The 60,995-nt window shown below is 45.5% G+C and overlaps 1 protein-coding gene across 1 annotated transcript; it reads left to right on the top strand.

The window, feature by feature from the left end:
* Positions 1 to 55,212: 55,212 nt before the first annotated feature.
* pcdh18a (protocadherin 18a) lies at positions 55,213 to 60,008 on the top strand (the record flags this gene model as incomplete). The annotated part of the gene is made up of 4 exons (XM_079278569.1): positions 55,213 to 57,936; positions 58,538 to 58,593; positions 59,222 to 59,394; positions 59,962 to 60,008. Exons 1-4 carry the CDS (start codon positions 55,450 to 55,452, stop codon positions 60,006 to 60,008), a joined length of 2,763 nt encoding a protein of 920 aa, XP_079134695.1. The 5' UTR covers positions 55,213 to 55,449.
* Between the last annotated feature and the right edge of the window lie 987 nt (positions 60,009 to 60,995).

A 60,995-nucleotide genomic window follows, 5' to 3' on the forward strand; every position in this document is an offset into this window, starting at 1 on the left:
TATGCTAACCAATATGCAGCTCATCTGTAGTTTTTTTCATTTTGCAAAACAACCGAACTTGTTTGAGGCGGTGGCAGTGAGGCCTGTAGGTGGACACCAGACACGTGTGTTTCCAATGAATGTGCTCATTGTCCATTATACTCTTAGCGTGTATGTATCTAACTCACCTTCCTGTTGACGTCACGCTGCTTTGACTGCTAATGACACCGTTTCAAGCTTCAAACGATTGCACTGAGCCTTTGATGAAAGGAAGTCCGTACAGACACACATGTCGAAGTCCCTTTCCACCCTCATGACGCCGCTACACATCGCTCTCGCCGGGCGAGGCATTTTGTAATTCGATTAGCTTGCGCTCCTTTTTCATGTCCACCTGAGCCTTTGTATGCCACCGCTCTCCTCCCCTGCCGCCTTCATGTGGATGCTCACTGCAACATGGACTCAGGATTGATTTATTAGCATCAAAAGCTAGGCCTCCACTTTTAAAAGCCCTTTCATCTGAATACTAATCACAAAGGAATGCGGAATACGTTGCGTTCTTGTGTCTTTCTGTGAGTACGCACAGATTGAGCCCAGACATGCTTCTCATTTCAGTGCATTCTACAGATGTCCATCAGACCTCAAGATATCTGAACATGTTCTGCAATATATTTATTTTGTATATTTTGCTGAAGTAGCTGTTTGTTTTTTGGTGCGCAACCCCCTTCCGTGCCTCTGTCCTCGCCCCAGGTCCACAGGCTGCAGGTGCTGAGCAGACACACCCAACCCAGCCATCTGTGAGCACACACACCAGCTCCACGTGCATCCACACAGAGGGGTGTGTATGTGCGAGTGCACGCATGTGTGTACATTGGCGTTATTTTCTCATGCGTGTGGCCGAAGGATCTGTGTGTTCCTACACACGCGTCTGCATCATGTTGCCTCAGGAAGAGCTTTGAGCCGTCCCCAGGAAAGCCTTTGGGATCGGGTCAGGAAGGCTTCAGGGAATGTGTGTGCAAAGCTGTCAGATGGATCTGTGTCCATCGCGGCTGCGTTCGGCCCTGAGGCCGTGACAGAAGATCAGAACAGACACTTTGTACAAAGGAGCAGCAGATACAGTGCAGACAGCCCAACTAAGCCACTGTAAAGTAGAGCAGTGACGGAGGTGTGTGTGTGTGTGTGTGTGTGTGTGTGTGTGTGTGTGTGTGTGTGTGTGTGTGTGTGTGAACTTAAGGTCCTGACACATTCCATACGTCTCTCATTCCTGTGATTTTGTTGATTATACAATATGTTCTTTACATTATTTCTACTGTACAAGTGTAGTGTTTATGACCTTAACTGTATTTTTCTGTTTCTTTTGCTGTGAAGGTCCAATAGAAATGTTGTTATAATGCAATGCCTTCACTGAAGCCTCAGTCAATACAATGTGTGCCAAACAACACGATGACGATGCCTATGATTCAGCTTGAACTGCATTCCTCATCCATTTACTGTTTATTTGCAATAACACCACAGCTGACTGCAACAACTGCAAAAGCAATATACAGGGACGAGCCCGATATGAAAGGAAGCGTCGCTACACACAGACTACAGAGTTCGAGGCCATCTGTGTGCGAATGACAAAGAGCTTTCGTTTTATTTCTCCTACTTTACTAATCGTTGGCTCTCCTGTATTTATTTGCACTCATCAGTGGAATGAAAGACGTTAATGATGAAATGAGCGTAGCATGGTGTGAAAGAGAGAACGTGCGCTGTGCTTGTAAACACTTGACCCTATCCTCCACTGAGATGTCTCGTACATAAGAAGTAGTGCAGCGCGCGGGATGACAAGAAGATGAGAGAAAACAGACACAACAGTTGCATCATGATTGTAACATCTGAGCCCTTTATGATTTATTGATGCTGCTTATGTGTTACTGGGGTAGCCATGTTTTTGCTAACGGAGGGGAATGTATGTCTTGGGGGAATGCAGGGTGGATCCAACAAAAACGGCAAAATGATCAATGAATTCATCAATTTGTCACTTACTGATTCAGGCAGATGGAGAGTCAGATATCTGAAAGACGGGCTCGTTACTTTGTGTAATAAGAACACTGGTGCTCCTCATGCACTGAAACCCAAACATTCCAATTTTGGTTGTACGTACTTTTTCATCAGAATGCAATTCATGTATTTCAAAAGCATTTCCCCGGTGACCTGAGGAAGGCGTCTGCATTAGGCTCTTGTTGTATGAATGATTCATGAATCATCGGTGTGTTACCTACAGTTACCTTCAGGTGGTTATAATGTCTTTCTGTCCCGTCGCTCTCATCAAAGTCAGGACCCCATTGAGGATGTTCTGCCTGCCAGCACATTTAAATATCACGACTGAACCGATTCTGTCTTGAAGGAGAATCTTAAATGTGATTTTACTTTACGAGGGTTATGTGGCAGACTCGTTCTGGTCCAGGACCTGTAGCTGGCTGGAGTCTCATGTTGCCTGGCTACTCCTGACCATTCCACTGTGTGCTCTGGAGTCAGTCTGTCCTCCCTTTGGAGAGCATCTCCCTCCCATTAAAGTTGTCTTTACTGGTGTCAATCTGCACCGCTCGGGCCAAATTCTCTCCTTTCCAAGATTCGTTTTTTGCCTTTTATCGGACAGATGACAGAAACAGGGGGAGGGAGGGCGAGAGAGAGAGAGCGGCATGACAACAACATGTACACAGCATGTCTGTAAACATTCGGCTACCGAGGCAAACCCGGTGCATGTCTTTCACTTGACTCTGGATGCAAACGCGCCGCTCCTTCGCATTCTGTGTGAACACTGGTGCATATGTGTCAAATGGCAAACTATCGTTACACTTGTTGTACGGACTGAATGAAGAAGATATAACTTGCTAACCAGGCTTCAGGATCGAGGATCGTGTTCCCTTCACAGGAGCCAGGCGAGCTGATGCCCCGTTTCCAATCTGTGCGACGCAAAGCTCAGCAGCTGCAGGCACCAGCTACATATTAATGTACGGCCATCAAGGTACATCCAGATCAAATGTCAGATACATGTACACAATCCATGTAAACAAGCAATAATGCGATTGATATGAATGAGAGAACACAGAGATTAAGAGCATATTTAAGCTTTCAAACTGTACTTTAACCGCCTCCGCTGTTAATTGTGCCCTTTTCCCTGGAACACAGTCACAGGCAGGCTCCTTCAGGCTCTTTCTGCTTTCAGCTTTTGATTGCATGACTCAGCCGCTCAACAGGCACATCGTGGGAGTACCAGTCTCACCAGGTAGATGGCAGAAGTTCATCTTTCAAGAGGGACTGAATCAATGTTTAGAATGGAAACGGTTCCGCTGTCGAACGTTCTTCAAATAGTTCACGCTCTCAAATCACACCAGTGATGTCATGTGACATATAACACTTTCAGAGGTAAGTGGTATATCCCTTTACTTGATCTATATCGAGGAGTGAACTTTTCCAGTATGTTCTGAAGATGAAAAATATTGACAATCAAATGTCTGCTCTCTCACTCTTCAATAAAGAGTTCGAACACAGAAACAGCTCCTCTGGGAGAGAAGTCATGTTCATTTGAAAGTTACAACAAAGTACAAAAAGTGTTCATTATTCTCATGTCGGAAATTCTTGCAGGTTTGACCTTTTGTTCAATGATTATCATACATCATTAAAAACACAATTGGGAAATGATCTCCTCACACCTCGGCTCCCTCTGTTGTCTGTTAATAGTCGCAGATCATTAATGGTGAATATATATTTTATATATATCATATATATTGCTATATATATTTAGCTTGTGTTCCACTCGCTTCTGTTCCACTAGCTTGTGTTCCACTAGCTTCTGTTCCACTAGCTTGTGTTCCACTGGCTTCTGTTCCGCTCGCTTCTGTTCCACTCGCTTGTGTTCCACTGGCTTCTGTTCCACTAGCTTGTGTTCCACTGGCTTCTGTTCCGCTCGCTTCTGTTCCACTCGCTTGTGTTCCACTGGCTTCTGTTCCACTGGCTTCTGTTCCGCTAGCTTCTGTTCCGCTAGCTTCTGTTCCGCTCGCTTCTGTTCCGCTAGCTTCTGTTCCGCTCGCTTCTGTTCCGCTAGCTTCTGTTCCGCTCGCTTCTGTTCCGCTAGCTTCTGTTCCGCTCGCTTCTGTTCCGCTCGCTTCTGTTCCACTCGCTTGTGTTCCACTAGCTTCTGTTCCACTCGCTTGTGTTCCACTGGCTTGTGTTCCACTAGCTTGTGTTCCGCTCGCTTCTGTTCCACTAGCTTCTGTTCCACTAGCTTCTGTTCCACTAGCTTCTGTTCCACTAGCTTCTGTTCCACTAGCTTCTGTTCCACTCGCTTCTGTTCCACTAGCTTCTGTTCCACTAGCTTGTGTAGCCCAATGTAATCCCAGTACCTCTCATTATCTTTCTTTCTGAGCCTTGACGTTTAGCCCGCAAAGTTCTGCGGCTTTTAGGAAATGGTGTTTTAACTACAGATGAAGAAAAGACTGTTTCAATGAACAGACATTGAATAAATGACTGTCCTTATCTAATCACATGAGGACATGTGACATAGTGTTGAGAGACACGGTGTGGTAAAGGAGTAAAAAGAGGCCTAAACTTTCAACTATGCTTCCATGCAATGATCCATGATGGTGTATTTGGCTATAACTGATGATGAAAGCCTCCACAGCTCAAGACAAGACTGAGAATCAACTTGCATGGGAGCTGGTTTCAAGCTGATGCTGATAACAATCACTGAGAACAGAAGCATGAAGAGCATCACAGTCATACATCTGCAGTTCTCTTCGTCAACACACAGTAGTTCTACTATATGTATAATAAGGAAGCATGGCACTCGCCTCTCTCTGGCCCCAGTACAGCTGTAGGCAACGCAAACAGGAAGTTCAACAACGATCTTCCAGACAGCTACAACGCAGAGTAAATCTAATTTTCGGGATAAACAACATCCCCGTCGGGACGCTGGAAGCACCGCTTAATAAATAGGAACTGTGCTGATTAAGTCTGGTCACATCTTACCCAAAGTGACTTAAAGCATTGCTTTAAGTGTGGTAAACAATGTTAAGGCTCTTTAATTACCCAGCTGAAGGGGAACATCAAGATTAATGTGTGGCTGCTGTAATGCAGGGCCTTTCAAACATTCCTCTCAACGACACAAACGCACACAATTAGGATCTGCAGAAAATAAACCCAAGCTGGACTCTCATGAGGTTGTGCTTCGTTTGATTAAAAGCCGCCGCTGGGCATGAGCGGTGTCCGGGTGTGTTTGTGTGCAGGCCTGCACTGCAGCAGTCTACTTAGACAAGTGACTTTGTTGAGGTGTGCTTGATCTCCTCAGTGCATGTGCGTATTAGCTTTCTGTTTGTGTGCACGTGTGTATGTGATGGTACTGTCTAAAGCCTGGCCCAGCTCCTGGCCATGACGCTCCTGCTCAGGAACAGTAGCCCTTCATAAATAATGTTGGATACAGACTGACAGAACCTTGAGGTAACCGAACAAACATCATGCCCAGAGACCTGTGAAGATCAAACACCACGCTGACACCTCACGGTGTGTGTGTGTCTGTGCGGTTACACATATTAAGTGACTTTACCACAGCTACTGAGCATGCACATGCCCCAGAGAGCAACACAAATACAACTAGCATGACACGGTAACGTGTGTGTGTGTGTGTGTGTGTGTGTGTGTGTATCCAAATCACACCACCGTAGCACAGCTGTATCCGGGCTAAAGCAACAGGAGATAACAGGCACTTGTCTCTTTGAAATGGTACTAAATGAATGCTTGAAGTCTGCGAGGACATCGCATACACAGCAACAGACCAGCCTGTCATCAGTAACGTATTGAAGCCATTCATCCAGCGCATTGTGCTCCTTTAAGGACAGCAGTGCTCTGCTCACACAGTGATGGCTCTTCTGGGGGAAGTGGTTCTATATTGAGAATGATGGTTTCTACTTTGTTCTGCTTCACTCTTGACTTCTTGCTGTTTGTGCTTTTTATGAGCCAAATAATTGAGAGCGCATTCACACTTTCAGTAAGAAAATGAAGTTGGTTCAATTTAAAGAGTCTTCATCAGACGGTACAAGAAGTCTCAAGACTTTGGTAGATGTTAGCGAGACAGATTCTATCACATGTTAAAGCATGAAGCTGCTTCTTTAAGAGAGTCGTGCTGTGATATAATGATGATTACTGCTGTGTGCCTCCCTGCCTGAGGGTGGTGCTGTTTACACTGCGTCTGTGTGTGTGTGTGTGTGTGTGTGTGTGTGTGTGTGTGTGTCTGTGGAGTTGCAGGTGATTGGACTGGGGACTCGTGAGGCCGGAGAGAAGAAGGAACCTGTGGAGAACGGGTCCCAACCGGGCCATGCTGCACGGCCAAGGAGGTCACTATGGGACAGATCGTTGTATGTAATCGAACCACAGTCCATGTAGTGGGGGGGGGGGGGGGGGTTCTCTTCACACTGTTTCCTCCTGTCTTCGGTTAGGGAGGTCGGTAAGCTGCTGTCTCTTCTTTTGTTCGGTTTTGGAATAAGTAAGTAACTATGTTAATAAAGATTGTTTTGGTTATTGATTTGGGCCAGGCTCACCCCGACGCTTATTGCTAAAAACAAGTGTGTAAATGAATCAATATTATGGACCGTATGACAGCAGCACCGGTCCTTCTTGGGAGTGGGAGCGAGATGGAGACCCAGGTTCCCTTAGACCGCAACAGCAGCCGTCTCGCTAAATCCATGAAAAACAGCAGCAGAGAAATGTCCCGTTCTGGATTTGTGTAAGTCGACTAAAAGAGAGAACACGACAACATAATCCTTCAACCTCCTTCAAGCCCGCCTCTGACGACAACAGATTCACGTGACTCCCAAAAACAAATGCACAGACGCACACGTGTTCACTGAGCACACAAACGAACTGAACTGACTTTCCACTCTTCATGTAACTCAAGATGTACATGACTAATATTCAGGAGATATGTGTGTTCACAGATGAATATGTCTCGATCGTGACGGTGCTCTTCCTCCTCCAGTTGAAAGGAGGTCTGTTGTGTGAGCCTGTGGCTTCTTATTCTGTGTCTGACTATCAGGCGAGTGAAGCTCACAAACCAAACACATTTCAGAACTTTTAGTGGGAATATAAACTTGCTGTACGTTTAACGGGCCAAGGCTCCATTCACGTGAATCAAGTGGAATACTAATGAACGCGATGTTAAGTTAGTTTTTCTGCTATATTTGTTCTTTCATACTAAATGGCTCCTCATGTGCGTCATTGTTTAACCATTTAATTAAATCATTGCATCGTTGACACTTTCTGACAAAACACAGTAGGACATCTTATTCTTGTTATTGATATGCAGCTTTTGTATCAGATAATGGAAGAAGTGGGGGGGGGGATTAAAGTAGAAACAATTCCTAATTGTGGTTGAAGAATTTTCATTTTTACCAAGAGAACGTGTCTGTTCTGGAGATGTGAACAGAGCAGCCAGAGAACTCAAAGGTGTCTGATTGCTTTGCGTTGATGATTAGAAAGTGTTGGATTTCTCTCCACTGAGTTTGCGGTGCTGTTGAGCATCTCCCTCTCAACATTTCTAAGTTTTAAGCAAATCCCTTTCTGGAGGAATTTGCCTGCATACTGACTGTAACCAATGGATTGGAATGTGTGTCAGCTCCTTTTATGCTGAGCGCTGGAGTATTTCCACCGCGCCCTTTTCAGCTCACTGAGTTGGAGATAGACTGTCGCCACTGGCGAGTCTTATAGGTGCGCAAACTCAGATTTGCCCTTTTCATTTTCTGTTTCCTCTGTAGCGGGAGAACGATGCTGTATGCATGTTCTTTTATGGAGCAGTGTGGGAGTAGTGCAGTCTGAGAGTGATATTTCTCTCGTCTCTTCTTCTCCCCCTGCTTCCGTCCTTTCTCTTCACCTCCTCTCTTATCCCTCCATTGTTTCCAGGTCATCTCCCTAACCTCATCCGTCTGAATCTTTTCTGCCTCTTGTACCTTAATTGCCTCAGCAGCATGTACTGTGTATGCATGAGGTGAATTAGGGTGAATTACTATTGCCGAATGCATTGAATCTGAAGGGTTCAATTACAAAATTCAAAATTTGGGGAAATGTGTACACTTGTAATCACTCTTGAAATTAGACAAGAATGAATCTAATTGAATACATACACAGGTAATATGTAAGTTTCATTTGAACTAGCTGGAGTTCCTTCCTGAATGGAAGATATGTCGATTTAAAATAACACTTTTCATCTCTTCATTACATCCTGATTCTGCTAAACCCTTCGTCTGTGTCTGCTCCTCATTCTCTCTCTTTCTCTCTCACTCTACAGGCTTTTCCCATAACAATTTATTTTTTGCCATCATCCATCTTACTCTGTTTTGCTCCCTCCCTCCTCGCTGTTCATCTCTGAGGCATATGAGAAATGACACTGGACAAGTCCTTGCTGCTTTATTAATCCTTTAAGCTTCTGGAAGGAGCCACAAATGCAACTGCTCCCATTCAAATCAATAGCAGCAACTCCCAATTGCCATATCTGTGGACTGCTCGAATGTGTTTCATTTTTAGACACTCAAACCATGAAGAATGCACACTTCCAGTACCGACACACACACACACACACACACACACACACATGCATCAGGGCCCTGGCTCCCTGTGACCAGCCTCTGCTAACCAGCCTCCTGCAGGAACAATTCACGGGCTGCTCAGTCAAATGGAACTGTAACCCACGGGCCTGTGCAGCAGCCCCGTTCATAAACTCTCTCACACACACACACACACACTCTCCTCACCGGGACCATAACATCACTGCGACAGATGAAGGCAGGGAACGGTGTTTTTGTGCTGTTTTGCCCGTCACAGATTTCCATTACAAAGTCTTGCTGTGAGGCTGAGAGAGCGAGGGCCTATTGAAAACGGACACGCTCCAAAATGCTGCTGGTCAGAGCCCATCAGTGCTGCTGGTCAGTGGGGGGTGGAGATGGGCTTTGTGTGAGAGGTAGGACTGAGCTGTGTTGGGCCAGACAATGGGTGGGAGCTGATGTCAACTCCAGAGAGTGCATTCAAGGTTCATCATCTGGTGTGTTATAAAGCTCCTGAACAACATGTTCCTTTCATCTCTTCCCAATCGCTCTTCTCCTTCTTTTATTCACACATTTCAGCATTTTTGCCCAATCATTTTTTTTGTGGTTATGCTTCTTTTCTTTACTTGCATAACTAAGAAGAATGCGGTGCCGTTATATACACATTAACGTTATTCTGCCAATTGTGATTGCAAATGCAGTAATTATTTGGCAGTTTTAATTTCCTGAATGGCAGGATGATATTAAGGCCGTCGCTGATTCACCAGTGTGTTTGATGGAAGCAGAGCAAGCTTACGGGGAAATAAATGATATTCCAGAGTTTGAATGAACACAAAATAACAGCAGAGCAGACAATAAAACACGAGCAAACCTGTTTTACATACGATGTGGTGGCATGCACGAGCACATGCACATTCTGTCTCCACCAGAACAATCACAGCATAGGTCCACTGCTGCCTTCAAAGAAAACTACTGGCTTCACATGTACCTGATAAGTGACTGAGTGGTCCTGTAGATGATGAGTAGCTTGTGTGAGTGAGGTGTTCGGTGTGTTAACGAGGTGTAAGGGGCTGCACTGGTGGCCGTGTGTTTAGGTAACTCTCTGTAACTCTGTAAAGTCATCATCACACTGAAAGGGACAGAATGATGCAGTCAGGGCTTTGGCTGGCTTCTGCACTCGTACCAATGTTTAGGCCTCGTCTTGTTGAGGGGCCCGATGTCACAGTCTAGCTTTGAATGATTCACATTCTTGAAGACAACAGAATTGAAAGTGCACAGGGTCAGGGTTCATTTGACGGCAGCATGTGGTGAAGTGGTCAGCGCTGTTAGCACTGTCAGCTTTCAGGAAGAAGTTCCTCGGTTCACACATTGGCTCTTTCGTGGGCAAAGGTTTCAGCTTCTCTCTGGATTTCCGTACTGATTGTTAATGTGTTGCTTCATCGGGCCCAATGCATGCTGGGACAAGCTCCAGCCTCTGAGCTTCTAGTGAAACGCAAAAATGGATGGATGGTTTAACTAAAGGCATCATCTCACTTACATGATTGATCGTCTACAACGTGTGAGAGAAAAAGAAAATTACAAAAGATTACACTTTACATTACTCATGACTCTGATTACTGGATCATAAAACTCCACAGAAATCAATTAACATCCTAAACATTGACAGCTACTTGGCCACACACACACACACACACACACACACACGTTGGTCAACGATTAACACTCCCTCACTTTGACATTTATCTGGCTGTTGGTACTCGCCGCCTTGCTTCAGCAGCAACACCCTGATCAATGGGACATTCATACAGCGGTGTTCCATTCAAACCAGAATCACACGGCATCCTGCGCGCCGCCATCAACGTGCTTTCAACTGATTCCACTGGTTCTTCTGAGGCAGCGCTCTTCTCCTTTTATTTAAGGACAAGAACGCTGGACGGACGGGATGTAAAGAGCCAAATGTTTAGCTTGTGTTTGTTTTGGGTCCCCCTTGAGGAGATTTGAGATGGTGTGTGTGTGTGTGTGTGTGTGTGTGTGTGTGTGTGTGCGTGTGTGTGTGTGTGTGTGTGTGTGTGTGTGTGTGTGTGTGTATGTGTGTGTGTGTGTTGCTTTGACTGTGTGGCAGCCAGGACACATCTGGAGACCATTATGATGCCCGGATACGAGGGACGGCCAATTCTGTTTCAATACGAACACTGTGCATCGTGCGTGTGTGTTTGTGTGCCTTCAGATTTGATCAAAGGTACTTTCCCACCATTTGAGGTTGATAGAAGCAGACTGTAGTCCAGTTACATGAGCTGTACGAAGTAGAAACAATCTTGGTATTCTATGTATGGTCACTGGGCAGTAATGGTCTCGCTGGACAAACATACTTGGGGTTTGTGGTTTGGGCGACTGGGACCGGCAGTTGTGGGAGTGTGTGGGAAGGATAGTGGGAGCAGGAAGGAGGGAGAGAGAAATGTAATGAGATGAAATTAGAGAAACAGAGAGAGGACGGAAGTGATGGATGAGAGAGAGCTGAAGGGCAAATGGGAGGAGGAGAAGGGGAAAGGATAGAACCAGAGGGTTGTAAGAAGGGGGGATGAGAGAGGAGAGGATGTGATTCCTTTCCAAACAACCAAAATCAAAACATGCAATGCAGAGAAATGTTTTATGCATGAACCTTGTTCTGTGACTTCAGACTGCAGCGGCCTCTGCCTAATTCACTTTCATGCCATGTGAAGCAGCAGAGAACAGTGGACCGTTGCTCTGTTCGCGTCCACATTTCTGCTAATTCCAACGATATATTTCTGTCTGAGATATGGATGAGTTGAAGCAGAAGTTGGGGTTTGAAGACAAATAGCTTCAATTTACAGGAGCAAATTAAAAGTCTTATCTCGAGCAGTCAGAGCCGATTTCCATTTCCCCTTTACATTAAAGAATTCCCGAGAAGTCTTCCTGGAGACGAGAGAAGTGCAACTTTGAAAAGTGCATGAATGTCTGGTGGAGACCTGAGTGAGGGTGAGCGCCTTCAGGACTTTGTCACACGGCTGTACAGCTGGGTTAGAGGACAGCAGTGTGTCTGATGAAGAAAGACACACTGCTTCCAATCACTCTGCTGAAGAACAGCTACAGTACAGTTAATCCCACACACACACACACACACACCCTCTTTACTGGGACTTGGATACATCATTGATGTCTGCAGTTAAGTGTCAGAGCTGGAGCTGTAGCCAGCACTTATTTATCGTTAACAATGTCTCTCTTACCTCTTCTGTCTCTCTGTGCAAACGTTTCATCATCAAGACGAAGCTCTTTAACTTGAGCACACTGACACAGCTCTCCAAGGACCCCGTGCTGGTATGTGCTTTGACATGCTGTTCAGGGAAATTGCATTTTTACAAAGCAGAGCGAGAGAAGGTCGAGCGATAGAAACATATTTGTGTTTAACAAATATATCATTATTTTCATTTCTGATTATTTCTGTGATTTTGTGTTCAGAGTATGCAGTTCATGTTAATGTTTGATTAAAGCATAACTGACCATACTGCAGTGAATATGCTGCAGAGGAGTACTTGAGCTCTCCTGGAAACAGCTGCTTTTCCACCCAAATGTGTACAGATGCTGCAAAAAATAATTCAATCAGGAGAGAATGCTTTAAGGGGGAAGAACGTTATTGATTGCCTTTTGTTTCACTGTCAGCAAAATAACCATCGCTACTCCCTCTCCTTTGAATTCAGGTTTGAGTCTTGATGCTGCTGCTGCTGCTGGACGGAAGATCGTTGGTGCATTTTGGCATTTGAGCAACTGGAAGCAGCACGCTGGAGTCGCAGCGACTTCGATTGATAAACTCCATCCAGGCTGGAGGAGTGAAAGAGAAAGTTGACCTGAAATTAGATTTGACATATATATATATATGTATATATACATATATATATATATGTATATATATATACATATATATATATATATATATATATATATGTATATATACATATATATATATATATATATATATATATATATACATATATATATATATATATATATATATGTATATATACATATATATATATATATATATACTGTGTATATGTATATATATATATGTATATATATATATATGTATATATATATATATATATATATATGTATATATATATATGTATATATATATATATGTATATACATATATATATATATATATGTATATATATATATATACGTATATATATATATATATATATATATATATATATATATATACGTATATATATATATATATATATATATATATATATATATATATATATGTATATATACATATATATATATATATATATATATACTGTGTATATGTATATATATATATGTATATATATATATATGTATATATATATATATATATATATATATGTATATATATATATGTATATATATATATATGTATATACATATATATATATATATATGTATATATATATATATATACGTATATATATATATATATATATATATATATATATATATATATATATATATATATATATATATATATATATATATATATATATATATATATATATATGTATATATACATATATACGAGGAGCGATGGTGATAATGAGGAGTAGAGGTCCTAAACTTCACTCAGCTTTGTAAGTGTAAAAATGGACACCTGATCGTAAAATGTAGAAATAAAAAACTGGGAATAATCTTTAACACGAGTGGGAGAGGACTTGGACTTCTGCTGAATGTTTGTTTGAGATCTAGGCTGAAGAGAAAATACAGATTATGCTCAATATAGTCCACAACAATATTACGTTTACAAAGTCTTTGGAGATAATTTGGAGAAGAAGGAATTCGTGCGAAACAGAAGATCAGTGCCGAGTCAAAGTGAAAAACTTTGACAGCAATATTTCACATGATGTTCTTTGGTGTCACAAATAAGCAAAAAGCTACAGATCAAAAAGAGTCAAAGTTCATCAGCAAATCATGGCGACGAGACTGAAGAGAAGAATATTAAAGAACACTGTTCATTTAAAGCCGGCGGGGTTTTATTCACTGTTACAATCATGTGCAGTTTACGTTCAGTAGTTTGCGTAGCATAGAAGGGCTAACGCTAGTTAATGCTGCGCTAACATACTCTGGTTGTTACATAAGACTTAACATTTTAGAAATGAATATCTCCTTCCAACCTCTTCGGTTAACGAGTATCACTATGAAACAACATTTAACGGCCTGATAATTATGAACATCTGAAACAGTTGCGTGAGCGTTGTTGGACCCTGATCGAGGCTGGTCCACATGCTCGAGAACTTGTGATCAGCAGATGGATTTATTATCAGTAGAAAACGCTAAAATCACACATCTGCTCGCTTTACAACGTGTGGTAGGTGTGAAAGCACTTTAAAACACGAACTCGTGTTTCTGCTCAGTCGTGCCAAATATGTGTCACAATCATTGATTCACCGTGTGTGTGTGTGTGTGTGTGTGTGTGTGTGTGTGTGTGTGCGTAGGGAAGGAGGGGGAGTACAACAGAAAAAGCAAAGAGCCGCATTTTTGGAGCTTATTGAATAAGTCGTTGATTGTGGCTGGAGCCAGTGGCGTGTTCTCTGCCTGCAGTTCATGTAATTAAGTGCAGCTGTCGGGCCTTTCTGCACAGAGCTTTGTGTCTGGGTGAGGTCCAGTATTCCTGCGTGTTTAGCCAAGACATGCTTACATATGGAAAGTGAGTAAGAACAAGGCATCTGTGTTTCATGCGTGCACGTTCACAAAGTGCAGGATCCTCAGAGTCACATTCACAACACAAACACACACATGCTCACCCGCCGAGCCGCCCTGGCTGCTCTGGGTTCTACATGAATGAATTGCTTGCCAGTTAGAACAGCGGTGAAGAACTGGGCAGCAGCTGTGCCGGCGAAGCGCCCTGTGAGGAAGGGTGGAACGACAACATAGAAACTAAATCAATTTGAAAAAAGCCTCAAACAGCACAGGAAGTACACCAGCTTTGTTTTAAGGTCAAGCATAATGTAATGCAGCTCATCTGAGGCTTGCACGCTTTCATTGACTTCTGCTGCAGTACTGACCCACAAAACAAGAACCAATCCTCTCGCTTGTATTAGGTCAGCAATTTGTGAAGCCGCAGACACATTTCCAATATCCTTCACTCCAATCAGTCACGGTGATTGTCAGAGTTATTTCATTTGACTCAGTGAGAGAAAGCAGAGCCGAGACAAAAGAAGAGCGAAGCAATGAGAAGCAGAAGTCCTTCATTACGGGCTAATCTCGCCTCCTGTTAGCTTTCCAATCAGCACTTATTCTAATAGGGCCCAGCTGAGCAGGAAGAGAGGGTCAGAGGGGTTTGGGGATCATAGGGTCACATGTGTGCCAGATTAGATGCGTGTGCATGTGCCAGCAACGTATAAAAGTGTGGTATAGCTGATGCAGGCAGAGAGTGATAACAGCCGAACAGAAACATAATGGAGACGGAAGGGAAAGCTGCAAACATGCAGGTGGAAGACGTGTTGGCGGGGTGGCAATTAAGCTGACTCAGGAGAAAGCAGATGAGTGGATGAGAAGAGGACGGGGCTAAAAAGAGCAGCAAGAAGGCCTTTAAGTCTGCGAGCGGTGTAGCTGGGGTGTTCAGAGAGAGATGTGGAAGAGGGTGAAGGGAGCAAGGCGGCAGCAGGAGGATCGGGGATGAGGATGAAAACAGAAGATAGAAGGACGGTGCAGAGGTGGAGCGGGCTGAGAAAGATGAGTAGGAAGAGAAAGTACAGCGGCGGATGTGAGAAGATGCACAGAAGATGGAAAAGTGCTTCTGGTTCCCATGAACTCTAAGTCCCATGAGACCTCAGCGTGTGGGTGAACTCCAGGCTACGCTGCTTCCTGTAGATACTTTATATAGACGCCGTCGGAAAGATGCCTCGTAGAGCAACCGACAGAAGTTACTGAGAAAGCCTCGACTGTTGCACATGAAATAGCCGCGAGCACGATGGTCAACAGAATCTTCCCAACCTCGTTGAGCTGTAGTCAGCTGCTTGACTTCACACGAGTATTTTACTGTTACCACGGGGCTGATGCAGCTCATTTGTTCCACTGAGGGAAGTCTTCCCCATCACACACACTGTGGGAGCAGTTCGATGAACCGCTCAGCACAAAGAACACGAGCGAGGTTCCCCAAGTGTTGGCGCTAATTAGTGCTACTTCCACTGTGAGCATTCTCCTCTAAATATTTCAGATGAATTGGCTTCATGACACATGCTGTATATCTACAGTCTTTACTGCTGAATATATTCATGCCACATGAAGCATTAAGTCTTAACGGCAGGAACTCTGAGATTAAGCTTGCTGAATTAACATGTGGTGTTCTAAAACGCTCCCATAACACCCCCCCACAGTTACTTCTGGAGGGCAAGAAATGATTCAATATCACAAGAACAATGAGTGGAGTCTCGGGGTAGGAAGTGATTGTTTTCACTGTTATTATTCGTTCTTTTCTTTTCCCTAGTTATGCTTCAAAATGGCCAGTTTCTAAAAATAGCAGCCATGCATCTTTGTGGCAGAAGCACAAACTCTGAGCCGTGTGTTTATATCTCCCCGGGACATATTGTGAGTGTGAGGCTGCGAGTGTGTGGTGGAGTGGGGGGCTGTGTGAGAGAGGAGTGTGTGTTGTAGTAAAAGGGTCATGGGACTTCCTGAACGGACATGGACACACACTGAATCACGGTGGAAGTTGGAGACATTGTCATTGTTTCCCAATAACACGGTTTCCCCCCGAGGGCAGCTGGAAATTGGAACCAGCTGGAGGATGATGTGAGGCAGCTTTATTTCGATATTTCTTTAACTCTGTCAGATGTTGATGAGAGAGAAAGAGAAGAAAAATAAAACTGCAGAGGAAATCAAGAATACAAAGCCTCCCAAGTTGTTTTCCTTTGAGGGTTTCAATGTGAAGGCTGAGCTTTGTCAGTGCTGTGCTGACGCAATGATTCAAGTCCGTTTCACGAGGACTCTGATTGGGAGAACTGATCAAGGACTTTGGACGGCCTTTTTCTTGACAACCACACAAATAAAGTCATAGTTGTATCTCTGGAGCAGGTTTGAGGAGCAAATAAGAACTTGCTGGATTCTTAAAACAGAGAACACTCGATGGAGTCAATACTCAGGTAGTAAATCACCGCCACAGCTCTCGCCCTAAGCTCAATGGATCTCTAACAACAACAGTAAACCATGCCATAAAGCTCAATACCCTCCATTGATTGTTGTAGGTTTCATACACCTCTGAATAATTTCCTCAAAATGAAATCCTCCTGCTATTTCTGTCAATAAAACGCTCCAGTGCACTTCAGTGGCCTCGCAGCACCGCCCCATCCGCCAACCAGACTTTGCGCCTCAAGGGCCTCTGGAAGACAACAAAGCGTCTGAATTCATTTGCATGCCATTGCATCTTCTCCTCACAGAGAGGCCGGCGGAGTCGGCCCTCCGCTGCAGTGAAAGATGAGACATCAAATGGCTCATCTAGCGATGAAGTGCCTCACCTCCAACTTTTAAAGCCTCGCTATCATCAAGTCGGCTGTTTGCAGTGCTTAACGTGAACGAGTAGATCAGCAGTTAATCCTGTGGGCTTGCGCTGCTAAGTAGCTCAGCGCTGTCTGGATGCTAAAGAGGGCTTGAATGCTGATGTTGTCAGATGTGGACCAGGCAGGGGGAGTAGATAAGCTATTGTTTTCCCAGGGAAAGCACAGAGGGTTCGATGTTGCGGCGCAACCCTGATGCAACCGTCTGAAAGAGTGGCTGCCTTTGGAGTTCTGTTGGGATGGGAATTTCACCACACACACACACACACACACACACACATACTGTATATTTACATGCACAAATCAACCAGGGCATGTTGTGAAGCTCATGAATGCAAATGCAAGTGCACACATGCAACAGATTACACACAGACTTCAACCGCTTGCCTCAGCTGAAGACGGTAGCGAAGGATGCTGTGTGTCGCTATCACAGAACATCAATAAGCAGCAGGAACAACAACCTCTGGCCTCATCGCTGTTTTCATTGGCTTCAAACTACAACTCATTCTACATTATCTTTGATGACAGCCAGCTCCAACAGTGTTTGGCCTGTTCTTTTATGGGAGACCCCTCTTCGCTCTTTCTTTATGCTTCTCTCTTGTTTCTGAGGATGAGATATCGTGCTCTTTATTCTCAGACTCAGGTCGTAAGTGTTCCAAACACCGTTCCTACCTCTTCATTTCCTGTCCTCAGTCACACACAGAGTGAACAGCCTGACTGGTCCCAGATCAGATGGCAACACTGAACTTCAGAAACACTGTTAGTATTCAAGATTGTATCAATACTGTCAAAACTCAAGTGTTGTTAATGTTGGCTACTCGATCATAACTGTTACTATGATGCTATGCTTACAGCAAAAAGCTGTTTTATTATATTCATGACATATGTATTGTGTTCTCAATATGACTAGCTCCTCCCAAAGTAGTTCCCTTGCTGACTACAACTGAAAACAAATATATTTCACTCAAAATACATAAATTAACTGAATACGATTTGCTTGGTGCAGACAAGGTCTTAAAAACAGAAGCATTAAAGTTTCACAAAAATCATGCAAATGTGTCCCTTTCCTTTCATATCCTCCATGATGAAGAAGCAGCACTGATCGTCTAAAGGGAGTTGAGCTCATTTGGGTTTTACGTCGGTGTGTTCGGCCTTCAGGTCTGAGAAGTGAAGCCGATGTGGAAGTGCTTTAAAGTTGCATTCTTCCTAAAAGCCATGAGGGGCAACTCCTCCAGTTGCATGAAGAAGTGTGATTGTCAGGAAGTCTATGAAGACATGAGCCTACTTCTTACTTGATTCATGAGCTCAGTAAACGTTGTGCACATAAGTATGTGGTCTCAATTGCTAGTTTCAGTTCTTCTTCAATACAGCACGTCTTTCCATTTATTCTGGTCCCATTTTGAGTCAGACGATAAAGCAGGTATGTTCATGGTGTAACGACCTTGTGATTGACAGGTCGCTACCACAGCATTGTCTGCTTTGGGAGTTGTCTTTGTCTTTTGTCTCAGAACTTTAACCCCTTCACAGTGTGTTTTCACTTCACGAAGCTAATTGTAACATTTGTCTCCGCTAAGAATGTCTCGCTGAGCATCCGGCTGAACTGAGCTCCACCCTCTGGTGTCATTGCAAGAAAACAAGATGGCAACGGCCAAAACGCCAGACTCAAGACTGTAGTCCACAAACCAATGGGCGACTTCACAGTGACTGCTTCCACTTACTATATGCGGGATATGTTCTAGGTTGCAAAGACGGGATCAAGGCAAACTACATGAAATAGTACATCTCTGAAGATAGCACTCAATGTTCTCTCTACATGAGAAAAGAGCAGCGATCCAACAGCTCTGTTAAGAAAGCACACACATGAACTATTCAATGGCAACTAAGATACCTGACTCATTATTGAAAGGCAGCAAAAGATGTCGTGAGGCTGCTTCAAGAGCCAACCAAATCCTCATGGAAAGCCAGACGTTTCCCTCAGTGCATGCAGATGAGCAGTGTCAGATGAGCTGAGAGGTCTGGGTGGCCCGTTGCTTTAAAGCAGATCTAACGTGTGTTGTGGAGTGAGGCCATTGCTTTGTGGACAAGCAACCAGAAGCTAAAGATCAATGATTGTGTCCTGGAGGCAGAGGCAGTGATGAGAGGACGATGATGTGCTTTCTTCTCTTAGCCTCTGAAAACCCTGACCGCTTGAGTCCAGAGAGAGAACCAGTCGGTTATACGGCCAAACAGACGTGTCCATAAAGCACCACGGACGCTTGGAAGTCCTGTTGATTCACATGCGCAGTAGAGAGTTACGCTGCCAGCTGTAGTGTAGAGAAAGAGTTACTTTCTCGAACAATTGACTTTTATTCTTGAAAAGCCGATACAGATGCCGATCGTTTAGTTTTGGCAGAGCAGCCGCTGCATTAGCACACTCGCCTCCCTCTGAGCCGTAAATCAGTTTCTGCTGTTACAGTTCCTACTTCGTCTGTTTGTCACTATCGACGCTAGCAGCCCAGATATCCCTCTTTGACTGGAGCCGGCCCGCTGCTGTTACTTTCTTAAGTTTGACAAATGATTTATCCAGGAAAGGAGAGAGCTGCTGGGATATCTGCAGAACCGGACATTGAGGAATGTTTTTGGCACGATGGGAGATCAGCTCAGTCGCTTTCTTGCCGTGAGTTAGATGAGAAGATCGATCCATTCAGTACGACGTTCGGGTCAGGAGTCAGTTAGTTTGGACTGAAAGGCGACTTTTCATATGAGCGGACTCGTCTCTGTCCATGAACCTGTTACTGCTGATCGCTTGTTCGTTGTCTGTTGAGGCGCGGTGGCCGTCCTTTTAATGCTAACCACCCACATCTTCCTCCATCAGTGAAAGACATGCACAGTAGCTGCTGAGGTGTAAAAGCCTTTAATAACAACTTTATATTAAAGCGTGTTATTGAGAATAGCAGAACAGATGTTAACATTACAGTTCAAAGAATGATTGATCTCCAACAGGAAACTTGGAACCCACATACAGATATTGTATGACCAGAGCTGAGTGATGATTCAGCTGAAGAGTTCTGCCAGCAAGCGTTCTATGCATGCATGAATATACTTCTGCTGTTGTTGTTGTTGTTGTACCTGGCGAGGCTCTGGCTTTTGGATTCCTGGCTCTATGCCGTCTCGTCACTGCCACACAATGACGTCTGATTGTTCGTTGCGATGGTTTCTACTCGGATTAGATGCTTCTTCTTCTGCAGAGAATCATGGATGAACCTCGCTTGGTTGTGGAGGAGGGAGGCTTATATGATGAAACAGTCACATAAACAGGCTGGCTGCGGCTTTCTACGACACAAAAAGTATCATTTTCTAAATGCAGCTCTGATCCGCAGACAGCGTCACTGGCACAGTAAGCACTGCTCGTGTCTTTTCTGCCACAGACTGCATTCAGTGTTGATGGATTTACTGCACTGTGGTGCCTCAGCTAAACAAAGCTGTGACCACTTCTACATTCTTGTGATCATCTGCATGGCCCTTTGGATTGAGGTCAGCGCCCAGGGAGGCTTTAAAGACACCGGAACCTCGACATGCACAAAGCGCTGCACACGGCCGCTCCTCTGAGGCGAAGCCAGTCTGTGTGTCACCCTCTCTGTCATCACCAGCCCTCAACTAGAAACATAAAGTGAGTGTTTTTATCAACGCATGATGATGATGTTCATGAATATCAATCAGTGGGTTTCTTTGGATGGTGCACCCCTCTTGCCGACAGATGGAACCTCAGGCACAACGCTGGGGGTCTCCCTTTTGAAGCACCCTTCCCCCCACCATGTCCTCCCTCTCTCTCTCTCTCTCCCCCCTCCCCCCTCCTTTTACCACCCTTGCCCCTTTGTGCTCACCAAGCAGAAAGAAAGCTTCAGCCGTACACCGGCAGGCCCCAGAAGCTGGCTGCAGGCAGTGGAAGCTCTCCGTTACTACCAAAAGACAAATCTAGCATTTGACACAATAACAGAGTCAGAGGGGAAGGAGGACGCACAGATGCAATATTCATATGGAAATTACAAGGCTGGCAGCAATGTAACATGGCACTGTGGCACTTTGGAATATGTTAGCATTTAGCTTATATGAGCACTCGGAGGTATTTAGTCTGAGGCGCTGTGGTGTGTTTGTGAGTGCACTCATATACTGATGAATATGATATTCATACAGTCCGTGCTGTATTTGAATATGATATTCATACAGTCCGTGCTGTAGCGCTGTAGGATTCAGTAAGAAGTGCTGCAGGCATTGCAAGAAGAACGAGGCAACTATTGATGGTAACTTGACTGAAGCGAAAAGGTTAGAATGTAAGGCAGCAGGCTATCTCGTACTCTTTCATTCTCCAGCAACATATAAAGTCTTCGGCCCGATCTGCACAGGACTGGTATTGTCCAGGGAACACTAGTAATTGGTAATAATTGCAGAGTTTGTCTGTAATCTTAATCGCCTGCAAATCCATGTCCATGATTTGTCATTCGTGAATGAATGTTTTGAGAGCATTGTTGGTGCAACTTCAGGAGGCTCAAGTCACGAGATGCCATGGAGACCATTCACACCTGCTCAAGGGATCTTTGTGAATAATATAGTTGAATATTTTTCATATAAGCAGATGTTACGCAGAGCCTAGACATCTTATCTGGGATATGACGTCAGTAAATTCAAGTAACATCCAGACTTTGAGAATCCTGTGCGAATGTGCCACACGGAAAATAGTCGTGGGTGGTGATCTCTTCAGGTCTCCTGGTAATTGTAGTCTTTTGCGAATTTGGCTTTGGAATGAGAGTCCTACATAATCAACGACAGCACAAAATCAACAAAAGGAAAACAGCTGGAAACTCAAGTCTGTGGTTGACAAACAGGTACAGATGCTGCTGGTTTTATTTAGTTTCAGATGTGATATATGTTGTGCATTTCATGTGGAATGTGTGTTTGTTCCTCCTGCACAGTGTAGTGCTGAGTGTTTGATAGACAGCGAGCTGTGAATTGATCTCAAGCTACAGATCACAGGGCTGTGCTCCATGTTGCCTTCAGGTCACATCTGCTGCAACCTGTCAGATAACACAGCAAAGAGCTTTTCAATGTTAAATCAATGTCACATGAAGTAGAAGATATAAGTGGGGTCAGATAGAGCACTGTGTAATATAATAAGAAGAGCAACGAATGACTTGGACCTCCAAATATGACTTACCGAGCCTTACCGAGTGGTGACCTTTGAGGCAGTGGCCCCTCTGGAATGCTCTGCCTGCAACTCTGCGCCTCGCAGACACTGTGGATACTTTTAAAAAACAGCTCAAAACCCACCTGTTTAGGCTGGCGTTTGTGTAAAAGTAAACCCATGTCCTAGACCTGCTCTTAAAATATGTTTTACATTTTTATTTTATTTTTTAATTTTCTCTGTGTCGATAATTTATTGACCCTAGGGTCACATTGTGTTTTTTATGCTTTTAAATGTCTGCTCTGTTAAGCACTTTGTGATACTACTGTCTGTGAAAAGCGCTCCACAAATAAAATTCATTCATTCATTCATTAACTGGGATACAGAAAAACAGATTATGTGGATGAGTAAAAATGTAAAATCAGTTAAGTTGGGAATTCAGTTACTTCCTGCTGAGCGCCTCAAAACTTACATGCTGATCTGCACAGTTCTGATCATTCATACATGGGAGATGATTGAATTGCCTTGATCTTCGAAGATCAAAGGGGAAAAGAGGCAATTAAGTCACCTCGGTAGACCTGCATGCAGTTGGTATTTGATTACTAGTCTAGTCTCAGTGAGATCAGTTGAAGAAGATAGCGGAGGGTTAAATGGTCAAACACTGGAGCATTTGAAGAGAAAGGGTTTGAGTCCTCAAACATGTTCAAAGGAGAAAACTTCAGGAACTCACACTTAGAGTCATGTGGTGTTTAGCATTGAGAACAAGTTTCCACACAACTTTATGCCAATTTACATTGAGAAGAAATCTGCGAGAGGAACTTCTAAGCAACGCTTATTTCCATCCGCTACTGTTCGTGCATCAAGAGAAACCATCGAAGAAGAAGAGGACACATCGTGATGAGGAGGTTAAAAAGAGTAGCAGTGAACGTCAAACATGGACGAGCATGTAAAACATAATCCCGCCTTCATATCTGTTTTTGTCTTAATGTGAGAGAGCTTCTGATGAAACATCCGTCGTCCACCTTTGTCTGATGTTTACCCGCCTGTCCAATGGAAGCTTCAGGGAACGCTGAAGTCACATGCTTCATGAACAGATAGAGCGGCTGCTGAGCTAAAATGTGTTTGTTCTATCTCCACCTAAGTCTGTTGTCATTACACTTCGTCGCATTTTGTTTTTATTAATTCAGCAACATCTCGATTTAAACCAAGCAAAATACAAATTTTTGTGATATTCCTACTTTTGCCAGAGCGTCACATCAAACCGCTCAGTGCCGGTATGGAAGCATTTGCACTCATTGTGTTCCTTCACTCGTTTATTCAGGTTTTCCCTTCACACGTATGCATCTTTATCAAAGGAATCAGTAACTCCCCAGATCTGAAGTGACATGAAATGTGTGTAAGGTTATCATGAGAATGATGAAACCCCTGTCATTAGAGGTGGCAACAGTTCACGGGATCCACGGTGGCAGGTCAGGACACTTCCAGTCGACTCACAGAGAAACTCACAACAGCATCAGCCTGATAGAGTTAGAGTTGTTTATTTTGCACAATTCAAACAACTAAATCTAAAATAATAAAACATAACAGAAATAAATGAATCACAGTGCAGGAAGAGACAGAAAGCCAACTTGGCTTATTTGAAGCATCCACCGATATAATAATACAATTTTACAAAATGACAAAGAAAAAAAAATATGCATAAGACATGACATTACAACAAAACAAAGAAAGAAAGAAAAAAAAAATAATAATGCAATTGTGTCGAGTGTGAGTGAGCGTGTGTGTGTGCGTGTGTAATATAACAGCTGAAACAAGAAAGACATGAAAACTAATACAGAAACAAAACAGCAATTAGATTTTCTTTTAGGCATCTTTTAAAACATGTTGTGGTCTTCTGTTGGAGACATACTTTTTTTGCCATTGGTATGTAATGTCATGGAAACCATATTCATGCAGCTTTTCCAATAATATCTTATGGTTTACTGTATCGAAGGCTTTGGAAAGGTCTATAAAAATGCTGCAAGTAAATTCATTACTGTCAAGTGCAGAGATAACTTTATCAACAAGGTAAAGTAAAGCCATATAAGTAGCCCAAGGTCCTGGCCACCATCTGTGCACATCACCCATCTTTGTCTCTGCTCACAGCTCCATGGTGCCCTCAGCATCCACTTCAGTTAAAAAAGGGGAAACTGGGTCTCCGTGTCTCCAAGTTGGATCCCTGGAGCTGAGAGCTACGCTGAGTCCCACATTCATCATCTCCAAGGCGGTGGGCAGAGAACGTGTGTGTGTGTGTCTGCCCGTGGTGGAATCAGCCCTTCATACTGCAGGACAACTTTGTAAAGGATAATCTCGTCCTGTCAGCCCTCCCTGCACGCGCGCACACACACACACACACTGGCGGTAAAACTTCATTACGATCACCAGCTGGAGAGACACCTCACTCCATCCATCACACCAGCGCAGTCTGGGATAGGAAGACACAAACTCAAGCTCTCATTTCACACACACACACACACACCCTGAGGATGAGCTCAGAGGTCAGGAGATCAGTGATGGTTTGCAGCCAACAGAACGTTACAGTACAGTGATTAGATCTGATATCTAGAAATAATGCTGCACGCATCACAACACAGAGTCTAGAGAAGTCTTTTTGGGCTCCTCCCTCTCCTCCTTCAAGAACCATAGAGTCTGATTGTAATGACTTGATGATTAAAAAGGTGACTGCACTATGGTACTGCAATGATCATTATAATGCACTGAACTGCAACCTTTTACAGAACACTGTTACTACTGTATTACAATAGCTTTGTACTACTCACGATAAGATTCATACTAAATTATGATTACTAATTAGTACTATGAATGTCCGACTCACAGCGAGCACTAGTAGCCTTCTCTTGTAGCCAGAACGGTGTATGTAAACTTAGTGTTGTTGGCGTTTGCCCTTTTCTAAATTCATAGTTATTTGTATAATGGTCTTGAACTCCCGTATGCTACAAATTTCTCCCTGGGGATGAATGACGTACATATCTATCTATCTATCTATACGGCATTGGCTATCCATTCATTTTCATGGGAGCTGATAATCCAGCGTTTTGGCGCTTGACCAGGCACTAAAAGTGAGAATATCTCAACTCTTGCTAATTTGTTCCCAACCTTTATGGAAGTCCAATTCTAAAAGTAAACTTTACTTCCATAAAGTTGAGGGTCTCATGGAAGAGATAAAGAAAGGTCAAAATCCCTCGTATGGGTCAAGCTATGATCAATCCAGTTTTCCACAAAGATTCAACTCAACTCGTGATTTCATCTTCAGATGTCAAAACTCCTGCCAGAACCCCTGGAGAGGCTGCAGTCACCTTAACACCACATCTAAATGCAGCAGTCACATGTTCATCAAGAGAAAGAATCTAAACACACTTCACATTTGTTTCGTGGTGCTTTTGTTTTGTAGGTTTAGAGTACTGAGTAAATCCACATCCTGTTGTGTCACATTATTTCAACACATCAGCAAGAAGTCTTTGAGGAGATGTTCAATGGTAAACTGACCCAATTCTGACAGTGTAACAGACATACTGTCACGAGGAAATGGGAAAGCAATGTTTTGGCACTTGCACATAGTTTCTGATCAGAGTGTGTTTTCTCAGCAGAGGAAAGGAAAGTAGAGCAAGAACAACATCTGGCCCCAGTGACGGAGTGGCTCCAAACATGGCTTTCGTTTTCTTTGCCTCTGCGCCACAAAACTGTGGAATGTTTTGAGTAATGATATCATCATTGCTCCCTAGCTGACGTATTACACTGCCAGACAATAGTTCCACACATAGGTGGTTGGAGAATGGCTTCCACACCCATCGTACATCATCCTGATGAGTGTTTGGTATGAAAGAGAGGGAGAGGAGGGCTGCTCTAGATGAGTGAGGTGTATTGTTATGTTTAGCTTGACTCTGCTGAGAACTGCAGAGTTTTATATTTCTACTCCTCCTCTCTTCTCTCCACCACCTATCAATCCCAGGAGTTTAGGATGACCCAAGGCTGAACTCGTAAATTACTACATGGTCTTTAACACACCAGGAACTAATTAGAAAACGAGAACGAATGAGAAAGTCGTGAGGAAGTGGGAAAAGGAGAGTGTGGGGGACCAACCGGGGAGAAAACGTTGCTGATTTCTGGCCTCTCACACACATTGGGCTTAACTCAACAAGCATGGGATCCTGCTCACTGCCAAAATAGAAGGAGGGGGCTCAGAGCTGAAAGCTAAAAGTACTGGTTTGGCATAAAGGAGAAGGAAACAATTAAAAACCACAAGTGTGACACAGAAAGACAAACTATGTCGTTACGGAAAGATGAGTGTTGTTGATTTGTCAGCGTGGTCTAAGTTCTCCTTTTTCACTGAAGACATTTTCATCATCTTGTCATCTTTCTCCAGGAGAGAAAAGGTGTCACTTCTTTTAAATCGTAGGAATTGAATCTTCTGAACAAAACTGTGTAAATTGAGAATGGCAGTGGAACAAGAAACACATCAGAGATTCAAAAGGAGGAGTGAGTAAGAATGAGGCTGAGATGCTGCGTTGAAGAGTCAGAATGAAGCAGAGATGCTGCGTTTAACAGTCAGAATGAGGCAGAGATGCTGCGTTGAAGAGTCAGAATGAGGCAGAGATGCTGCGTTTAACAGTCAGAATGAGGCGGAGATGCTGCGTTGAACAGTCAGAATGAGGCAGAGATGCTGCGTTGAACAGTCAGAATGAAGCAGAGATGCTGCGTTTAACAGTCAGAATGAGGCAGAGATGCTGCGTTGAACAGTCAGAATGAGGCAGAGATGCTGCGTTTAACAGTCAGAATGAAGCAGAGATGCTGCGTTGAACAGTCAGAATGAGGCAGAGATGCTGCGTTTAACAGTCAGAATGAGGCAGAGATGCTGCGTTTAACAGTCAGAATGAGGCAGAGATGCTGCGTTTAACAGTCAGAATGAGGCGGAGATGCTGCGTTGAACAGTCAGAATGAGGCAGAGATGCTGCGTTTAACAGTCAGAATGAGGCAGAGATGCTGCGTTGAACAGTCAGAATGAGGCAGAGATGCTGCGTTTAACAGTCAGAATGAGGCAGAGATGCTGCGTTTAACAGTCAGAATGAGGCAGAGATGCTGTGTTGAACAGTCAGAATGAGGCAGAGATGCTGCGTTTAACAGTCAGAATGAGGCAGAGATGCTGCGTTTAACAGTCAGAATGAAGCAGAGATGCTGCGTTTAACAGTCAGAATGAGGCAGAGATGCTGCGTTTAACAGTCAGAATGAGGCAGAGATGCTGCGTTTAACAGTCAGAATCAAGCAGAGATGCTGCGTTGAAGAGTCAGGATGAGGCAGAGATGCTGCGTTTAACAGTGTTGTGAAAATAAAGCTGTCTTTCACACTTAGAGCAGATTTAAGAATGAAACAGAAGCTCTCAGAGGCGTATAGTTATATTAAAGCAATAGATTTATTTATCAACAGAGTTATTCAGCCCAGCAATCAAACATGCTTGGGTGCTAATGGTTGAACTTCGCAGAGATTCACCATGAGACACACTTCAACACAGCAGCGTGAAACTTAATATAGGGGTTCCACCCCTTGATACACATTGGTCAAAGTCAAAGATGCAGGCGTGGCACATTTGTATGTTATGACACCTGGATGGAGGCCGTGGACGTCCGTCCACCTTGGCCCCTCCCAGAAGGCGTCTTCTTCTATCAGTGTGTAGTGAAATGTTGCATGAAAGCAGACCTGAGAAATGAGTGTGTGAAGAAGTTGGGCTCTACTGGGGCGTTGTCCCTCTCTTGAATCTCACTATCCATTGTTCCTTTCTTATCTATCTGAAGATGGCGGCCTGTTCCTTGTGGCGCAGTTAAGCCAGTAATCTTCCACTGTTTCTCCCTTGCCCTAGTGTATAAAGTGTGTAATGCGTGAGTGGTTAATAAAGCCTCATAAGGTAATGATTATTAAAACTACTAATGTACTAGTGATTAATTAAACTGTATATAAGCCAATTGCTACTTAAAGCTGCATATAAGCTAGCTGCTGATTAAGCTGTATATAAGCTAATTGCTGATTAAGCTGTATATAAGCTAATTTTATCAACAACAGTCAGAATGAAGCAGAGATGCTGCGTTTAACAGTCAGAATGAGGCAGAGATGCTGCGTTTAACAGTCAGAATGAAGCAGAGATGCTGCGTTGAACAGTCAGAATGAGGCAGAGATGCTGCGTTTAACAGTCAGAATGAAGCAGAGATGCTGCGTTTAACAGTCAGAATGAGGCAGAGATGCTGCGTTGAAGAGTCAGAATGAGGCAGAGATGCTGCGTTGAAGAGTCAGAATGAGGCAGAGATGCTGCATTTAACAGTCAGAATGAGGCGGAGATGCTGCGTTGAACAGTCAGAATGAGGCAGAGATGCTGCGTTTAACAGTCAGAATGAGGCAGAGATGCTGCGTTGAACAGTCAGAATGAAGCAGAGATGCTGCGTTTAACAGTCAGAATGAGGCAGAGATGCTGCGTTTAACAGTCAGAATGAAGCAGAGATGCTGCGTTGAACAGTCAGAATGAGGCAGAGATGCTGCGTTTAACAGTCAGAATGAAGCAGAGATGCTGCGTTGAACAGTCAGAATGAGGCAGAGATGCTGCGTTTAACAGTCAGAATGAGGCAGAGATGCTGCGTTTAACAGTCAGAATGAGGCAGAGATGCTGCGTTGAACAGTCAGAATGAGGCAGAGATGCTGCGTTTAACAGTCAGAATGAGGCAGAGATGCTGCGTTTAACAGTCAGAATGAAGCAGAGATGCTGCGTTTAACAGTCAGAATGAGGCAGAGATGCTGCGTTTAACAGTCAGAATGAAGCAGAGATGCTGCGTTGAACAGTCAGAATGAGGCAGAGATGCTGCGTTGAACAGTCAGAATGAGGCAGAGATGCTGCGTTTAACAGTCAGAATGAAGCAGAGATGCTGCGTTGAAGAGTCAGAATGAAGCAGAGATGCTGCGTTTAACAGTCAGAATGAGGCAGAGATGCTGCGTTTAACAGTCAGAATGAGGCAGAGATGCTGCGTTTAACAGTCAGAATGAAGCAGAGATGCTGCGTTTAACAGTCAGGATGAAGCAGAGATGCTGCGTTTAACAGTCAGAATGAGGCAGAGATGCTGCGTTTAACAGTCAGAATGAAGCAGAGATGCTGCGTTGAACAGTCAGAATGAGGCAGAGATGCTGCGTTTAACAGTCAGAATGAAGCAGAGATGCTGCGTTGAACAGTCAGAATGAGGCAGAGATGCTGCGTTTAACAGTCAGAATGAGGCAGAGATGCTGCGTTGAAGAGTCAGGATGAGGCAGAGATGCTGCGTTTAACAGTCAGAATGAGGCAGAGATGCTGCGTTGATCCTGAGTGCACATTTGTTCAGTTTTTCTTTTAATTGCGTTGCCTTGACAACCAGAACAATGCTGAAAGGCTCTCTCGCTCTGATGCCGGCTTAAAATGATTTTCTCCATCATGGATTTAGCAAGCAATTAGTGAGACAGACAAGGAATTTCACTTTAACCCGGTGCATCATTCCTGCTTTCAGAAGATGGAGGGGGTGTGTGTGTGTGTGTGTGGGGGGTTGGACTTGAGAGTGGAGTGGAACATGAAGCAGGGCACAAAGACGAAAGAGGAAGAGGAAGAGTGAGTAAAGTAAAGTTGAAGGGCAGATAGAGACAACGAGAGATGGCGTGACAGGAAAGAAGAATCACAGAATGTTTTTGACGATGCTCGTCTGAGATGTGTGAGTGTGTGAATAAACACCACGTGAGTACATTCATCACACTCGTAACGCACTGAGACGGCTCTGTGTTTCCACCTCAGGGCTCAGAGTGGCTCTCTGTCTCTGTTAACGTGCCGTTTCCTGTGGAGGCATCATCACATCATATGTCTCTGTTAAGCCACTGAAAACAACAGGTCCTGTCAGAAAAGCAGAGCATGACACATGACAAGCTGCAAAGGAGACGGAGTCAGAAAAGACATGCCTGTGTGAGCACATGGTGCATGTGGAAGGCACATTCATTCCGGGATGTCTGTCGCTTGGATTCATTTGTGCAGTTTGGAGGATGGTGGAACATGACAATGTTAAATTGGCTCTCTCGGAGTAAATTGAAGCAGGGTCATTGCCTTCTTGTGCACGATGTTCCCAGGAAGGACACAAAATAGATTTTGAGTTTGGCAGAAGTAGTTTTTAGTGTTTATTCTGTTGGGCTTTATGATGTGAGGTGTTTGTTGAAACGCTCTCTCTCCAACTGCATTCATTTAAATTCTAGAAATATAGTTGCTTGAACCAACAGCGGAACATCAGGCCATGTGGCTGTTCATACTACGTACCACATATAGTAAATATACAGTCCTAATTATCTTGATGTTATGTTCATTTTCTGGTGAGAGAAATTTCTCCATTTCTCCTCCTTCTGCCCTGTTAGCACTGACTACAACTAAGCAGGGACCTCATGGGATTTAAGAGTTTACCAGCCATGTCTGTGTCTAGTGTGGGGCATTGGTTTAGAATAAACAGAGCCTCTGTTTCACTCATTTACTGCCCAAATCCAGAGGATTACCTCAATTGTAATGGGTGTCCATGCTGAGTATCTGGATGAGCCTTTCCAAAAGCACCCAAAATGGTCTTATTAATACTTTCCACTGGACTTAACCAATTGTTGACCCAGACGTTAAGGAAGAAACAGCAAGAGATACACTGAGATGCCAAATTACATCAATGCAATGCTGTTTGATGTTTTGTGTAGAAGTTCCTGTTGTTCAGACACGGTGGATTGCAATTATTTAAAATACTTGAAGGCCCAGAGGCAATACTCGGCCCTGCATATATGACCCTCAACGTGCCTGCTGCACACCTGCTCCTCGTGTGCACATCACTGCGCTGCTCGCTCTGAGCCGAGCTCCACTACATGTTCTCATCAAGCAAAGTAAAGACTACAAACTCAATTATGCAGTGAACAGTTATGTCTATTATGGAAATGGTGACATTTAGTCTCAAATAATATTTCTCTACAAAAACTATGAAATGCTGCTTTGGCATTCATTAGGTTAGGTGCAATCTCATTTTTATTTTCAGCTTTTAAAGACAATGTTAAAATATCTATGCTGAGATCAGTATGAAAACCATGGATATCATACAATGGACTGTATGCCTGTTCAGACTCATCTCGTGGTATCAAAATGAGTATTAAGTAGAGTCTGTAATACACTTACGCTCTTTCTTCCTGAGAGTTAGAAGAGATGGTCAACACCACGTTCATGTCTGTATGTCAGAGCCATGTGGTGATTAGTTTGGCCCGCCGACCAACTAACATGTTGTAAATATCTAATTCTAACACAAAGAGAAATGTAGAACTAACAATTTGTCTTTTTTTTAGGGAGCCAATCCTTGTTGCCTGGCAAGTGCCTTGCCACTGTTTGCTAATAAAGACTTCCTCACAAACAGACCTCAGGCAGTTCGGATTGTCAGCCAAACCTCCTTCACGCTAGTGTTGATCACCGGAGCCCCCCAGGGCTGTGTGCTCAGCCCCCTCCTGTTCACGCTGTACACCCACGACTGCTCCCCCAAACATGAAGACAACTCTGTTGTGAAGTTCGCAGATGACACTATCGTCATCGGCCGGATTACAAACAACAATAAGACTTAATATAGAGAGGAAATCAACAACCTGAGTGTTGCTCAGAGAACATCCTACTGCTCAACGTCAGTAAAACCAAGAGCTGATTGTTGATTTTAGAAAAAGGGAGGCGAAGACGCACATCTCTGTCTCCATCAGTGGAGCAAGTTAGCAGCTTCAAGTTCCTGTAATCAGCATCACAAACAGACATGGTCATCACACTTCTCCATCCTGGTGGAGGAAGCTCATAAAAGGCTGTATTTCTTAAGGAAACTTAAGAAAGCAAAATTCCCGTGCCAAGTTCTTGTCAACTTTTACAGAGGAGCAATAGAAAGCATCCTGACTGCAAACATCACAAACTGGCAGGGGATGTGTACGGCCTGAGACGAGCTAAAGGGATATTACAAGACAATACTCACCCCGGCCACAACCTGTTCACCCTGCTGCCGTCTGGAAAGAAGATACAGAAAACCGCTTCTTTCCTCTGGATGTGAGACTCCATTCATCCTCCACCCTCCATAGAGAATGTAGTTTCTTTGTTGTAGTTTGTTTTCTTTCCTATGTAGCAAATTGGGACTCCAATCTACATTCCGTTGTGCAGCCCTGTCATACAATGACAAATAAAACCCATTTAACCTCGTAAATAATTAGCATGACACTTCCTGAAAAACAGATACATGTGTCAATGTTGAATTACTGTTTGTGTACAGATTTAAAACATTTGATGAGATGGATGTTTTGCCTCAGGGATATGCCTACTGCACATTGCATTGCATTACAGCCACTGTTCTACATTATATCTACATTACAATAAAGTATTACACGGCTCAAGAGCTTTCTGAGCAGCCTATCACATGTTTAAACTACATACTGTACCTCTGATCTATGAACTGGTTTTGATCTGCTGATACTTAAATACTTTGGCCGACAGTGTATGTGCATGGGGGGGGGGGGGGGTAGTATTTGTAATACTGTCGGCCATATTTTGGGACAAATTTATATTTACACTTCACAACATGTAATTGGGGACTTCTTGTATAATTAGGGACACAACTGGCATACCTCATTTAATTCCAGTGCAGTTGCAGTGAGTCCAATGTAAAATAGCTTCCCTATAGCTAACCTATCCCCTAATTGGGGATAGGTTAAGGTGTGCATGTGTTTGTTCTTGTATATTTTACAAGAAGGGGCCCAAAACATTATTTTTACCAAACAGAGAAAGGGCATTTTGGCCCCAAAGGTCTGTTTGAGGATTACGACTTGGTAATAAGGTTGAGGTTATAAATGTAGGTTAAGTTAACGGTTAGACTTAGACATTAAGCTGTGATGGTTGAGGTTAGGATAAGGGACTAGTGATGGTTGAGGTTAGGATAAGGGACTAGTGATGGTTGAGGTTAGGATAAGGGACTAGTGATGGTTGAGGTTAGGATAAGGGACTCGTGATGGTTGAGGTTAGGATAAGGGACTAGTGATGGTTGAGGTTAGGATAAGGGACTCATGATGGTTGAGGTTTGGATAAGGGACTAGTGATGGTTGAGGTTAGGATAAGGGACTCGTGATGGTTGAGGTTTGGATAAGGGACTAGTGATGGTTGAGGTTAGGATAAGGGACTAGTGATGGTTGAGGTTAGGATAAGGGACTCGTGATGGTTGAGGTTTGGATAAGGGACTAGTGATGGTTGAGGTTAGGATAAGGGACTAGTGATGGTTGAGGTTAGGATAAGGGACTCATGATGGTTGAGGTTTGGATAAGGGACTAGTGATGGTTGAGGTTAGGATAAGGGACTCGTGATGGTTGAGGTTAGGATAAGGGACTAGTGATGGTTGAGGTTAGGATAAGGGACTAGTGATGGTTGAGGTTAGGATAAGGGACTAGTGATGGTTGAGGTTAGGATAAGGGACTAGTGATGGTTGAGGTTTGGATAAGGGACTAGTAATGGTTGAGGTTAGGATAAGGGACTCATGATGGTTGAGGTTAGGATAAGGGACTAGTGATGGTTGAGGTTAGGATAAGGGACTAGTGATGGTTGAGGTTAGGATAAGGGACTAGTGATGGTTGAGGTTAGGATAAGGGACTAGTGATGGTTGAGGTTTGGATAAGGGACTCGTGATGGTTGAGGTTTGGATAAGGGACTAGTGATGGTTGAGGTTTGGATAAGGGACTAGGGAATGCATTATGTCATTGAGGGTCCTCACAAAGATAGAAGTACAGGTGTGTGTGTGTGTGCAGAGAAATATTTTGGAGAAGAAACACTTAATAGGAAGGTGCCAGCAATCAACTTCATCCCTTATGTTTACAAAGATCAAAACAGTCCTGACTCCACTTTGACTCTGCCCCTACTAAGCTGTTGCGACACAGCAGAAGGCTTCATTGCACCACAGACACACACTCAGGGACGATAAACCCACCAACTGTCCCGCTGTATATTTAGCAATGTTGGGTTTTGTCCACTGTAAAAGAGACAATGGCTCAGGCCAGTCTGCAGGACAAAAGGCAACAGAAGTCCGGGAGGTGGGCAGTCAGAGGGTTGTGTTCTGTTCATAATGGGGAGGAGGGTGCTGGCATTCAACCTCATGGACCAGGGCCACAGAAACAGATGTGAAGGAGGGAGCTGGTTGGGGTGCTGGTGGTGGTAATGTGTGGGGGCAGGAAGCTGGGACTGGGAGTAATTTGGTGGCAGAGAAAAGCACAGAAAATAAGATTAGAAGGCAATGGGACGTAAACTCGATGATAGTCAAGCAGCGATATAGAACGGTAATGCAGGGCTGAGGAGGGGAAATGATAGTCACAGATGCTGAGCACACAACAAAGAGAAAAAGTACGAAGAGCGACTGTAAGTTTTGAAAAAAAATAGAGAAAGAATGTGTTAATATGTTAGTGTTTTAGAGGAATAACGCAGGCTTGAATTTAGACGGAGAGAGGAAACTGGGCTGAGTGGGAAAGAGGAAGCAAAGAGGGGCAGAGGCTGTGAATGTGAAAGAGCTCTTTGTTTCCTTCAGGCTCTGTTATGACGGCAGAGTCCAATCCATTCATTCCAAATGGCAACGGCAGCGAGCCGCCAAACACACACATGTAACGTAGATGACAGAGCACAATCACACAGCTCTCCGATTCTCGCTGCTCTCATCTTGCAGCTCATCTTGCCCCCCCGCTACTGCCAATTCAGATAAACACTCTCACACACACACACATCAGCAGATAGTTTCGTGGTGTGGTGAATATGCCTCCTCGTAGCCGTATCTATCTCATGCAACGCTGTGTAATAGTGTGGCCATTATGGAGCAGCCGCGGCAATGGCTGCTCTGGGTTAGTGGGTGCAGAGCGATGGCTGCTCTGGGTTAGTGGGTGCAGAGTGATGGCTGCACTGATTAGTGGGTGCAGAGCGATGGCTGCACTGATTAGTGGGTGCAGAGCGATGGCTGCTCTGGGTTAGTGGGTGCAGAGCGATGGCTGCTCTGGGTTAGTGGGTGCAGAGCGATGGCTGCTCTGGGTTAGTGGGTGCAGAGCGATGGCTGCTCTGGGTTAGTGGGTGCAGAGCGATGGCTGCACTGGGTTAGTGGGTGCAGAGCGATGGCTGCACTGGTTAGTGGGTGCAGAGCGATGGCTGCTCTGGTTAGTGGGTGCAGAGCGATGGCTGCTCTGGGTTAGTGGGTGCAGAGCGATGGCTGCACTGGTTAGTGGGTGCAGAGCGATGGCTGCTCTGGGTTAGTGGGTGCAGAGCGATGGCTGCTCTGGGTTAGTGGGTGCAGAGCGATGGCTGCACTGGTTAGTGGGTGCAGAGCGATGGCTGCACTGGTTAGTGGGTGCAGAGCGATGGCTGCTCTGGTTAGTGGGTGCAGAGCGATGGCTGCTCTGGGTTAGTGGGTGCAGAGCGATGGCTGCACTGGTTAGTGGGTGCAGAGCGATGGCTGCACTGGTTAGTGGGTGCAGAGCGATGGCTGCTCTGGTTAGTGGGTGCAGAGCGATGGCTGCACTGGTTAGTGGGTGCAGAGCGATTGCTGCTCTGGTTAGTGGGTGCAGAGCGATGGCTGCTCTGGGTTAGTGGGTGCAGAGCGATGGCTGCTCTGGTTAGTGGGTGCAGAGCGATGGCTGCACTGGTTAGTGGGTGCAGAGCGATGGCTGCACTGGTTAGTGGGTGCAGAGCGATGGCTGCTCTGGTTAGTGGGTGCAGAGCGATTGCTGCTCTGGTTAGTGGGTGCAGAGCGATGGCTGCACTGGTTAGTGGGTGCAGAGCGATGGCTGCACTGGTTAGTGGGTGCAGAGCGATGGCTGCTCTGGTTAGTGGGTGCAGAGCGATGGCTGCACTGGTTAGTGGGTGCAGAGCGATGGCTGCTCTGGTTAGTGGGTGCAGAGCGATGGCTGCACTGGTTAGTGGGTGCAGAGCGATGGCTGCACTGGTTAGTGGGTGCAGAGCGATGGCTGCACTGGTTAGTGGGTGCAGAGCGATGGCTGCTCTGGTTAGTGGGTGCAGAGCGATGGCTGCACTGGTTAGTGGGTGCAGAGCGATGGCTGCTCTGGTTAGTGGGTGCAGAGCGATGGCTGCTCTGGGTTAGTGGGTGCAGAGCGATGGCTGCTCTGGTTAGTGGGTGCAGAGCGATGGCTGCACTGGTTAGTGGTAGCGATCCCTTCCGTCTCCATCGCGTCGGCCTATTTCCTCTGCTTTCTGCTCCTTGCTGTCTCACAGGCCTTTAGCTGCTCGCTGTCATTAAAGTCAGAGGCACTTACATGTATATGTGCTATTATTGATTGAAAATTGGTTCTCATTTAAATAAGAGGCACTTCATAAGCAGCACTTTTGTCGACACTTGCTTATCTGCATTATCAGCATAGGGTTAGAGGGTCGCAAATGTTGGATCAGAACTGTGTTGCTTGTTGCTATCATTAATAGCAGACTTGTGCAATTTCATGCAAAGCCGGCGAGGATATAAAACATTTAACCAACTTTAGCACACACACACACACACACACACACTCCTAGAAATAATATAGTATGGTTCAGAAAACGTCAGAAGCATTTTACGAATAGTTGGTAACACTCCCTGACCTGCTACCTCACTGCATGCTCCGTGCTTTGGCTGTCAGATGTGGTTAATGAGGACCTGTGTTCCTATGGAGAACAGCCTGCTGGGACACACACACACTGGTACACACACACACACAGACACTTGCATAGGACCCCGAGAGCCCTGTCATCACACGGAGAGAGACCTGCTGGCCTATTGTAGACCTCATATCCCGCGCGTACACACAGCACACAGCGGGCTATTCCAAGTCACATGCATGCACACACACACAAAGGCATAAGCCTTTGTAATGCACACATTTTTACTTATTTTGTACATGTGCTTTCTCTTCAGCTCTCTTTTTAGTCATAGCTCTGCCCCGCACAGCCCCCTTACACCCCCACGTCTCTTTCATTTTCTCACTCACTCTCTCTTAATCCCCGCTAACATTCATCTTGCTAATGCCCCCATCATCCAAACACCAGCAGCCCTCTTCTTTCTGCAACTGAACAACCCCCCACCTCCAACTTCTCCACAGCTTCTGCTCTCCCATTCAGCCTGGCTTGTCCCCATGTATTCATAGAGATCACTGATGGAGTGGGGAGTCTTTGTGAGCGGGTCAGCCTCCTATAACCCCCCCTCTGACCCCACCTTCTACCCAAACACACACATTCGAGCACAAACACACACACGCTGGATCCTTCTCACTTGCCATATGGCATAGGCAATGAAGGGCTGACAAAAGCAAGCTAAGGAGGTGTCAGAGAGGTTTGTATGTGTGTGTGTGCTTTGCATCAAAAGAAGACTAAGCAGCCAGCCATGGACCAGGGTCCAATAGATGAAATTGATTTATATTTTGGTTTTCTTGGATGCTGAAAGGAGGAGGGGACTTTCCACCTTTTCTTCCTGCCGTCAAACTCATTGGCTCAATGAAGAGTGATGAGAGAAGGCCCTGATTGGAGCACAATGAGGGCACACTTGATGGACTGCTTAGCAATGCAGATATATCTTCATCACACGAGTGGATTTGTTGTTGACAACAATGCCAGCGTCGTCATTGTGTCATCATTGAGATTTTTGGCATCACAATGTCATCATTGACACCATCTTCATCCTCAGTCTTCATTCTTATAGTTTGGTGTAAGAATGGCACCTGTCTTCAAATGGCAGTCCCCATCTGTCTCCAAGAGAGAGTTTGTTCTGGCTTATTTTTGTATATTTTATTGGTCTCCATGGGTAATGGGAACCTTTAAGTTATTTGCTGAGACCTGGGAATACGGTGGCAATGCACTGAAGTATTTATTTCAATACAGTTCCTTCAGAAATGCATGAAATGTGCCATCATTCAGTTTGAACGTGTGTTATGCTGTATGCAGTGTTTTGCAGTATGAATGAGGAAAGAGTTCATGGATTTTGGAAAATATGGTCATTGAATGCACTTTGTGTGGAAGAAATCAAAAAGGTTTCAAATTCAGTTTCACCGACTGTGTGAAGAGTTTTGACGAAGTGAAGAATGTTTGTTAGCAATTGAAAATAACTGTGAGAGAGTTTCATCACATAAAAACAAGGCAACATTTTCATAACCTACAATTTCAAATGATGTTTTTAAACATATCATAATGGAAGAATAAACATCTAAATCACCGTATCAAACACGAAGAGTACTCCATCACATTACATTCCTATTGTTGGACTCATAACGGACGGGTTTTTAAAACAATGTAATCCAATCAATGCAGCAAAAGCAGAGATACCGTCTTTGTATTCTATGCAGTCTCACCCAACAGTTAACCACATGTAAAACTTCAACATACTACACAGCTGGTGTCTGTGACGACATCATCGTGAAGGTGGGAGCTTCTACCAAAACAGCGAAATATGACAAGTATGACATCATACTGCTCATGCATAACACCACCTTTAACAGAATCAATGCATGATGCATGTACACTTTTTAATCTTGAAAACCGAACATTTAAGCAGAACAAAATGTATTTAAAACCAGCATACTGCATTTGTATTCATTGTTTTGTTTAAGTTCAATATTTATCTGCAGTTCTGCACAGTAACAGCCTCAACCCGCTGTATTGGAGGGGCTCCTCCAACACCAATCACAGTGAAGGAGCTTCGTGGTTTTCAAAGGTTTGGAACCACGACTTTCATCACACCTTTTTTCTGTTCTCTTCAGAAAAATAGTCATTGTTTGTATTTCGTTGCTGAGATAAGCCAAGCAAACATGCCTGCATGCCACCTACAGGAGAGGAAAGCGTGTATGTGTGTGTCCACAGCGGGGCAAGCCTCATGCCCTACTTCAGTCAGGCCTGATATGATCAGACGTCGGATGGTGAGCTGCTCGTCTCTCTCTGGCCCTCGGCCTTTCTGCTCAGAGGTGAGAAAAGGTCTAAACGCTGACAGAGTGCAACGGTGCCTTTGATACCCAGCTTGTGCGCCATAAAGATACAGATCCACTGGAAACAAGCCTCAGCCAATCCAGGTGATATTACATTGAAAGGAAATAGGGAATTCTGCTGCAGGAGTAAAGGGAGGAAGGTGAAGTGGGCTTTAACATACTTGCTGTTTGAAAATGCTCTGAAAGGTACATGAATACATAAAGAAGATGCTTTTGTGAGATCTCTTTAAAGGAGCTCAGGCAGTTCCTTTGGGAGGTGTTTGGTATCTGTAAATGAATAAGATCACACTTAAACGTCTTCTCTAAGCCATGAAATAAATCAAGTAACTGTACTTTGATGAAACGCATCAAAGCTGGTGTTAATAGTGACACTTCTAAAACAAGCATTTTATGTATAAACATTGGCACCAAACATCATCTACTGTTTTAAATCAGTCAATTGTGAGATGAGTCGCCTGTTTGGGACTAATCTACGTCATGAAACATGAGAACGTTGGTTCAGACCCCCCATGTTCTGTCCCAGCTTGCTTTAGTTTGCTAATCCTAACATGTGTTATGCTAACGTTGCAATGGTTACAGAGAGCGAGTGCATCAGTGGGCTGGTGGTTAACGATAGTGCTGGCTCTATCCTCCCCCCCACTAGGAGATCACAGCTGGGAGGAGAGTAGACGGCCGATCCGGACACAGCAGTGCTGCTATAGCTGTTGAGCTCTGTCATGTTACAGGCCCATATCAAAACTGCCTTTCTTGTCCAACATTTTAGAGAAAGTGGTGGCCAAACAACTTACTGCTGCACTGGAGAGGCACAACATGTACGACAAGTTCCAGTCTGGGTTTCGTAAGCAACACTCTACTGAAACCGCTCTCCTGAGGGTTTCTAAGGACATTCTCATGTGTGCTGATGCAGGTGACTGCTCTGTGTTAGTTCTTCTGGACCTCAGTTCTGCGTTTGACACTGTAGACCATGACGTCCTGATTAAGAGGCTTCGTGATTGGGTGGGCATATCTGGCATAGCGTTAGACTGGTTTACATCTTACCTCAATGACAGAAGTTTCAATGTCTCTGTGGGTGATTTTGTGTCTGTTACCTCTCCACTGTCTTGTGGTGTACCGCAGGGCTCGGTTCTGGGGCCTCTGTTATTTTCCCTTTATCTGTTACCTTTGGGACCGATCATAAAAAGCTATAATGTGTCCTATCACTTATATGTCTTATACAATTCATTCATTCATTCATTCATCGACTCACACACAAAGTCACCAACACAAACATGTTATTCACATACAGAGAAAGTCAGAAATACAAATGCTCCAAAACATAGTGCTTGTACAGTATAATGATGAGCTGGTGATGACGCAAGCACACTAACAGTGGAGGGACAGAAATGTGGGGAAAGAGAAGAAGAGTATTATTCAAGAGGAATGGCTCCAACCCCTCAGATACCCACTCATTGTTCTTCACATTTATTATACATTTCACACACATCATGCTATTGAAACAAAAACATGCTCTGTCAATCTGTGATTACTAAGTAGTTTAACTCCCACACAAGTTACCTCAATTCAAAGCACTCAGGTGAAAGGAAAGTAGGAACTAAAACGACTAAATTAGACTTCTAATTAAAACAACAGACATAGAACTTGTTTGGCTGATGAAGACAGGGTTCCTGTTCACACATCTTCCCCAGTCTCACTCTTCATTCCCTTCTCCCTTAACTTAAACAATCACCTCCGACACATACGTGCGACATCTATCAGAAGCTCCAGATCATCTGTGAAGCATAATGCCACTGGGACACACAAAGTGTGAAGATAGGGGCGCACACATCACAGGTCTCATTTAGTTCCCTTTCTATGTTTTAATTAGCGCCGCGGCAGGCTAATCACCTCCTTAGTAGACAGCATCACTAATGAGACGGAGAGGGAGGAGCTGAGCGGGAGGGAGGAGAGAGATGCAGGGAAGGGAGGGAGAGAGGGAAGGATATGTGATACAAAGAGGAATCAAAATACAAGAGAGGGAGAGGAGGGAGGATGAAATAAATAGGGACCATGGAGAGAATGACGCTTGAGTTGACAACAAACGGATTGACTCAAAGAGAGAGACGGGTCCAGAGAGAGAGAGAGCGAGAGAGCGAGAGAGAGAGAGAGAGAGACACAGAGAGAGAGAGAGCGAGAGAGAGAGAGAGAGAGAGCGAGAGAGAGAGAGAGAGACAGAGAGAGAGAGAGAGAGAGAGAGAGAGAGCGAGAGAGAGAGAGAGACACAGAGAGAGAGAGAGAGAGAGACACAGAGAGATTTTTTGATTTTTTAAAAAACCTTTATTTTACGTTTTTTTTTGGTCTTTCCTCAAGTACCATGAACAAACAAAACATCGTTGCCGTGGCAATGGATTTGAAGCAACTCTTCACAAAAAAAAAAAAAAAAAAACCAATCAAAATAGTGTCTTTTCACAATATGTACAAGAATCGTTGAGTTCATTTCGCTCTGTACTTAATCCGAGATCTGAAAAACTGATCTGTAGAGTCAGGAGTTCAGGATGCTCCTGTTCCGCCGGTTGAGTCCTCAGAGGGTCACAGCATGCTGCTGAGACCTGGGTCGTGCCGTCCTGGATGCCCGTCCTGGCTCCGTCCCCCAGCGGTCCGTGAAACAGCCGGTGTGGGGACGTGGGCCCCGGTCTCCTTACTTTGCTCCATCTTTGTCCATCTCCTTCCGTATTGTCTGAACTATCTTCTTTAGTCTGAAGCCCTCCTGCTTCGTGAGACCTCCTCTGTCCTTGCTCCTCATGTGCGATCTGGCCGAGCTGGAGAGCTTCTCCGTATCAGAGAGGTAGTCCTCCACTCTGGCTCCTTTCACGTTCTTGCTTTTCTTCAGATACTCCTGTATCTCCGCCACGCTGTATCCTTCAGAGTCCTTACAGCTGCCGGCCTCGTGGTTAGAGGGCTCACTTTCAGCAGCAGCGTCTTTCTCCAGACTGGATTCAGCGTCTTTCTCCAGACTGGATTCAGCATCGTTCCCCAGACTGGATTCAGAGTCCGTCTCCAGACTGGGCTCACTCTCAGCAGCACCTACACTTGCTGTCATCGCCACTTTCTTGGCCTGTGAATTTCCACGATTTTCCCCCTTCTTTCTCTTCAGCCGAGGAACCTTGAGCTGCTCCTCGTCTTCCTCCATATCTACCTCACTACCTTCCTCCACCTGTCCTCCAGCACTCTTCCTCACTCCCTGCAGCCCACTTGGCCCCTCCACCCTCACCTCTTGGGCCACCCCCGTCTCCTCCACCCTCACCTCCTGGGCCGCACCCGTCTCCTCCCCCCTCACCTCTTGGGCCACACTTATCGCCTCCCCCCTCACCTCCTGGCCCACACTTGTCTCCTCCACCCTCACCTCCTGGGCCGCACCCGTCTCCTCCCCCCTCGCCTCCTGGGCCACACTTGTCTCCTCCATCCTCGCCTCATGAGCTCCACTTGTTCCCTCATGTCCATCCTGCTTGTCCCCTCTGCCCTCCTCCTCAGTGCCTTTCTGGTTCTGGTCCTCATGAGACCCGTTTTCCCCGGACACTCTCTGCTCATATGCCCTTCTTTTCCACAGCTGTAGCATTTAAACTCATCAGTCTTCGCAAAAATGACATAGTCAAAGTCCTCTACCGTGATTTTGAACACGAGGTTCACCTCCCTGCTCCTGTTGCTGGGGACCATGAGGACCTGTCTCCTGTGAGACACTACGTGTTTTAACAGCGGGGACTTAAACCCAGAGGACATTCTCCTAACCGGAGACACCACCTTCCCGTGTTTGGCCAGCTCTCTGATGATGTCATCGTTCCTAATGAACGGAGGAACGTTCGATACGGTGACTTGTACCGCCGGTGAGCTGAGAGCGTAAGCGGGTAGGAAAAGCTCGCCCACCTCGACCCCGGTCTCCGCCACCACTTCCGCAGCTTCTACGCAATCTAAAAATACGACCACAGCGTTGTTCATCCGTGCTGCGGACTTCACGCTGCTGTGGCCGACAAGCTCACCTACTGCCAGACTGATCTGCTCCACCGAACACCCGAACCGCGGCGGGATCCGCACCCCGTGCTTCCTGGTCAACTCAATGAGGCTCATGGCGGCGCCTAGCCGCCGACAGCTCGCGCTGATCGGCTACAAACACCCCCAAACAAAGTCCCTAAAAGTGCACACACACCCCGTGAACCCTTCACACTACACTACACTCTCATCCCCAACATTACCCAACGAAGAAAAATGTCGAAAAAACACGTTAAATCTCCGCACACCTCCGTCCACTCAGAGAGAGAGAGAGAGAGAGAGAGAGAGAGAGAGAGAGAGAGAGACACACAGAGAGAGAGAGAGAGAGAGAGAGAGAGACGGGTCCAGAGAGAGAGAGAGAGAGAAAGAGAGAGAGAGAGGGAGACAGAGAGAGAGACAGGGAGACAGAGAGACAGAGAGAGAGACAGAGAGAGAGTGAGATGGACTTAGAGGAAGCAAACACAAAACAAGAAAAGCTGAGGAAACTTGTATCGGGAGAGTGAGAGAGAAGCCTGAGAGAAACAATGAGAGTCCCATACCTCCCACAAAGCCAGCCATGTCTGCCGTAACCCCCCCCCCCCTCTCTCCCCCTCTCTCCCCCACTGACCCTGTGGTTCTTTCATGCTGTCACCCTGTGAGTGTCTGAATAGCCTTTTATTATTCATCAGTCTGGGCAGGTCACAGGGTCATCGCAAGGCCCACCACCCTGCCACCAGCAAACATCCAAACACTCTCGAACATGACGCCGCGCGAGCACACAAAAGAGAAGTGAAGAAGCTATTTGTGGACGCAAACGCACACAAAAGTGTGAAATGGCGGCTGGTAAGCCACCAAAGCTGTGCTACCTTCATTTATGGCGCGCTGACAGCCTGTGACGGTCCCTGATGCATTCATTATAACACTTGTCCACCCCTTGCTGGGCTATGATATCTATCTGTGCAATGCATCTGCAGCGCTGGGAGCTGTGGCAGCGCTGGTGCGTGTATGTGAAGGTATATGTCTGTTTGTGTGTGACAGGAAGAAAACAGAGATAACCGTAGCCTGGTGGTATCAGCTCCATCTTATCTCCTACACAGCCAGAAGCAGGTGTACAAGCTAATTGGAAAGTGCCAGACACACAGCAGACTGGTGGAACACACGCTCAGCCTTCCAGCGAGCCAGGCAGACAAGAGAGTTGACAGCTTGAGAGAGAATAAGAGAAACCGGGTAGAAACAATTGATGGGAGAGACCGAAATGATTCAGCGAAAATGAGCCAAAAGGGAGAAAAGTGGAGGTAGGAATGACAGACCAGGAGGAAGAGATGGAGGTAGAGACGGGGGAGCAGCAGAGCGCCCAGATTCAATATCACCAAGACAAACGGTACATAAGAGTTCACTTCTGAGATACTAAAGGTATCGGGCCTCTTCTGTCTGTAGCTGTATTGTCAGCACTGAGCGAAGACAAAATAGTAAAGCAAACAGCATCTCCTGCATCACTCTACACGGTGTGCTTCTTTCCACTCCACCTGGTAATGAGTCACTCTGTCACATCCGCTCTCAAATGCCAGGCCGGCGTATTAACAACGTGACATCACAGTCGATCCAAAACCAGTCAGCGCAGGCCAGCCAGCAGACATCAGGCTGTTCACACATAGTGGCTGACGTGGCTCCAGCCGCTGCCCTCCTTTGTTTGGCTCAAGTATCCCCTGGACCACACAAATACAATTTATTTGATCAGATAATTCTACTTTTTAAAGGAACAATCCAGTGCATCTCAACCTGGTGTATTTCTCATGTGGCAGTTATGACTCTACTTGTGCTAACTTTGCACTCGCCACCACACCTGTTATCGGTAAAACCAAGACTCGCACAGAACTCCCTGTAGTCCGTTATATCAGCTCTCGTTCTAATGTGGAGCTTTACGACCGTTCCTGTCCAGGACAGGCAGAAAGCTTGTATGTCAAGAACTGTCACTGTTTCTTTTAGTTTTCAATATATTTGATCAATGCTTCGAAGCAACAAGCCCTCGTCACTCCATCTTTCCAGGCCGGTAATGGTCCCGACAGTTGGAGGGTCAGTGGCAGGAAGAGGTCCCGCAAGGGATCCTCCCACAACATCACAGCAGCTTTACCTTCTGCTCTGCCGTGAGACAAGATGAGGTTTGAATTTGAATTTGAAGAATCTGATTGAGTTGGAGATTTAGTCACAAGCTCTTTCTTTCTACTTTTCATTGGTTAAATGTTAGTTAAACCCACAGACAGAGATTAATGACAAAAATATATATATTTGGAGATACAAAGCAGGTTCGGAGAGCGGGCCGATTGCTTGGCTACCCAAACTTCTGCTTTCTCATTGTTTGTTGACTAAAGAAGAGTAAAGAAGAGTTTGGTTGTATTGTTGGCATATCCAGGATCCAGCAGTCAATGAGCCAGTAGAGGACCACGTGCTGGATTTGGTCCGTACAGCCCTGAAGCCCCGCCCCTAATGCTGCACAAAGAGCTATTGCTTGTTTATTCAAAGTTTATAGAAACCGATCATGTCACATGTCCAAATTGCACGTTAGTGAAGATGATTCGTTCTCAAGCAATGCAAAGGACACATGCAGACAGACCTGATGAACCTTGCTTCATATTGAGTGTTGAGCGCACGTAACATAATGATGGAATTGGACTTTGCTTTTCTATGTGTAAGAAACAATCCATTCAGCATGCTAACATCAGGAGGAGGAACAGTAACAATACAGTGTGCCCTGTTCCAAATGTCTGTGCACGTCCCTGCCACACGATATTCCACTAAAGGATGTCTTGCAGAGCTGTATTTCCATTTCTCAGTCTTTCCATCATCATGGAGTCATCATGATGCATCCCCTCACAATAACGCATCAGACCCTGAGCAGTCACTGCACGGGGCTAGGAGCAGGTAGAAGTTGTGATCATTATTGATTCATGCTCTGGCACACTGTGTCCTGTCTTCTTTTCGTTACAGATGAAATCCACCGTCCCTCCAATGCTGCCTCACTGGAGAGGGGTGTGTGGGAGGAAGATGTTAGATTAAAGGTATCTATTGCTGTACATCAAATCCAACATTGAATAGAGCTGGTGCTGATGATGATGATGCGGTGCATGTGGGAATTCATTTAGCTGATGATGATGGACGCTTGTTGCTTAAAAAAGATGAAATGCAGAGGGCATGATAATCAACAAATGTGTTTGTATGTGTTTCGATGTTTCCTGTTTCCATGATGCAAGCGTAATTGTGTGTCAGCTGACTTTGTACCATGTGTTTGTTTCGTGCCTCCTCTCCTCTGCTGCCGTTGACGAGGCCCCTGGGAGCCACGCTTTGCATTCAGCGTGCTGTTTTCCTGGATCAGAGTTTGTCGAAACTTAAACCGTGAGAGAGCGTCGCCATTAGCTTCTTCTTTGGCACAGGGACGAGCTCAATTAATTGCTTGTTATATAATAATAATTAATTAGTTGCCAATAATACCAGCCTATAGTGACGCAAACCTGACAAGACTCGTCTGATGATTAGCCGCAGTGATCAATGTTTTGAGAATGCAGAACACACTGGATGAATAAATGAATGCTTATTTTGCAGTTCGGCGAGTTTTCTGCTACATCGCTAATCACTCTGCATATTAAAAAGTTTTTGGACATTTATTTGACATTTTTTTCTCTTCATAAAACCATCATGGTATCAAAGAGTTTGGAAAGAATTGCCCTCCAGGTTAATACGCATGGATGATGTTAACAGTTCAGTTTTGAAGGATAATGTCTTGGCAGAGTCGTCATCTCTCTGGCAATGATTGGCAGTAACCAGACAGTAATGTAACGTCATGAGCACACGCAGGCGAGGAGATGCAATCAATAACACGCAGGGGTGTTTGCTTTAATTGTCAAGAGAATGAGGAGTTAAATTGTGGAAAATTGGACACATTCTGTGAAATGTCATTTCTTCATCCGTCTTTCATTCGGTCCATCCATCATCTCTCAGTCAACTCTTTCCATATTTTGTATATTTTGTATTTTCTTGCCCGTCTTTCCAGTCGTCCGTTGCGACTGTTCCTCCCTCTCCCTCTGCAACTCGCTGCTTGCTGAGCTGATTGAACATTTGCTGTTCTCTGTTTGGATTCAGTCCCAAATCCCCTGCTTAGACCTGAAACGCTGCGTTAAGCATTCCTCAATAGAGTCCAACAGCTTGTCCAATATGTGGTCATTTGTTCATGTTTGCAGCTACGTTCCCTCCCAGCACAGACATGATTGTGTAAACGCACTTTATCTCCGTACTTTGAATAACCTTTCCCAGGGTCTTTTTTCATTTTCTTTTTTCAGATCAAATCAAGAGGAGCTCATGTGCCAACAGGCTGCTGTATCACCAATGGATGCTCCAACACAAGTTACACACAAACTCCAGCATCAGCACTCTCAAGGCTGTCACCAATCAGTCTGCAGTGTTTGAATCAAGTAAAGGTGAGGGGTGGAGTGTGTGGATGAGAGTGGAAAGAGCTTTTAATCATCAACATCTGAGGGGCCAGAGGGTACACTAGTCGCCATCTTTTTTCCCCTCTCTGCTCCACTCCTACGCCTCTCCCTCCTCCCTCCTCCCTCCCACCTTCATGTCACTTCTGTTGACACTCTCAATTCATTCTTTCCCCCCCTAGTATCTAATTCCACGCTCCCTTCCAACCCCACCTGTGCCCCCTTCCCCTACCTTTTACACCACCCTCCCTTTCAGCAGCTACTTCTACACTTCATGACCCTTCCACGCCCTCCCTTCCACCCCTCCCTTCCACCCCCTCCCTTCCACCCCTCCCTTCCACCCCCTCCCTTCCACCCCCTCCCTTCCACCCCCTCCCTTCCACGCCCTCCCTTCCACGCCCTCCCTTCCACGCCCCTCCTTTCCACGCCCTCCCTTCCACGCCCCTCCCTTCCACGCCCTCCCTTCCACCCCCTCCCTTCCACGCCCTCCCTTCCACGCCCTCCTTTCCACGCCCCTCCCTTCCACGCCCCTCCTTTCCACGCCCTCCCTTCCACGCCCCTCCCTTCCACGCCCTCCCTTCCATGCCCCTCCCTTCCACGCCCCTCCCTTCCACGCCCCTCCCTTCCACGCCCTCCCTTCCACGCCCTCCCTTCCACGCCCCTCCCTTCCACGCCCCTCCCTTCCACGCCCCTCCCTTCCACGCCCTCCCTTCCACGCCCCTCCCTTCCACGCCCCTCCCTTCCACGCCCTCCTTTCCACGCCCTCCCTTCCACACCCTCCCTTCCACGCCCTCCCTTCCACGCCCTCCCTTCCACGCCCCTCCCTTCCACCTCTCTGCGTCTTCTTCCCTTCGTCCAGCTTTTATCCAGCCCCGACATATTTCAACTTTTGCCTCCAGCTCTCCACCATCCCGGCGCTTCATCATCCCTCTCCTGTTCTTCCCCTTGCTCTTTTAACCCTTTCCTCCCCACTTTATCATGCCCCCCCCATTCCACAGCTCTCAGAACCACAGGAACCGTAAATCTGGTGCAACCCCGGGAAGTGGGTCACAGGGGGACACTTAAACATGTAACACTCAAGTGAGGGAACTAACCGCTGCCGGAAAATCGCCTCATGTGTGCATGCACACACACACTTACTTGAGCACACACACACACACACACTCACTTGTATGAATGTCTGGGCTTTAAACAGAACAGTCCAAGTATAGCTCTGTGTTATTACAGCTCAAGTTCTTACCTCTAATCAATCAAAGTTGTTCGGGTTTGTGCGCAGGGGAAACAACCGGGTCTTTGTGTGAGCCAGAGCTGCACTTCTCTGTTCCTGGTTCCCTCCGATGTAAACATAGCGTCTGTGCAGGTCTCTGGAGCGAGGAATGTTGTGTTGATACGTGTGTGTGTGTGTGTGTGTGGGGGTCGAAGGACTTCTGGTTTGAGTTAGGCTGTGTGCTCTGTGGCTGATGTCGATATTTGTTCTGCTTCTTTAACACTGTTACTTACGAGCGAACATTTCCTAATTCAAACATGATGGGAAAACGTGCAGAACTCTTTGATTTATTGTTGAGTCTTCTGCGGCTACACGCACGTGACCTCGACCTCATTACAAGTTCTTAATCAAAACCACTCCGCTGGAGAAGAAGGTCTGTCTTTGCATCACTCACAAGTGGTTTCCCTGCAGTCTGAAGTCGTGCTCATGCAAATGCTCTGATACTCTTCACACACCAGTCCAGTGACATGTTCAAACAGCAGCTGTCACTGTGTTCAGAACGGAGATCTTGGCGATGATGGTGGTCCTCCTGTGTAACAGCTTGGCCTGTCCTCATTACCAGCCCGACACACATGTTCTGTCACAGAAATTGCACCAAATGGGACCAATTGAGTTTGGATGTGGCACATCTCCAAAAGAGTCCTTTTCTAAAACACTAATCTCTGGACCAGCAATGAGCTGTCAGTCATCAGCTGCAGACAGACGTCGTATCGGGGGAAAGGCAGTTCCCAACAAATCAACAACACGTCAATCAAACACAAACGCATGCTTGGCTGTTGACACAAGAAGCGCACACTCGCAGGCCGACACGTGCGTGAACACACACACACACACACACACCATAGTTCTGTCTTAAATGTGAAAGGGTTCAGACTAAGAGGCCCAAACTCTGTTTTCTGCATTAATTCAAGGTGACTCCTGCAAGGCATTAGAGAGGATACGGAGCTCAGGGCTCTCAAGATCCCTCCTAATTAATATTCATTTGCAATTCATAATTCCTCACTGAATTGCACTATAATTGTTAAAAGGCTCAGGAAACCATCTACAAGTGGAGGAAATAGATCCAATCTGCAGGTATTAGAGAGTGTATTGGTTGTAATGACATCATTAAATGAATATTTCCACTTTATGCACAAAATCAAAACCAATGACAATGGATGTACGAGGGAAGTGGAACCGATTTGTCAGACACACAAAAGGTGTTTGGTCTTGTCAGCTCCATGCAGGCACCGGTGAACCAGCGGAGACTCAGGGCTTCAGGTGCAGGGAGGCACTTTAAACAGAGCATAGCTGTTTCACCTTCTTCTTTATGCTCAGCGAAGATAATCGCTTCCCGTGTGGATTTACTCCTTTAAAGGATTGTTGTGATTCATTCAACCTGTTTTACCAAATACAACAAATGGTAGCATTTTACTTTCATTTCGTTTATTTCTGTTTTATTTATATTTTTCTTTCATTTTCTTGTGCACATGTTGATCTACGTATGGAAGTGTGCACAATGGGTGAACAGTGAAGAGCAATAGTCCGAGTTATAATTCTGAATTCTGTAGAACTTGGGTCCACTGTTGGGACATCGCTTCAGACGACCCAACACCCAACACCCAGACGCTGAAGCTGGTACAAGTTTGACTGGAAGCTTGTCTGAATGGCTGGAGCAACATTCCACTTCCATTGCTAACATGCGTGTGCATATATTATTGATGATGTCAGCTTTAAATGGGTGTATATATGTGAGCTCTAAACATGGTGAAATTACTAAAATATATTCAGATAATCAAATAGGTTTCCAACAAACCCCTCTACCATATTGGTTGTGTCGTATTTGTATGAACGCACATATTTCCTGTGCAAAAAGTGTTCATTAGGGCAATTTCCGAAAAACCTGTTGCTTCCTCATCTGACTTGGAGCGATGTCAGTGTGTCTCCACATGACGGCAATTATTCTGAGTACAACAAGCAAAATGAATTATAGTCACCATTACAATAAGACCTAAATTGCAATAAACTGGAATTATCTTTTACGGTATGACTGAGCAAGTATGAAGACAATTAAAAGGTACTGTTGATGTTATGAGGCTGAGCCTTATTTACAGAGAGACAGAGCGGCTCAGTCCTGACTGCTGCTGGTTGTGTGTGAAGCCTTTGTGTTTCTCTGTGCATGTCTTGCTGTCAGTGCCCTTCAGTCATATCAAGTGTGTATGTGTGTGTGTGTACACATGAACTCAGCTTGGTGTGAATCAGAGAGAGAGAATGAGGCCAAGGAAAGAATGACTGGATGATTAGACACCCAAACTGCTCCTCCACTTCATGCAAACAAACCATCCCAAAGACTATCGAACAGAAAAGGAGATTCTCATTTGATTTGACAACACAGAAAAAAGGCAAGTTCTCCTCTGGCAATGTAACAGCCAAAGCTCGGTTCACCAGCGGCCAGTCATCACGCTCCTCAACTGTAGAATGGAGTAGAATAGTAAATGCATTGGTCAACCACACACTGTATCCATGCCAGAGTTTAAATGACACTTTGTACTGTGCTGCAGAGGAAAGGTATGAATATTTTATACACCTCTCCTCGCGCATAAGTCAGTAAAGTCTGTAAAGAAACGAAGCAATAACAGCCTCTTCTTTTCATCGGGTGCTGGGCTGCAGGACTGGCAGAGCAGTGCAGTAATGCGCCCACTTTAAAGGTGACCAGACACATTCTTTCTCTGCCCCATAGTTCTGCCTGAGCTATACATTTGTCGCCCAACTGTTGACATCGCTTGCAATATGCTGCGCTCAGGGTGTGATCACCGCATGCGGTGTGAGCAAGAACAAGCGCTGTCTTTCCTGTCTGCTCGGACAGATACACACATCACGCACAATGGAGGCCAGCGAGTCATCAAGAAATAAAGCTCTATGGACCCCTAATAATAGCAAAGAAAAGGGGGGAGAGTGAAGAAGAGACTCGTATGAATGACAATCACTGCTGTGTGTGTGTGTGTGTGTGTGTGTGTGTGTGTGTGTGTGTGTGTGTGTGTGTGTGTGTGTGTGTGTGTGTGTGTGTGTGCGCGCGCGCGCGCAGGGGGAGGTATCAACTTCTCCCTCCAGCAGCAGTGAAAGCAAACTCCCGGTCGCTCTCTGCGCTCCTACTCCTCCCCTCTGGAATGGAATCCACCAAATCGCTGCTAATTGAATAAGTGACAATGAACGGGCAGACGAGGCGACAGATGCTCGCGTGCCTTTACAACCAAACCACCAGCATCATCACACTACGTGCGCGCGCTCGCACACAGCCACATTCCTCTTGATTCCAATCTGAACCGGGGGTCCAGAGGCACATTCTATGACCGCTCCACCTGCTGCTCCTATTTACTGGAGGGGAGGGAGATGGGGGGGGGGGGGGGGGGGGGGGGTGATATTGCAACGATTGCCATGAATGTTCACGACAGACGTTGAATTCACACTTCCACTTTATGGCTACAAGGCCCGGACACACAGAGGCGATAATGACGAGAGCTGTTTGTGCTGATCGCATGCATTCATGGAGCCGCCTATAGATCAATGGAATTATCTTTGTGCAGCTGGAAGCAGGATAAGTTTAACAAAAAGTACTAAATCCAAGAGATGTGTCTTTGCACCTGCTGCAGAGGATGCATATTTTTAGATTAATTATGGAGTTCAGAACTAAAAAGGCATGTTTGTTCGGCTCCTTTGGTTATGGAGCGTGCCTAAATATATTAAGGCTCCATCTGCTTTTTACTGAGATGATACCCCCTCTATACATTGTTTTATTCTGCGCAGTGTTTCAGACCCCAGCGCACCCCCACCCTCTCCAACTCTGCCTCTTTATTTTGCTCCCTTCTTCCATACTCTGGAGCTGACTTTGTTCTCTGAATGTGATTAGCTTCTCTGGGGCGCAGGGAGTAATTGCATTACTGCATTGTGCGCATTTGGAGCTATGGAAATGTTGGGCGCCCGTATCAAACCTGTTTAAATACCAAGCGCACGATGGTAAAATATGTGCAAAGGAGGAGTGAATGCAGACGTTTTGCAGACATGGCCCAGACCATGAATAGACACTGGGAGTGGGAATAAAGGTTTTCCGCCAATTTAAGGCTCCGGGTTTAAAAGAAAGATATTCTGGTTGGTGCCCGTGCACGTTTGGAATATGTAATAAGATATTGTTTTCAGACAAATGCGCAGAACGCTTTAGAAGCTGTGAAGACGCGTTAATCAGCCCACACTGAATAACCTGGTTCAGATGGATACCATCATGTTATTCCTCACGCAGACAGTCGGCAGCAGCTGGTGGTAAATTATTCATTTGTTTTGCAGAGTACGTATCCAACTATTTCTTAAGGTTAATCATGTTTTGCGAAAATGATTCTGAAAGTGTTGCCTGCATTACTTTAGCTCCGCGATCAGTGAGGATGAGCGGGACAGTTATGAGTTGGGTCTTCTTCAGGGGAGCTTGTGTTCTTGGAGTTCTGTTCCAGATGGGCACAGTCTCATCTTCAGCTTGGAATATGCGTGAGGAATTTTATTAACCTGTTATTGCAACAACTGAAGTCCATAATAGTTGAGCGCGTTACCTCTCCGTCTCTTTGACATGCACACGCGAGCACATCACGACCTCGCGCACGCGCGCACAATGTGTGAATGGATGTGGGGAAGCTGCTTGGTTCTCTACAATCCCCCACAACTCGTTTCCTCACAGTTGTGGGGTTCGGGGCTCCGTTTGAGTCTTGTCTGGTCGGCTGGTAATCACCGGGTCCTGCCAAACAAACCGCGCCAGATGGTCTCCAGAATGCACGGTCCCAGTTGTGCACATTGGTTGAACCTTAGATCTCTTTCACCCTCTTTCTCTCTCTGCTCCCCTCGTGTGTGCGTACGCATTTACATGACTGAAACTCTTCTTTGTTTTTTATTAAACGCTCGCCCGAGCTGGTGTGTTTTGGACGCTGCGTGTGCTTGTTATCACAAAAAACCATCCCGCGGGGAGTTTGAAGTGATGTTGAACAGATTATTGCGCAGGGACGGAGCTGTTCCTCAGCGTGACCTCTTTAAAGGCATTCATTAGAGTCCGGATCTCTTTCAACGCGATTCGCCACACAGCTTACCCGCTTATACTCTCACCACAGACAGACCGATGAGACGCATGTGAACACACACACACACACACACACACACACACACACACACACATATATATATATATATATAACATATATATATATATTATATATATATATAATATATATATATATATTATATGTATGTTATATATATAACATACATATAATATATATATATATATATTATATGTATGTTATATATATAACATACATATAATATATAATATATATATATTATATATATTATATATAACATATATATATATATATATATATATATATATATATATATATATATATATATATATATGTTGAACATCTACAACTAAGTGCCTGTGCATGAAGAGGAGGGTATCAGCTGCCACTGAAGACCACAGGAAGACTAAAGTGTGAGCTCATGTCATGCTTACACACTAATGCCAGCTAAGGCATCAGTGCTGCTGTGGACAGCTGGTTATGGCCGGCTGGGTTATATGTCATATTTCAAAAGTGTGTCTATCAAGGCTTGTAAGGTGCTGGCTGACAGTGCTGGTGATTGAGGCGACGATATCTTTGTCTTGCCCAATGAGAACAGACAATGTGTCTCCACGCTGTCTGGGTGAACAGACCCGAAGCGAGCAACTCGTAAACCTTCCTGCTTTTATAGCAGTGAAAAACGGCAGGTTAAGCTTTTTGAATGAATGTTTTCTTCTCGAGTTTATGTTCTCTCCTGTTCATATGCGCATGGTCGTTACTCTGAAAAGTGAGGGGAGTGAACCCCTAAGGGCGGTTTACCCCCAACACACACACACTGCGCCCCCCCTCCTCCTCCTCCTCCTCCTCCTCTCTGGAGTTTGAGTGGCCACCAGCCAGCTTTTGATTCAAGAAGCGTTTGTCTTTCCTGGGATGTGAAAAGGGGGCTGTAGCTGTTGTACTATAGTTGGTTTGAGGCGGGTTATTTTGGGCAAGTCTGTGTGCAGAGGCACCTCAAACGGAGAGAGAGCGAGAGAGCGCACGGCGCACAGACCAGACGCAGGAAAGAGAGGGAGGAAACGCGCACAGATTTCAGTGGCATTCAGCGGGTTCTCCCACTCTCAAACGAAGAACAGATAGCTACAAATGTGAATGTGTTTTCATGGAAATTAGAACAACTTGAGTCGTTTTTTTTCGCTCCTCGCTCCGTGCAGAGAGACATGCAGCTGCTGATTGAGGGAGCACCGCATTCAGTCAATTCAAACGGCCACTGACCTGTGCTGCATTTTTGTGATCTGTTTGCGACTTCAGCAAACATGCAACCAGGGGAAATGAAAGGACTATTTCTGTCAAGAATGTGGACAATTCTGGCTGTTTTGACGCTGGCAACACAACACGTCACCGGTAAGACACTGAAGTATCAGGTTCACGAGGAGCAGAAGGTTGGCACGGTTATTGCCCGTTTGAGGGACGATGTTGCAGATGTTCTTGCTAAACTTCCGAGCTCAGTGTCGCTCCGCTTCAGAGCTATGCAAAGAGGGAGCTCGTCGTTCCTCGCGGTGCGCGAGCAGGACGGAGAAATCAGCATCAGGACAAAGATTGACCGCGAGAAACTCTGCGAAAAGAATCTCAACTGTTCTATTCAGTTCGACGTGCTGACGCTCCCCACGGAGCACCTGCAGCTGTTTCACGTTGAGGTGGAGGTGTTGGACATCAACGACAACGCACCCCAGTTTGCCCGCGCCGTCATCCCCATAGAGATCTCCGAGAGCGCGGCCGTGGGGGCGCGCATTCCCCTGGACAGCGCCACAGACCCCGATGTCGGGGAGAACTCGCTCTACACGTACGCCTTAGAGACCAACAACTTTTTCAAGATCGACATCCAGTCTAGGACTGACGGGGCTAAATATGCAGAGCTGGTGGTGCTCAGGGAGCTGGACCGGGAGGTGCGCTCCGGTTATGAACTTCAATACACAGCCTCTGATAGGGGCGTTCCCTCGAGAACGGGTTCGACCCTCCTCAAAATCAGTGTTGCTGACTCAAATGACAACAGCCCGATTTTTGACATGTCGTCATATGTCATTAGTCTCCCAGAAAATGCACCTGTTGGCACTTTGCTCATTGACTTAAACGCCACTGACGCGGATGACGGCACTAACGCCAAAATAATCTACTCATTCAGCAGTCACGTGTCGCCCAAAATAATGGAGACGTTCAAGATGAACCCCGACAGCGGTCGCCTGACCCTCATAAGGCGCGTGGACTATGAGACCGTTAGCTCGTACGACATTGACGTTCAAGCGCAGGACATGGGTCCGAACTCCATGCCAGCACACTGCAAGATCCTGGTCAAAGTGGTAGATGTGAACGACAATAAACCAGACATCAGCATCAATCTCATGTCCTCTCAGGGGAATGGGGATGCAGCTTACATATCCGAGGCTTCTCCTTTGGACACGTTTGTAGCTTTGGTGAGGGTGGAGGACTTGGACTCTGGGTTGAATGGAGAGGTAGAGTGTAAGCTTCATGGTCAAGGATATTTCAAACTGCAGAAGTCCTACGAGAACAACTACATGATTTTGACCAATGTGTCTCTGGACCGAGAGAAGAGGTCAGAGTTCAGTCTGACAGTGGTGGCAGAGGACAGAGGGACCGCCAGTCTCTCTACTGTCAAACATTTCACCGTACATGTGACTGATGAAAATGACAACACACCACGTTTTGAGAAGGGCCAATATGAGATCTTCAAATCAGAGAACAATGCTCCTGGAGCGTATCTGACCTCCATCATGGCCACTGACCCTGATCTGGACGCCAATGGACAGGTGAGCTACTCCATCTTGGAGAACTCTGTTCACGGAAGCTCCATCTCCACCTACGTCACCATCGACCCCTCAAACGGGGCCATATATGCGCTGCGTACATTTGATCGTGAGGATGTTAGTCGCATCTCCTTTGTTGTGCAAGCCAAAGACGCAGGGAAACCACTGCTGCTCAGCAACGCCACAGTTATTCTGAATATTCTGGATGAGAATGACAACTCTCCAGTCATCGTGGTCCCCCAGCTGTGGAACTTCACTGCTGATGTGCCCGCGTCAAAGTTCACGGAGGCTGGACAGTTAGTAACCGTGGTCAGGGCGACTGATCGCGACACGGGGGTCAACGCTGAGCTCATTTGCTCTCTTGTCAGTGGTAACGAAGAGGGCTTCTTCATTATTGACCCAAGAACGTGTGAAATCCACGCCAACGCCAGCCTGGAGAACTTCCCTCGTGAGCACGCTGAGTTGACAGTCATGGTCAGAGATCATGGAAGGGAGAGCCTCAGTGCTAAAGCGGCAATAAAAATCACCCTCTATGAGAACATGAACCACGTCCAGGTCATGGACCAGGGGGAATCTTCTTTCGATACATCCCTGATTATCATCATCTCCCTGGCGGCCATCTGCACCGTGCTCTTGGTCATCATGGTGGTGTTTGCCGCTCGCTGTAACCGGGAGAAGAAGGACACAAGACACTCCTACAACTGTCGGGTAGCAGAATCGACCCACCAGCATCATCCCAAGAAGCCCTCGCGCCAAATCCACAAAGGTGATATCACCCTGGTGCCCACGGTGAACGGCACCCTGCCAATCAGGGCTCACCACCGCTCGCCTTCGGCCACGCCCCCCATGGACCGAGCCCAGATGGGGAGCCGGCAGAATCACCACAGCCGCCAATCACTAAACAGCCTGGTGACCATCTCGTCCAATCACATCCCAGAGAGCTTTGCACTGGAACTGGCGCATGCAACTCCACCAGTGGAGGTGAGCACACACACAAACACACAGAAGTCAATGATTCACAGAAATTTCAATTTTGGTCCCTCAGCCCCTTTTCAAATTTTCTCTCTGAGTTTCTCTCATTCACACAAACACACACACACACTCTCTCTCTCACACACACACACACTCTCACACTCTCTCTCATCCTCACACATCCTTCTGGATTTGAGTAAATTAACTCATCTCCATGTGCGACTGTGACTTCAGCACTGCCCTGCAGTTCACACTGACTCTTATTGAACCGTTGATGATGAAAGATGTGTCTTTGTCTGTACTTTGTTTGCACCCTTCACCTCTATCATAATCATAACTCGCCCTTCACTCATCTGTCTCCATATTCAACTCGCCCCCCCACCCAACATCATCCATTTTGTCTGATTCATGTTCAGCAGCTTCTCCATCATCCATTTTGTGTTCACTCATCCATTATTTTGTCTTCTGTGCTGTCTCTCTTTTTTTCCTCCTCAATTTCCCATCTGTTGTTCATCCCCCCTTTTCTGTTTCTTTTTGTTTCTTTTCCTTTTGTTTCTTTTGTTATTTTTGGATGTAGCAAGTCTCACAGCTTCTGTCCATGCTCCATCAGGGCCAGTACCAGCCCAGACCCAGTTTCCGTGGCAACAAATACTCCCGCAGCTACAGGTAATTTACCCCCCCACAAAGGATTACCTTTGTTTACTTTTTAAACCACTTGTTTTTTCATTATGTACTACGTGTTCCAACAACCTGTTGTGGAGTTGTGCCTGTCGGTTGCTCCGTTACATGTAGATCATGGTGTTATGGCGTGTAAATGTGTACATGTATTTATTTGTCATATTCCAGCTGTTATCATGTCAATATCATGCAACTCATTCTTCCAAAGGTCACCACATTGTGTATTGGTCCTCTTCTTTACTGAATTGGGCTCCAGTTGTAAAATGTGCATCTATCATTGCTTTCATCACAAATAGCCCTTCTGCTCTCTGGATGACAGACGTATTGATGCCCCCAGTGCTGTGGTCATAGAGTTATTGATGGGATCTACCTGCAGGCAGGATTTATGGGCCGAGGCTTGCGTAGAGATTCGACAGGATCCAGAAGCAGCCTTAAGTTTTATATGATGGATTTATTTGTCTCTGAGGACAGATTGATTCTGTCAGCCCTGCAACACACGATGCGTTCTGCTTTCTATGCAAAAGGAGAACTTGCAACATTGTCTTTCAGATGCAGTCTCTCCGACGGATTGGAACCATATGTGTTTGTAACCTTTCTTGCTTTTTGACGCCCTCAGATATGCATTACAAGACATGGACAAGTTCAGCCTGAAGGACAGTGGCCGTGGGGACAGCGAGGCCGGAGACAGTGACTGTGACATGGGTCGGGAATCCCCCGTGGACAGGCTGCTGCTGGGGGAGGGCTTTTCTGACCTGATCCACCTCGAAATGCACCATCGACTCCACCCAGGTAGCCATCCCACCCTGATCGTTTCTCCACAACACCCCCTCATCTGCACACACACAACGTTTTGCACCCTCCGTACCACAACTTGACAAATTGTCTCTATCCAGCTGAGTCACATACTTAACACCTTTTACAGCAGCCCGTCACACTTAGTGATCACCTCTTCAGAGCACAGCACCTGAGATATGTCGTTCCTTGCAAAAGAAATGTGTGAAGTCATATTTCATATTCCTGATGGATTTTGTCTCGGGTTGATCTTGAGGTTGATCAAATATAGTTTGGAGTAGGAAAAAGCTGACAGCCAATTAATCGGCCGATACATATCAAGAGCTGATGGTGTTGCATCAAGTATTCGAAGGATAACTTTTATCTTTTTAATTTGATCTTATAAAGGAGAAATACACAGGAAACAGATCAGATATGCTCTTCAGCTCGCTGTAGCTATATGTGCCATTTCATGGGTATTTAAAATGAGATGATTGTTCACATGCACACAGATGTTTTCTGTGGAGCTCATTACGCGTATGGAGCCTCCGTGCTGAACGACATACGTCTCCTTTTGACCGGTAGTGGCTGCGCAACCATCGGCCACTATCGGAGCCCAGTTCCTCCGATAATGACAGTTTGCAAAACGTCCTGTCTATCGACATCCAACTTCCGACCTCGTTCTGTTACACATTAGAAGATTGAGATGTTTCTCTCACATTCTGAGACCAAACCTTATTTAACTGTGCATTAAGCCAGACCACAGCCAGCCTTTAATTCACCTCCTACCTGACACCTTTCAGCACCATGGACAGCACCAGGCCCAAGCCCATTATTTGTCTGTACACCTGTCTATACAGCCACTCAATTCACCTGCTGCAACACAATCCCCATTGTACTCGGCCCCATTCTTTCACAGAGCCCTCATTTTCACGCTCGTTATCACTCCGAGAGAGGTTACAGTGTGTCTGGCTGTTTCTCTTATTGTGTGTGTGTGTGTGTGTCTGTGTGTGTGTGTTATCTGCCCCTAAGTTAGAGTCGTGTCTGTAAAATCCTCCCTGGAGCGGAGATGAGTCGCCTGTCACTCATCGGTATGTGTCTCAGTGTGCAGTTTTTTGTTTTTTTGTCCTTCCTTCTTTCTCTTTTTTCCCCTGATGAGTGACAGTGGTGCGCTTTCATGTCTGAACTGAGGAGAATTCATAGTAATTGCTTTTAGAATGATGTTATTCTCTCTCTCTCTCTCTCTCGCTTTCCCTCTCTCTCTCTCTCTCTCTCTCTCTCTCACTAATTCTTTCTTCTCTCTCTCTCTCTCTCTCTCTCTCTCCCTCTCTCTCTCTCTCTTTCCCTCTCTCTCTCTCTCTCTCTCTCTCTTTCTTCTCTCTCTCTCTCTCTCTCTCTCTCTCTCTCTCTCTCTCTCTCTCTCTTTCCCTCTCTCTCTCTCTCTCTCTCTCTCTCTCTCTCACTAATTCTTTCTTCTCTCTCTCTCTCTCTCTCTCTCTCTCTCCCTCTCTCTCTCTTTCCCTCTCTCTCTCTCTCACTAATTCTTTCTTCTCTCTCTCTCTCCCTCTCTCTCTCTCTCTTTCCCTCTCTCTCTCTCTCTCCCTCTCTCTCCTCTCTCT

The sequence above is a fragment of the Melanostigma gelatinosum genome (genome assembly GCF_949748355.1).
Source record: "Melanostigma gelatinosum genome assembly, chromosome: 11".
NCBI classification, from domain to species: Eukaryota; Metazoa; Chordata; class Actinopteri; order Perciformes; family Zoarcidae; genus Melanostigma; species Melanostigma gelatinosum.